The 50,908-nt window shown below is 46.2% G+C and overlaps 1 protein-coding gene across 1 annotated transcript; it reads right to left on the bottom strand.

Moving 5' to 3' along the window:
• Window positions 1–5,888: 5,888 nt before the first annotated feature.
• On the bottom strand, window positions 5,889–34,752 carry LOC108291967 (sialic acid-binding Ig-like lectin 12). Its single transcript, XM_037732843.1, is given in 13 exon segments — window positions 5,889–6,080; window positions 9,959–10,055; window positions 10,443–10,512; window positions 10,515–10,538; window positions 11,161–11,430; window positions 14,650–14,866; window positions 15,499–15,654; window positions 30,146–30,197; window positions 30,550–30,643; window positions 33,425–33,472; window positions 33,710–33,988; window positions 34,194–34,574; window positions 34,642–34,752. Coding segments are annotated over 13 exon segments (1,926 nt in total). The 5' UTR covers window positions 34,688–34,752.
• Window positions 34,753–50,908: the final 16,156 nt, after the last annotated feature.

Below are 50,908 nucleotides of genomic sequence, written 5' to 3' on the forward strand. Positions count from 1 at the left end.
CTGAACCCAGGAGGCGGAGGTTGCGGTGAGCCGAGATCGCGCCATTGCACTCCAGCCTGGGTAATAAGAGCGAAACTCCGTCTCAAAAAAAAAAAGAAAACTGCGTGAGCTTGACTGTGTCCTGAGGAGGGAGGGTCGAGGGCCAGGGTCCTGGCGAGGATGGAGACCCCAGTAGTGGCTGCAGCTGAGACCTCGAGGGAACCGAGGAGGATTTGTCCGAAGAAGGGGGATCTGGACCTTCCCTGACCAGAGTCTTTGGGTCCTTTGGGCTCAGGACCGGGTTCAGGGTTCCTCCCACCCCTGGCTGTCCTGTAGTTCAGGACGCCGCCCCCAGAGGGCGCTCCAACTCCCCAGTAGGCGCCACCGTGGAGCCCCAGGCCCGGAGCCTGCGCTGTCCATGGTCCTGCAGACGGGAGGCTCTCAGGGGAACGAATCCCAGGCTCGGACACATTTGCAAATATTGCTCTTCCAAATGACAGCATTCATTTTCATTACGCCTACAAATTATGATTGTGCTTTCTTTACGGCACTTCGAATGATCCAACTTTCCGACAGAGGAGCATATTTACGCACAAAGTCACCATGACCACCCCACTTCCCTCATCCTCCCTAAAATGTAAAATGCTTCCATATCTTCCTCCTCGCTACAGCGTCATTCTCAAATGACTTCCAACCAAGAACAATTAATGCATTCCTGATGGCTTTTCAGGCCACATGTCTTTGCTTTGTCTGGGTTGGGGTCGTGTATATTGCAGGAGCTCTTAGCTGGGCCTCCGTCCTTTCCCCTTCAAGTCAGAATAGCACATTGCAGGGCAAGAAGGAGAGTGAAATATCACTAGAGGAGGAACTTGGATTCACCCTAATTTCTTTTTTCTTTTTCTTTTCTTTTTTTTTTTTTGAGATGGAGTCTCACTCTGTTGCTACCCAGTGGCACAATCTCAGCTCACTGCAACCTCCACCTCCCGTCAACCTAATTTCTAGTGAAGAAAACATTTTGCAAGTGCAAAAAGACACCCTCATGCCTTCTTACCGAATTATATTTTTAAATTTTCCCTTTACAAAATAGTGGGGCAGCCCTTAATGTGCAGAAGCTGGCCTAGCACTCATAGCTGGGTCTGGGTGTAACTCTTATTGTCAATCACTGTACAGGACATCAAAACCAGACAAGGACATCCTTTGAGCATAATGGATCAAGACAAGAATAAGAGCACAGCATAGTCATGTCTTAACATAGACACAAGCAAGACCACTGTCCAAATTGGAAAATGGCCAAATATCTCCCATCTAGGGTAACAGGAAAGACTGATGATTATTTACCAATTACAATCATAGCCTTTCCTATAGACGAAATGTTGGTGTCACCCTAAAATTCATATATTAATGTCCCAATTTTTTTTTTGAGACAGAGTCTCTCTCTGTCACTCAGGCCAGAGTGCAGTGGTACGATCTCAGCTCACTGTAACCTCCACCTGCCGAGTTCAAGCAATTCTTCCACCTCAGCCTCCAAGGTAGCTGGAACTACAGGCATGCACCCCCATGCCTGGATAATTTTTTTGTATTTTTAGTAGAGACGGGGTTTCACCATGCTGGCCAGGCTTGTCTCGAACTCCTGACCTTGTGATCTGCCCGATTTGGCCTCCCAAAGTGCTGGGATTACAGGCGTGGGCCACCATGCCTGGCCAATGGGCTGATGTCCTAATTTTTAATGTGATGATATTTGGAGATGAGACCTTTGGGAGGCAATGAGATTTAGGTGAGCTCATGGAAGTGGAACACTCATGCTGGGATTATGGCACTTATAGGAATGAGGAAGGGACCAGAGCTCTCTCTCCCCCATGTGAGGCTATAGTGAGAAGACAGTCATCTGTGAACCAGGAGGAGGCAACCTCACTATGAAGCTAATTGTACTGACATTCATATTTTGGTCTTCCAGCCTCCAGAACTATGAGAAATAGATGTTTGTTTTTTAAGCTACCTAGTCTGTGATCTTTCTTTCTTTTTTTGAGACAGAGTCTTGCTCTGTTGCCCAGGCTGGAATGAAGTGGCATGATCTCAGCTCACTGCAACCTCCACCTCCTGGGTTCAACAGTTCTCCTGTCTCAGCCTCCTGAGTAGCTGGGATTACAGGCACCCACCACCACCCACAGCTAATTTTTTTTTTTTTGTAGTTTTAATAGAGATGGGGTTTCACCATTTTGGCCAGGCTGGTCTCAAACTCCTGACCTCAAGTGATCTGCCCACCTCAGCCTCCCAAAGCGCAGTCTGTGATAGTTCTTATTCTAGCCCAAACTGACTAAGGTAGCTTTGGTCTAGTTTTTTCTCCTTCTTGATTAGATGTATTAAGATCCAGTGTTAGAATTATCCTGACTTCCTGACATCCAAAGAAACAAACACTGCTTTTTAAAAAGTTTCCCTGAATCACCTAACACAAGCCCAAATCCTACAATAAGCCAGTTCTAATACTCTCTTACTGATACACTCCATGGTGTTCATGGTTCCTCACTGCAATGAGTAATAACCCAACTACACATCTACTCCTGGTACTTTGTGATCTTTGGCCAGAGACACTGACATGTTTATTGACTTGGTCAATGTTGACACTTGTTTCCTCAGAGCTGTTCCAGGATTTGGATTTTATTGATGGCTTTTTGTTCATTGATGGCAGTTAGGGTTAGTGATATGAGGTGGGCTTGCATCCCCTGCTCACTGCTGACCGGGGGTCTATGTCTGACTCTTTGGAAAGCATCAGCCTTGCACTGTTTCCTTACTGTCCTCCAGTCCAGCCAGAGGAACACAGGCTGGGCACGATGGCTCATGCCTGTAATTCCAGCACTTTGGGGGACTGAGGTGGACAGATCACCGGAGGTCAGGAGTTCAAAACCAGCTTGATCAACATGAAACCTCATCTTACTAAAAGTACAAAAATTAGCCGGACGTGGTGGCACGTGCCTGTAATCCCAGCTACTTGGGAGGCTGAGGCAGGAGAATCGCTTGAACCGGGGAGGTGGAGGTTGCAGTGAGCCGAGATCGTTCCACTGCACTCCAGCCTAGATGACAGAGTGAGACTCCATCTCAAAAAAATAAAAAATAAAAAAATAATAAGTGGTGGAGGCTATTTCCCTACCTTCTTTCTAATTCACACTGCTAAGCTGCTCCTGAGGGGGCGTCCCTTGTCCGTCTTTTTCTTAGGGATGCTTCTGCTTCCTGCAGCAACCCCTGCGTGTGTCTGCTTCTCTCACTTTGCAGGAGCTCTGAGCAGCCTGTACGTGTGCATCCGTGCTGCCTGATACCAGGAAGAGTTATAGTCTGTTCTCTTCTAGAGATGGAAGAGGAATGTGTGTTTGATTTGAATGCAGGAAATACGTTTGTCCCCACGTGCTGAAAGGTTTTGTTGTCAAACTTCCCTGTAGTGTAGTGCCAGGGGAAACCTTCTTCTTTCTCTGCAGCAGTTCGTGGGATGATGCCTTTTTTACCAGCGTCCCATCCAATACTGAGCAAGCCAAGAGAGAACCTCCTGTGATCCTCAACACAGGAGAAGGGAATGAGCTAATAACGTTCTCCACTGCCGGAACCAACTTCTATGGGGATTTGCAGAGGCTGTAATTCATAATCTGGCCACAAGAGGGAGTCATAACCCTTCATTTTCCAGTCCTTTCAAACTAAAGATCAAGTCAAACCTCGTGTGAGACCTGTGCAAATAGCTGGAAATAGTTTCAGTTAATTGGAGAACGCTGTTAGTGAGCGTTTAGTATTAATTGATTATTGTTCTGAGTGCTTTACCCACAACAGATCTTTTGAACCTTATGAGAATGGAAGAGACCAAAAATACATCACCCCAAAATACAGCTGTAGGAGACCAAAATACGCCACCCCAAAATGTGCCTTTTTGGCATAAAGATTATTTTGAGAGCCTACAGACACAGGAGACACTCTGAGAATGGAGGAAGAAGTTACCCTTTTTAAAGGGAAAATCACATCTACAAAGGACTCTCCGATGGTAAGGAGGTCTCCCTCTGTACCAGGAGGAGAAGGTGACTCACTCACCAGCCTCTCATCAAGGGAGGAGGCACCCACGTGACCTGCAAAACAAGCCTCGCTCCTCTTTCCCAGTGTGTTTCCCGACCTCACCTTCCAGTAACTGGCCTGCCCACACCCTTCTTTCTTTGTTTCCGCAGAAGATGCTATTTAAGCCTGAATTCGAAGCTGCCTCTTTGAAATCTACTCTTTTCCCCTGGCTATCTCTCATGTACACATGAGGTATACAGGTTGTTAACCTCTGCTTTTTTTTTTTTTTTTTTTTAATTAAACGTTTGTTACTTGAGTTCTTCCCAATGAAGGACTTGAAGTCATGTCATTCATAGTTTCAAAAAATTTTCTTCTTATTTCTAAGGGAAACTTAAACTCCCCACTATCCTTAAAAAAAAAGAAGAAGAAGTATATCAGAAGAGACAGGAGAATCTCTTGAACCGGGAAGCAGAGGTTGTGGTGAGCTGAGATCACACCACTCTGCATTCCAGCCTGGGCAACAGAGTGAGACTCCATCTCAAAAACAAACAAACGAACAAAACCTCTATACAGTCTTGTGCAAATATGTTCACAGCAGCTATATTCAGAGTCACCAAAACCAAAACAGACTAAATATCCATGAACAGAAAAAAGCGGGTAAACAAACTGTGATGTGCTTGTGCAATGTCGTCCTACTCAGCAGTAAAGAGGAGCAGATGCTGACACACACAATATGGACCAGTCTCAAAACACAGAACACGGAGTGAAAAACGAAAGACACAAGAGTCCATATGGGGCGATGCCAATTATCTGAAGTTCAAGGACACGGAAAGTAACTAATGGTGACAGGAACCAGAAAATGGTGGCTCTCAGGGCTGAGGATTGACTGGTAAGGGCACCAGGAGCTTTCTGGAGTGATGAAAAATTTCTCTGTCTTTGGGGAGCTGGTGATACAGAGGTGCCCATTTGACAGAGCTCATGGTACCGCACATGTGGGATCTGCATGTTTTGTGGTAGGTAAATTTGCCTCAACTGAAAAGCTAATGCTATTTTTAAATTTCAAGAAAAAACAATGAAATAAACAACCTACAATTTAAAAAAAATTTAAAAATTTTTGGGAAAACAAAGACATATCCATTTGAGGCAGGGGTCCCTGGCCTTTACCCGCTCAATGCACCTGTCACATCCAGGAGACTCTGGGATACTGCTGCACCCTCTTCAGGAAAAAACAAATCCCCTGAGGAATATTGTTTCCTGCAAACTTATGCCAAAAGGTGCCCACCCTGCTGGTTGCTTAACTCAGTGCTGGATGAGAGAAGAGTCTCAGAATCGGGTGGGCTTTAAATTCCATCCCTGCCCTGAGTAGCCCAGCAGCCTTGAGACGGCCTCAGTGAGGTTTCCACACCCGAATGCACCATGGAGCTATCAAGTCAGCATGATTAGCACACCCATCTGTACCAATATCCATCTTTTGTGTGAAAACATTTACAATCTTTCCTTAGCTCTTTGAAAATATTCAGTGCATGATTCTGTCATTTGAGACAACACGGACTAACCTAGGGGACGTTATGTTGTATGAAATGAGCCAGGCTCAGAGAGTGTTTCATGACCTCACCTATATGTGGAATCTCAAATAGTCAACCTCAGAGACGTAGAGAGCAGAATGGTGGGTAGCAGAAGCTGGGGGCAGGGAGGGCGAAGGTGGCCTGGGAAAGGGGAGATATTGGTCCTAGTTTCAGTTCAACAGGAAGAGGGAGCCCTGGTGACCTTCTGCACAGCATGGGGCTCTAGGAGGCTGTTAATTTGATAAGAATCAGCTTCTGACTTATCCTTTGCCTGGAGGGACCGTGACCCCCCAACCAGGGCTGAGTCTCTGCAGTTTCTCACTTGCGGATCTCGATCTCTGAGTATTCACTGTCAGTGGCCTCCTGTCCCTGCAGTTTCTGAGGTCTGACCTTATGGAAGCTGAGGGATGCATACTGGAGCTCTTCTTCCTCCCCTGAGGAGGGGGTGGCTGTGTCTGGGAGAGGCTGCTTTGGGGGGCTGCCATCTGTCCAGGTTTCAGTCAGGGGGCCCTGAACAGAGAGAGAGAGAAGGGAGTCAAAGCAGAGGAGTGGGGCCAGGATGGGGTGGGGGAGAGTCCAGCAAGGAGACAGGAGATCCGTCCTCCATTCATTGCACCTGCATTTTTGCTGAAGTCTCTTTCATGCTTTCCTCCAATGTTTAATACTTACTGAGCACCTCATTTGGTGTTTACTAATCTCATTAACTTCCCAAAACAATATCATGAAGAATATGTTATTATTATCTCCACTGTATACATTAAAAAACAGGTAGAAGTGCCTGCAATCCCAGCTACTCAGGAGGCTGTGGCAAGAGAATCGCTTGAACCAGGGATTCGGAGGTTGTAGTGAGCCGAGATCGCACCAGTGCATTCCAGCCTGGTGACAGAGTGAAACTCTGTGTCAAAAAGAAAACAAAAAACAAAACAAAACAAAAACCAGGTAGAAACAGTAAGCACTGCAGCCAAACTTCCTGTTACACCAGGACCCAGTCCAGTCTGTTCCTTCTGACTCCAAATCCTGGAGTCCTGCTGAGGTCCCCTGTGTGTGAGGCCCTGAGCTGGTGCTGGCTGGACCATGGTGGACACGGTAGGCGTGGGTCCTGTCCTCCTGCAGTTCACTCTTTAATTGAGGGAGGTGACAAAAAATGACTGTCTAGCAAATGAATATCTATGTGTGAACTATGTTAAGATGAACAGGAAGAGGGCCACTAAGAGAAAATTACAGGGCCTTGATCTGGGTTTGTCACCTGCCCTTGGGAAGCTCCCAGTTTGGTGGTGTGGGGAGGACAAGTCAGTCAAAGAGATTATACCCCTCTCACAGGGAGAATAACGACCCCTCCAAAATGTCCATGCCTCACTCTCCTGAAACCTGTGGATCTGTTACCTTACATGGCAAAAGCGACTTTACAGATGGAATCAGGTTAAGGATATTGAAATGGGGAGGTTATTCCGGATTATTTGGTTGTGCCCAATGGAGTCACAGGAGTTCTGCCAAGTGAATGGAGGAGGGCATAGAGAGATTGGAAGATGCCAGGCTGCTTGCCTTGCAGACTGAGGGAGGGACCTGAGCCAAGGAATGCAGGCGCCTCTAGAAGCCAGAAAGCGTGCTACAGGCACTTAAAAAACTGTAGCACTTGAAAAATTACTGTTTGGACAGCCTCAAGGATTTTCTTTTTCTCTTTCAGCTCAACAAACACTGGCCTCAAAATAAACAATATTAAAACAATTTGCTGTTCATCCACTGCCAGATGCTAACTGACCTCCCTGTTCCACCAGCCATAACCACAGCTTTAATTAAGCAAAAGACTAATTTCACCTACTTTCTCCTAAGAAAACAACCATAGGCTAATTTTGCCAGTTTACAGAGACTACTCACTTAAATACCTCTGCATCCCTGCTTCACCTCTTGACATAGATGGCTTCATTATAATGTGATAACCTAACTTGTGCTAGCCTGATTCCATCTTAGCTGTAAGCTCCAGCTCAGCTTCTCCGTCCCTGCCACAGCCCCCACAGGTGCATTACTGAGTCACGCCGTACTCAGATCCTTGAACCATTGAGGTTTGGGTCACGCTGTGCTCAGTACCTGTAACCGTCATAACTACATCCTGCTTGGCAAGCACACCTGCTACTGTGAATGCCCCTTTTGGTAACTGATTGTATGGAAAGTCCCCCCTGCCACCCCTCTTGGTAATTGTATGGAAATACTCTTAGTAACCAGCAACTATGGGAATCTCCTGCCTCCTGGTTACCAGCCTCCTCCTACCAACTTGCTTGTTCTGCTTCTGTAAAATTCTGCTTCAGCTAGGCTCCCCCTCCCCTATCCCAAGCAAGGTATAAAAGGAAATGAAGCCCCTTCTTCAGGGCCAAGAGGTTTTGAGCGTGAGCTGACTCTTGGTTGCTGGCAAATAAAGGACTCGTAATTTGAACTCAGAGTATGGCGCTTCTTCTGTGACTCGCTCAGTTACAACAATAATACATTTAAATATTAAGTCTTCCCCCCAAAATAAACATGAGTTGCTTATAACTTAGGTATTTATCCATCACACATATGCATAACTCCCTTTCAGAAATACTTACAACTCTGCCTGTAAATGTGTAAATATGTATATTTAGCCAAGCCATCCAACATAAAACTGCTCCAACCCCTCCTCCCTCAAAACACCTGATTTTCAACTTTTACCAGAGGTTACACTTCCCAGCTTGCCCAGATGGCCAGTTATAGACTATAGCCCTTTTATTTTTATTTTTTTGAGATAGAATCTTGCTGTGTCATCCAGGCTGGAGTGCAGTGGCACCATCTCGGCTCACTGCAACTCCCCCTCCCAGGTTCAAGCGATTCTTGTGCCTCAGCCTCTTGAGTAGCTGGGGTTACAGGCATATGCCACCATGCCAGGCTAATTGTATATTTTTAGTAGAGATGGGGTTTTGCCATGTTGACCAGGCTGGTCTCCAATGAAATGTTCTGCCCACTTCGGCCTCCCAAAGGGCTGGGATTACAGTTGTGAGCCACTGTGCTCAGCCTCATGTAATATTTTAAAATCAAAATGAGTGCCAAAAAACTCCATGGAAAACAAAAATTTAAATAAGCTCAGGATTTTGAATGTGCTTTGCTGAGCCAATTGGAGCCTGAGGCACAAGTACAATGTCTGTCTCTCTTTATATGGTTTCATGTATGTTTAATGATCAGTTTTATCCAGAACATTAAATAATGGAATTAGTACTGACAAATTGAAAATGGTATATAATGAAACATCATCATTTTAAGTTCAAAGATTTTACATATACCTAAAGCAGAATTTATTATAATCTGCTTTTCTGGCTCTACTGGAAGCAAGGCAGAAATAATATTTTCAAATTCGACTTTGATTCTCTCATTTTCAACTGAGAATGCTGCCCTGCTTGACAATTTATCTTGACTAAGTGATGATCGTAAATAATTCTTAACTCACTTCAGTTTATTGATCCTGTCATTTAAAATATTGATATTGGCTTATCATTCATTTTTAAAAATTAATTTTGATGTTTTAAAAAACAATGCATGAAACTTTGTTTTTCTCAATTATTGAGATTTTTGGCACCCCCCTTAAATGTTGCATTCAAAGCAAGTACCTCATTCTTTTCGCCATAACTCTGGCCCTCCTGGAGAGGTAAGTGCCTAAGAGGCCAGAACATTCAGGGCTGCAGGCTGAGGAGTTTGGGCTTTATCAGGGGTTAGCAAACTAGAGCCCTTGGATTAAATCTGGCCCACTGTTTGTTTTTGTTAATAAAGTTTTATTGGAACACAGTGTGACTCACTATTAGCATGTGGTCTATGGCTGATTTCATTCTACAGCAGCAGAGTTGAGTAGCTGGCACAGCAACTGCATAGTCCACAAAGCCAAAAATACTTACCAACTGGTCATTCAGAAAATGTTTGCTGGCCTCTGATCTAGACAATGGGGATGGAGGACAGCTGTGCAAATGCAGAAGAACTGGGCAGTGATTGCTTCCAGATGATCCCTCCAGATAGGGAAGGGGAGGTAAGAGGCAGGGAGATGACAAGACCCAAGGAAAAGATCCTGAGGCCTCAGCAATGAGAGGATCAGGGTGGACAGAGGTGTTGCTAGCTGTTCTTTGTGGGTCAAATCGACAAGATATGGTGAATTTTCAGCTGTAGGGGAAGACAGGAAGGACAGAGAGGAGGTAACCCTCCTCCATGCCTGGTCAGGGAGGAGGGGCTGCCATGCTGTCAGCAAGATGGGGAATCCTGCAGAAGAAGTCAGCTTGTAGTTAGGAGGAGGAGGTGAGGAGATAACTTTGGCCATGACTAGCTGAGCAATCCTGGGGGCCATCCTGTGGGAGGTGTCTAGGCTGGATGCTGGGTGTGGAGACACCCATATCGCTCACCTGATAGGCTGAGCCCCTGACGGTGTTTGCATCCTTTATGCCTGTATCCCTGATGCCCACTGCTGGCCTTGCTGATTTCTTCCTGCAGGACCTGACTCTGAGTGAAGAGACCAGAGTCTTTCAGTCTGTACAGATCAAGGTGTAGTGGGTGGACCGACCCTCTTCCCTCCCACCCACTGCCATGTTTCCTGTTAAAGGGTTGGATGGGCGACTGAGGTGAGAGAGGGGTGAACCAGTCCCAGGGACCCCAATGTGGAGAACACAGGCTCCAGCCTTCTGGCCAGTGGGGCCTGAGGTTTGCCATAGACTTGCAGCCCCATGAACAAGGGTGCTTGTGAAATTCTCACCGTGCACCCATGACCGCCTTCTTGCCCTTGCTTTAAGCTCTTGACTATGCAAGTCCCTCCAGCTCCGGCTTTAGGGATTCCGTTCCCAGCCCACCCTCCCCCAGGGCTCTCCCTCCCTCCCCAGGGTCATTGCTTACATGATGAAGATGACACAGAAGGACAGGAAGGCCAGGGCTGTGGCTCCAGCTCCCCCGATTGCCCCAGTGTCGCTCCTGACACAGGCCACACAGTGCCTGCAGATGGATTGGAGTTATCTCTGGGGTTTACCTTCAGTAACTGGGTATTTTCACCTCCTGCTGCCTGTAAGGCCCTAGACTTTGATTCTCCTCCCAGCTTTCCCAGACACAAAGAGCAGGAATGGGAAGGAAGAGGATTGCAGACGTCTGGCGAGGCCAATGAGGCATGAGAGTGCTGGGAGCAGTTTTTTTAAATTTAAAATTTTTATTTTTGTTCACCATGGAATTATTTTGCATTATCTTTTACTTTTTAAAAAGGATGATTGTGTCACAATATTATTTCTCTTGCTTGCTGTTTTATTTTTGGTTCTTACAGTTGCTGCCAAGGCAAGTGTGTCATGTGTCTCATCCTAGTCTAAGCGCTGCAAGGCAAAGCACTTGTCTCCCCAGACACACCTGTCCAGGCCCCAGCTCCTCCCCTCCAAGATCCACTCCACCCTTCTCCCCATGCCTACCCCTTTCCTAGCAGGAAGAGGACAGTGATGCTCGGGTCGGAGGGAAGTTCCAGGCCTCACACCTGAGCACAGACCAGAGCTGAGCGTCCCCTTGAAGCTCAGGAGCCAAGAGTGGACATCAGGGCGAGGCAGGTGGGTCCTCCTCCAGCTACTCCCTTACCCACCTGTGTCCTTATTCTGCAGGGAGAGGCCCACGGAGGTATGCTGGGAGCCCCGAAGGTTCTGAGCTCAGTAGGTGAATTCCCCTTCATCCCTCACATGCCCTCGAGGCAGCTTCAGCAGCCCAGGGTTCGAGGGCTGTGAGGGGCCCAGGGTCAGGATTCCCCGGGTCCAGCTCAGCCTGGCAGGGGGATTGCTGTCAACAGCACAGACCAGGTGCAGAGACTGGCCCTCCAGGACTGAAAGAGATGAGCCATTCCTCAGGGCTGTGGATGCTGTAGAGAAAGGGGTGTGTTCAGGAGGTGGATAATCAGGACCCTCCAGGCTGGTCCTGCTGTCTCTGCCTCACCCTTGCCTCTGGGCAACATTTTCTGCAAGGTGAAACTGGGTCCATCTGGCCAGTCCCCGAGTCTCCTTTGTGGCTGTCACTGTTTGTGGAGGTCAGACCTGCCAAAGGTGGGACTCAGGGCCATGAGAGACAGGACTGCAGGTGGGGTGAGCTGGCAGCCTCTCCTCCCTCCCTCAGCAGCCACAAGGTGGGCACCCCCCTTCTGCACAAGGAGGTCAACATTGCACAGCCGGACGCAGTCCCCAAGGAGTCACTGTGCAGAGGGGAGACACTGAGACTCCTGACATCTGAGCTCCCCATGTCAGGAGCTTCAGTGGGGGTACAGACAGGGTGGGGTTGCTCTCCCCTAGGTTAAGTGTTCAGTCTCAGGAGGATTCAGCTGTGGGACACAGGGCTGTGGAGGTGAGGATTCCTCATGTTGATACACACCAAAGACATGGAGCAGAGCCTGGCTCACAGGAAGCCTGGGAAACTGAGGCTGTGACTGTTGAGGCTTGAAAAGGAGAAGGGTCAGAAGAGAAGGGGTCAGTTTGACAAGGGCAGGCACTTCTCCCTTTGTTGTGGTTATCTGGTCATCAGGACGGGTTTTGTCACCACTGATATCTCAGTCAACCAGAGTACCCCTGGTGACTCCACAGCAGGAGGGGCCTACCAGCCCCAGAGCTTTGCTCCTGCAGGCTCTACTCCCAGGGGTCCAGGTGAACAGGAGCCCTGGAGCAAGGACACCAGCCCTGGGGTGTCCACACTCAACGCTGGGAAGGATTATTTTGAAGAAATGTACACCTGAATGAAACAGAAGATTATATTTAACTGTGTAGCTGTTGGCTGGGAGGAAGTGGTGGGGGACCCTGGGAGGTGGAACCTCCTTAGACCCATGTCAGTTTTCTTGTAACATTTCTTTTCAGGGAAATAGAAGATGTAGATAAAACTGACCCCAAGAGAACATCTCAGGCAAGGCATGGTGCTCACACCTGTAACCCCAGCACTTTGGGAGGCTGAGATGGGTGGATCACCTGAGGTCAGGAGTTTGAGACCAGCCTGGCCGATATAATGAAACCCCATCTCTATGAAAAATGCAAAAATTAGCCAGGCGTGGTGGGGCACCTGTAATCCCAGCTGCTCAGGAAGCTGAGACAGGAGAATCACTTGAACCTGGGAGGCAGAGGTTGCAGTGAGCCGAGATTGCGCCACTGCATTCCAGCCTGGGTGATAGAGAGAGACTCCATCTTAAAAAAAGGACAGGACATCTCAGTGATTTACACATATGAACACCCTTAGAGAAATAGAACATTAATAGCACTCAGGACTGCCCATGTGTTCCCCCTTCCTATCAGTCGTGCCCCACTCCCTCCTGAAGGTGTCCCTAGTCTCACTTGAATGCTGATTTTCTCCTTGCTTTGCTACATAGTTTTATCATCTGTTTGCAGTGCCTTGAATACTATAGTGTTGCATAGGTTTTTCTGAAGACGTTGTATACATAAACAATTACAGTCTGTTTTCTTCCACGTAATTTCATGCATCTGTACATTTCATGTTGTCCCCCAATTGCCCATGACCTGGAGTAGATCAGCTGTGACAATCGAGAAGGGCAGGTGCAGGGCTTGGGTGCGCATAGTTGACTCACACCCTTATCACCAATACTTGTATTTGCAGCTGATATCTGCTGCCACTTCCCCATCCTGTGCCACCTATCCTTACCAATCACTCTCTCCTAGTAGAGGCAGCTACAGCATCTCTGTGGTCAGCAAGGCTGAGCCATGGCCCTTGTGTTTCCCATGGTCCTCAATTTACAAAGAAAAGCAGAAAAACGGCTAGGGGTGGTGGCTCATGCCTGTAATCCCAGCACTTTGAGAGGCTGAGGCGGGCGGATCACAAGGTCAAGAGATCAAGACCATCCTGGCCAACATGGTGAAACCTCGTCTCTACTAAAAATACAAAAATTAGCTGGACGTAGTGGTGGGTGCCTATAGTCCCAGCTACCCAAGAGGCTGAGACAGGATAATCACTCGAACTCAGGAGGCAGGGGTTGCAGTGAGCCGAGGTTGCACCATTGCACTCCAGCCTGGGCAACAAGAGTGAAACTCCATCTCAGAAAAAAAAAAAAAAAAAGAAGAAGAAAGAAAGAAAAGCAGAAAAGCGGAAAGTAGAAAAAAGAGAAAGTTGCAGAGACTCTAAGCATGAAACAGGTTCTAATAACCCACTTATAACCTGGAAGACCTGGGAGGCCCCTGTATGTATCCCCACTTCTTCATTTTGTAGAAGACACCAGGGTTCAGTGTCAAGTGCCATGATCTAAATATTTGTGTCCTTTTCCAATTAAATCTTCACCTCTAGCGTGATGGTATTCGAAGATGGTGGAGTTCTCTTAAATAGGATTAGTGCACTTGTAAAGGAGACCCCAAGGAGCTCGCATGGCCTTCCACCATGCGAGAACACAGTGAGAAGGCATCATCTATGAAAAAGCAGGACCTCACCAGGTACCAATCTCCTGGCACTTTGATCTTGGAATTCCCAGCTTATGCACTGTGAGACATAAATTTCTGTTGCTTATAAGCCAGCCAGTTTATGGTATTTCGTTGTAGAAGCCTGAATGGGCTGAGAGAGCAAGTGTATTGCCCAAATCACACAGGTGCCTTGTCTCCTGCCCGAGTGTCTGATCAGGAGCCACTTCATCAATCTTGTCTGCCCAGGACAGACTAGGCTAGGACAGGGAAAGCTGATGTTAATTTGAGAGGGAAGAACTGCCAAGTCGCTCACATGAGATGAGGAAAGAAATTTCATTCATTCATTCATTCATTCATTCATTCTGCATTTAGGTCAAGAGCACTGCACTGTGCCTTGAGATATCCAGCAAAGAGTGAACAAGACAGGACCAGTCCTTGCCTTTGAGGAGCGAAACATTGGGTTGGGAGACAGACAAGTCACCTGATGTTTCTGATGCCAGAGGGTAGGTGGTTGTGAAGCGGGAAGCAGACTGGGAATAGGGAGGATCTTGCTCTTTGGAGGTGGAAGTGAATTCTCGGGAAGGAATGGGCAGCGTGGACATGGTTGGAATTTTCAGGCAGCCATGGGAATGTGAATTCCCTGGAGCTCTGGAATCCCTGGACTCTCAGGTACTGTGTTTCCATTCCTTTCGCCCTCCCACTGTACTGGAAACCATCAGCCAGCCAGCTACAAAGTTCTGACTTCTGCATGTGACCAACCCCAGCAGGAGACAGGACACTGTCCCTAGGGGGCGCTCCCTCTTCCCAGGACAGGCTCTGGCTCCTGGTGTTGCCCAGGCAACGACGGTGGTGGTGTCCGTGGTGCTGATGCAGAGCAGAGCCCTGATCTTGGAGATGTCTGCAGCCCTGTGGAGGGACCTGACCACACAGAACAGGGTCCTAGGTGAGAGTCAGTTACTCAAGACGTCAGGTGTCCTGGAGAGAGCCTGGGTCCACCTTGGAGGAGGCACACAGAGGAGGGACAGCCTTTGTTTCTTGTCCTTCTGTCCTCCTTCAGGAATGGTCTATGGACAAGGCCAGGCTGTGACTCCTGGTCAGACATTGGAGCAGAAGACAGGGCACCTGTGTGCTTTTGGCAATTCCCTTGCTCTTTTAGTCCATTCGGGTTTCTATAACAAGATACCTTCACTGCTCCGAGGGTAGATAAGGTGAAGTCTCTGAGCTGCCCTCTATATACAGGTTTCCATCTCATCCTCGAACACCCCTGAGTATCAGATGCCTTTTTTCTCCCGACAGAGATCTGTACCTGTGTCTCCCCTCTGTGTATTTCTGACATCCAGAAGCAGGTTCTGGCCTGGGGTCTGAAGCAGGTGGAATCAACCCTGGGTCTCCTCCTGCTCTTTTCCACCTAGGTTGCTTCTGGCCTCTTGAGGATCCTGATGGAAATTGTCCCCTTTCTGGGACAGTAGCCGTGGACAGGGCTAGAGTCATACAGGGACCCATGGGGGTAGAAGATGGAGCAATGCGCAGTCACAGAGACCCTCCTGTACCGTCACTGACTCTGGCACTTCCAGCCGGAATCTCATATCCTGAGCCAGGGCCCCTGTGGGGAAACAAGGGTCAACCCAGCTTAGCCCCACGGCCCCTCCCCCCGAGGCCCACTCTTCTGCCCACAGCAGGGGCAGCAGCAGCTGCAGTGTGAGCCTCTTTAGGGTGGGAGTCACAGAGCCTTGGTGTCACAGGGCCCTAGAGGAGGCCCCAAAGGAAGCCTAGGGGTAAGATCAGAAAAATAACTGACCACAAAAGGGGACCTTTGCCTCACGCTGCCAGAGCTATCAGGGCTCTTGAGGAGTGGCCAATCTACTTTCCAGACAGGGTCTTCGGTGGGGGCTGCACGCAGCAGGGAGGCCCCAAACCACAGCTGTGGGCTCTGTGCCCACAGCCTTTCCCTCCCACGCCACTGTTCACACCCAGGGAAGCAGGCACTGCCTGGCCATTACAGCTTCTAGGTTCCTGGGAGGGTTGGTCCTGCCAGGGCTGGGACTCAGGAAGGACGGGCGGAGGAACCAAGAGGCATGAGAGATGGAGAGGGGTTCCCTGAGGTGGGGGAGGTGATGTTTAATGAATGAGCACAACAACCACACCAGGAGCATCTCCTCCTTTTGGGGGATAGAGACAAAGGGGAGAGTGTGACAGACTCTGTCTCCTTCCTTGGGAAGTTCCCTAATGAACGACGGGGCAGAGGAGCCCTGGACCACCCCAGCTCCTATTAGTAAGGGGCCTGGTGCTGGAAACACAGGCAGGGCTTGTGGAACCAAGGGCCCTGTGCAGCTAGAAGGTTCGGTCTCAGGTATACAGGGGCAGAATGGAGGGCACCAGGACTCTGAGGGGCCATGAGCATGTGGTCCCACAGGTGGTCCTGGGCCTTCCTAACCTACTTAGTGCCCCCTGACCCAGCATTCCTGGAGGTGACTGTACAGCCCAGGCCCTGGGAGCCCAGTATGGGGAATAAGGCTGAGCCCAAGATGCTGGGGGAGGCCCTGGCTCTGGAGTGTGAGGGTCCTCGTCCCTCTCCCTCCAAGTCTCAGTCTCCTCATCTATCCCATGGAGGGATCACAGCACCCTCCCCTCGGCATAAGGGAGAACCCAGCATGTGGAAGTAATGTTCTCTGCAGACTCAGGTGTGGCCAACATGCTCTGTGTTCCTGGGCAGGCCCTGAGCATCTACATGTCCAGCCCTAATCATCCTCAAGGGTCACTCGGAGTCCTGTCCTCAGTAAGGAGCTCCTGGTGGTCCCCACTGCCCTGGGCATTCCTCATCTGAGTCCTCACAGAGAGAGGTCAGGGGCATAAGCTCAGTAGCCGGTTGGCTGCTGGCTTGAGCTGGGCTCTGTAAAACCTATGGTGCTGTCTTGGGAAGGGGCTTACCCGCTCTGTGCATTATTGGATGTCCACACTTATGGGTGCCAGGGATGAACTGTGTGCCCTACAAATTCCTATGCTGATGTCCTTACCCCTAGCACCTCAGAATGTGACCATATTTAGAGACGGGGACTTATAAAAAGGCGACTAAGTTAAAATGAAGTCGTTAGGGTGGGCTGTCATTCTACATGAGTTGTGTCTTTATTAGAAGGGATTTTAAGGGGTAGAGTATGATGGCTCAGGCCTGTAATCCCAGCACTTCGGGAGGCCTAGGCAGTCAGATGACTTGAGGTCAGGAGCTGAAGACCAGTCTGGCCAACATGGTGAAACCCCGTCTCTACTAAAAATACAAAAATTAGCCAGACGTGGTGGTGCATGCCTGTTATCCCAGATACTTGGGAGGCTGAGACAGGAGAATCACTTGAACCCGGGAGACCGAGGCTAGATTGAGCCGAGATATCACCACTTCACTCCAGTCTGGGTGACAAAGCAAGGTTCTGTCTCAAAATAAAGAAAGAAAGAAGGGGTGATTAGGACAGAGACATGCTCAGTAGAAAGAGCATGTGGGACACAGAGAGAAGGTGCCACCTGCAAGCCACCCATACGGAGAGGCCTCAGAAGGAAGCAACGCTGACCACAGCTTGGTCTGAGACTTCCGGCCTCCAGAAGGGTGGGAAAACAAATTCGTTGTTGAAGCCACTCGGTCTGTGTTCCTTTCTCAAGGCAGCCCTGGCAAGGGAGTACATGGAGTGGTCGAGAGGATTCCATGTGTTCCTGTGAGCACAGCCTGGTGTGGCCCGTGGTGGACGCAGAGTCACACAGGGGTCTGGGCCAGTCTGTGACATGGGGCCGCTCAGAGGATGGAAGGAGAAAAAGGAAGGGAAGGGTTCCTTACAGAGGACACCTGTCCTGCCCCTGCCCCGCCTCTGACATCTGCAGGGCTGTCCCCTCCCCCGCACACTCACACTCCCTTCCCAGAACGGGGCAGGTCCCTCAGAAGACCATGCCTTCACTGCGCCTGCACCCTGGACAGTTGCCTCCCATTTAAGGGGGGAGCCGCCTGGGGGTCTGGGCTAGGCGAGGCGGACCTGGAGGAGCACCCATCTTGAGCAGGGGAGACAGTGGCAGGCACAGCCTGGTGGGGTCCAGGCTGAGCCAGGGGGGAGGACGGGGCTGTGGGAGCACAGGGAGGGGGTGAGGATCCGCAGGCAGGTGAGACAGGTGAGCCCGGGAGGTGCGAGATGGGCAGGGCTGCCTGAAAAACAAGTTCATCCCGGAGCAGCGAGGAGGGCGCAGCGAAAGGCCATGGGTGAAACATCGGTGAGAAAAACAAAAACAAAACAAACAAACAAAACCAGAGCCGAAACTCTATCTGCAGTGAGCCTGTATCTTAGTGGTGCTGTCACAAAAATATTGAGCAGCAAGAAGTGGTTCGAAAGTGTGCAGTGAGTAAAGTGTGAGAAAATAAAGTAGATTTCATCAAGAGTAACAGAGTCCTCCGGGCTGGAGAGGAGCGTGGTTTCATAAACACGGTGAGCAAAGGCCTCGGGGAGGAGAAAATTGGCGCTCAAACAGCCCTGGCACCGCCCGCTGCTGCTGATTGGCTCAAACCCTTAAGAGTCCTCTGGGCCTGACGTGGGGGGAGGGACTTGCACCTTCTGCTCCTGATTGGCTCTGGCGGCTGCGTGTCGGCTCCCAGAGGCACGTGTTCTTGGGGGAACGCTCCGTCTGCCTGGCTGATGGGCTGCATAGCAGGCACCTGAAGCTGCTGATTGGCTATTAAAGAGGCCTGTACAGCCACTGATTGGCTGTGGGGTGGACGCACAACGTGCGAGGCGCGTGGGCTGGGCCCGGGGCGACAGTGGAGCCCTCACACCGCCAGCTCCACGCCCTGACAGAGGATGCCTGGCCTCACAGCAGTGCCTGGCCTGTGGGCATCCCCGGTAGTCCTCGGCTGCAGGGACCTGTATTGGAACTGCACAAAGTGGGCTTCCAGGAGAGCGGGGCTGCTCTGTCAGTAAGGCGTCCCTCAGATACTTGGAGCATGAGGCAGCCCAGGCAGGTGAGGCCGCCGGGGTCACTCTTAGGCCCGCCAGCCCCCCGAGCCCCTTGCGGGATCCAAGGCCAATTCTGGATCAGGCACCAGGTGAAACCACGGCGCATTCCTCAGCCTCCACCACGCCAGTCACCTGCTCAGCCCGAGGGCAGCCAGCGGTCATCGCCCCAGTGAGGCGGCCCGTGAGGAGCTGAGGCTGGGACCAGCGCAGCGCCCCGCCGGCGAGTCAGCGTCAGTCCCGCGCCAGCCAGTTCCTCAGACAATCAGGTAACGCGCCCCCATGGCCTGCCCTGGCCAGCAGTTAGCTAAGCTCATGCCAGTCAGCCTCTTAGGAGGTCGGTCCCCTGTAAGGCACCCGGTCATTAGTCGCATGATTACCGTCTGTCTAGACCAGCTAATCGGGCTCACGCTGTGTCACTGAGTTCCCTGGAAACCCAGCCTTTATGTCAGTCATCCATAACCCAATCACTGATTGGCTGCAGCCCCCACCCACCCCTTGGCCCCTTTGGCCTCAGACATGTTCTTCATCCTCTCTGCTCCGGGGTCTAAGGAAATCCGGGGTCTAAGGAAAACCTTTTCACTAATCATCTCTTCCCTCCGCCTCCCCTCCCCTTCCCCTCCTCTTTGCATGAGCTCTGCATCTAACATACTAGGTGCTCATTACATACTCATACTTACTTTAAGAAATGTAAGGAAATTTAGAATAAGGAAAACAAGATTCCTGGTGTCTCCAATACAAAATTTTGTGATTTCTGGAGAACACCCTTCTGTCGTTATCTGAACCTAGCATTTTTAAAAATTGTATTTTAGATTTGGGGGTACATGTGCAGGGTTGTTACAAGGGTGTGTCATGTGATACTGAGGTTTGGGCTTCTGTTGATCTTGTCACCCAAATAGTGAGCATAGTAACCAACAGGAATTTTTTCAACACTTGCTTTCCCCTTTTGGAGTCCCCAGTGTCTATTTGTCCCATCTTTATGTCTGTGTATACCCAATGTTGAGCTCTCACTTATAAATGAGAACATGCAATATTTGGTTTTCTATTTGCATTAATTTGCTTAGGGTAATGACCTCTAGCTACATCTATGTCGCTGGGTGAAATGATTTTATTCTTTTCTGTGGCTGCATAGTATTCCATGATGTGTACCTGTCATATTTTCTTTATCCACATTACCTACCATAACGAGGATGGGCACCTGGGTTGATTCCATGTCTTTGCTATTACGAATAATGTGATAAATATATGAGTGCAGGCATCTTTTTGGTAGAATTATGTACTTTCCTTTGGGTATACACTAAGTAAAGGGATTGCTGGGTTGAATGGTAGTTCTATTTTTAGTCCTTTGAGAAATCTCCAAACTGCTTTTCACAGGGGCTGAAGTAATTTATATTCCTCCTTACAGCATATAAGCATTCCCTTCTCTCCACTACCTTGCCAATATCTGTTGTTTCTTGACTTTTTGATAGTAGCCATTCTGACTGGTGTGAGATGGTATCTCAGTGTGTTTTTAATTTGCATTTATCTGATGATAAGTTATGTTGCACTTTTTTTTATATGTTGGCCACTCGTATGTCTTCTTTTGAGAAATGTCTATTCATGTCTTTTACCGACTTTTTAAAGGGATTATTGGATTTTGTTCTTGTTGATTTGTTGACGTTACTTATAATGTATCTAGCATTTTACTGTCTATTTGCACTGCTATAATTTGTAGATAACTAATAACTATGTTGTCTGCTTCTGCTGGAGGTTCATGTGAGTCCCTGTAGCAAGCTGGTTTGGTTTTATATGCATCCACAATCTATTTCCACATTCCTTCACTTCATATAAATTGGTGCTTCCTTGAACTCTTCCTGGTTTCCTCATTAATAATGAGTTAGATAAAAATCTTTAACGTGTCAATTTTATATCTTTATGAAAGTCATGGTTTTACCCCTTTTTTTGAAAACTATCCTTTGATAGAATAAATGAAGAAATTTGGGTTTGTGTCTGTGCATGCATTTACTTTTTGGTTTGTGGTCTGTTCTAGACGGTAGAAACAGGCTCCCTACCTGGGCTAAATAAGAAAGCCCATGTAACACCCTGGACTCATCTTAAGGATTTCTGCTGCTCCCATTTCGGTGACTGGGAGCTACTGAAAGGAGGAGAAAAGTGGATTTTTAGAATTGACTCTGTCTTCCCTGTGGAGAATAGATTGGAGATAGGCAGGGAGCAGGTGAGAGGATAAGTTTCCTCACAGTGCACTGAAGTCCCACTATGGAAAGTGAGTCCCTGAAGGCAAAGATGTTTAACTCTCACAAGTACCATGGACTTGCCTTGTACACAGTAGGTGATAAATATGTATTGATTGGCAGCCTTACCAAATCTACAGAAAGGTAAACACACAAGTAGCAGAATCTTGCATAAAGTAATTCTTTAATTTCGGTAACTAAAGCATTATAAAATATATGTGTGTGTGTGTGTGTGTGTGTGTGTGTGTGTGTACACATATATCTATATATGTATCTTCCTTCTCCCTGCTTTGCTTACTCACAAGTATAGGGAATAGTTTTGGAAGCCAGGTATGGGAGTAAACAGAAGTTCTTTTGTTTTTCTGTGTATGGCAGGGCCAAATCAGCAAAGAGTTTCTCTGATGTGCAGAGGTGGGTTAGGAGAGAAGAGAGAGGTATAGGAGATAATGATCATGGAGTTTCCATGTCTGGACCTTCCCTTCATGCTCCCATGTCCAGGATCTTCCTCTGTCCTGAGGGAGAAAGGAACTCGAATTTTTCTCACTTTCCTTCTCTAGCGGTCTCCAACCCTGCCAGTAAAAAAAAAAAAAAAAAAAACAGTAGTGATGTCAGATGCCTCAAAAGGCTGGCTCTGGGTCACACATGGTGGTTCATGCCTGTAATCCCAGCACTTTAGAAGGCCAAGGTGGGCAGATCATGAGGTCAAGAGATCAAGACCAGCCTGGCCAACATTGTGAAACCTCATCTCTACCAAAAATACAAAAATTAGCTGGGCGTGGTGGTGCATGCCTGTAGTCCTAGCTACTCCGATGGGTGAGGCAGGAGAATCACTTGAACCCAGCAGGCAGAGGTTCCAATGACAGCCTGGTGACAGCAAGACTCTGTCTCAAAAAAAAAGGCTGGTTCTCTGGAGGACCAGCTGGTGAGCCCTGTTGTGGGATTTGAGGAAGTCAGATAAGGGATTACTTTGGGGAGGGTGTGATCACTTGGTGTAGTAGATCCTGGAAAGGACACAGGTGAAGAGGAAGCCAGACCCCCACATGGGCACCTCTGAGCCCTCAAACAGAGGCACACATAGGGGAATGTTAGAAGGGCATGAAGTTCCTCTCTCTAAGTCTCAGGGCCCTATCAACAGGGTCCAGACTTCCTGCCACTTCATGACTCTGGATCAGGACAGCCTGAGCTAGACAGAAACTGCGGGAAGTGTCTGGGGAGAAATCAGGGCGAGAGCCTTGGAGTGGCTGAGATCACGCAGAGAGAGAGAGAACAGAAGACTTCAGACACAAATGCTAGAAAACACAGAAAGAGGAAAATCTTGTCACAGAATGAAAAAGTGAAAATCTGCTCAGATGGAGAAAGAGAAGTAGCAGCCTTGTGGTTATTCAGGTCTAGTGGGAAGACAGCTACAACATCACAAGGAAACTTTGTTTCCCATGGTCTTGTAATAGCTGCAAAATGTCCTAAGAATCTTGAGTGATTAACACTTTCTTACCAATGATGTCCAAGATCAGCTTTATTATTCCCATCTAATTACCAGGGATACCCATGTGTCCCATCCTTTTCCCAGAACTACACCAATCCCTAGTTAATACCCATAGGGAGTGAGAAGCCCAAATCTGAGGATGAAAGCACACCCTGGAGGGTCTCAGTTACTTCTGACCAGTTTCATTAACCTAGGATGTCACCAGACCCTTCCCTGGACTCCTGCCACCTCTGCACTGGAGTCTGACCAAGATTCTGCCTCACAGCTCCCAGGGATGATGCTCCACCCACTAGGAGACACTCTGGCCCCTGGGAAGACCCAGGCAGGGGAACGGTCATTGTAACAATTTGAACTCAAGTACTTCCTAACTCTACAGAAGGTCTTGAACCTGGAGGCTAGGATCCTAGTCCTAGCCAAGGAGGGTGGAGGGGTGAGAAGTGCCCAGGCCTGCTTGAGAGGGATGGATGGAGTCAGGGGTGGGGCAGACAATCAGGACTGGATGGTGCTGGGCTCTTCGCTCTGGCCCCTTTTCCCACTGCTCCAGTTAACTCATAAGCAGTGTCCTTCCTGTGGACAATGTCTGTCTGTCCGTGCCACCTGGCTGAGCCACAGGGAAGGAGGATGTACTTGGTAAGCCCCTCTGTTTACTGATCTCTGTACTGCTCTTTAACTATCTTGCTTTATACTCCTCTCTCTCTCTCTGTCTCTCTCTCTCTCCACACACACACACTTCCAAAAGTGAGAGACTAGACACTACAATTGATAAAGGAATAAACTGGGGGTCAGGAATATTAGATACTATGACTGCATTTCTTTTTCCAGTTCCGCCCACTGGTCCCAGTATCTCTGGGCAGAAAAGGAGGGTCTCAGCCCTGATGGAGAATGATAGTGCTTCATGGCCACTTGTTTCTGGCTCACACTGATCCCCTTTTCCAGTGATGTGGGTCTCTCCTGTTTGTAGGGGGCTCCCCTTCCACCCAGGAAAGGATGAACCTAAGGAGTTCACCTAGCCGCTGCCTTCTGCTACTGGGTCAGGGGCTGTGAAATGGTGGGTTGGGGTATCCCTCCTCAGGTGTGGGGAGATGCAAGATACCTGGCCTCTGCGTTGTTCCTCCAGTCCTGGGGTCTTAAACCAGCTCACCTTCTTATCACTCTTCAGAGTTCTCCTTCGGTGTCTCTTGAACCATCTTCAGGATTTGCTTAGAGGGTTGGAGCAGGGACAAAATGGGTCGATGTCATCTTATCTGGACCCGAAGTCTAACCATAAACTTTTAATGTTTCAGTGGACAGATTGATCCCTATCACCAGCCAGCCATTATCATAGAAAGACATGTGACTCAACTGTCCCCTTGGGAGATAAGCGAGTGAGGTTTTGGCATCATGCCTTTTTAAAGCAACACCAGAATCTTCCATCTGTTTATTTAAGGGTCATCATGAACTTACGGCATAATGTGTTTATCCTATTATGGTTTGGGTGCTGCTGGTAAAGTTGGGGCTGATTTTCTTAAAATGATTTTTATTATTTCACTTAGGTTTTTTAGGAGCATGGTTATGAGCTTCTGCTTCCCTCTGCCATCTTATCTAGACATCCTTTTGAGTTCAGTTTGAAAACTAAGAAGGTGTTAGCCTGATGATGACATGGTGACTGACGGTCCTTCGTGGAGGAGGGATGGAGAGAATGGGGTCCACAGAGAATGGCTTGAGTGTAGGATGTGCCAGTGGAGAAGGAGACTGGGTGAGACTCAGAGGAACCTAGAGTTGAGGCCAGGCACACACTACAGCCCGTGGGGTGCCTGTTTTAGTAAATATCATTTTGCCGGAACACAGCCATACAATTCATTTGCAGATTGTGGCTGCTTTGGTGCTACAATTGCAGGGTTGAATAGTGGCAACAGAGACCTTATGGCTTGCAAAGCTGAAAATATTTACTATTTGGCCTTTTACAAATGAGGTTTGCTAATCTGTTACTTAGAACTTCATATTGAGAAGCTTCAAATTATTCCGTGGATTGAGGAACAAGGGAACTACTTTGACTATGTTCAGCCCTGAGTTTTAGAAAATTCCCAAAGTGCTAATATCTGGCTTTCCTGTAGCAGGACCCAAAAAAGACAGGGGGGGATGGAAAGAAAAGATTCAGGAGTAGAGAGAGATGATGTTGGAGGGAAAGTCAGGAAGACATCTCTGCTGGGGTTTTGAGCATCGAGTGAGACAGACATGTTGCTGATACAGTTTCAGGGATGAGACCACTGCAACTGTGGACCAAATGTCACTAGCATCTTCTGTTCAAGGGGGAAGGAATCATTATGCACCAAACTGTCACTATGCACCAGGATTGGTGTTTTTCCTGTGTAGCTTTATTTAATCCTCACAATATCTTGGTGAGATAGGACGTCTTGTGCCCATTCTACAGAGCCAAAAATGGAAACATGGAAGGTTAAGGAGCTTGCATGATATCATACACTTAGCAAATGAAAGAGTACAGATTTAATTTCAGGACTCTGTGCTTGGAAAGTGTCAGATGATGTCAATATAGCAGGAAAGTTCCCTAATGTCTATAAACCCATTGCCTGTGGGGTGTTAAATCTCCAATAATCAGCTTTTGCCCCACTGACATTTTCGTGTTGTGGTTTTGAGTTGCATTTCCCTAATAACTAGTGATGTTGATCATCTATTTATGTGCTTTTCAGCCATTTTTGTATTTTTGTAGAAATGTCATTCACACCCTTTGTTCATTTATTTTTTTAATTTAGTTTTTTTATTTTTAATGAGATAAAGATCAAAGGATCTTTGTTCATTTTTAGTAGTGTGTTTGGTTTTTATTCTTGAGTGCCTGCTTTTTTGTTTGTTTGTTTATAAAACTGGGCTTTTTTGGTTGTTGATTACTGATATTTTTATTTTGAGAGTCCTTGATATAGTCTGGATACAAGTCACTTATCAGATATCTATGTTCAGATATTTTCTCCCTGTCTGTAACTTATCTTTTGGCTATCCTAACAATGTCTTTTACAGTACAGCAGCCCCCAATTCCCATAAATATTTGTTACATGAGGTGAGCCTCTAGTGTGTCAGGATAAGGAAGAACAGGGAAAATAATAATAAAGAGAAGACATGGTCTGGAGGGCAGATGGAGGCATTCTAGGGGTGCAGAAGGTCACCTGTCAGCTCGGTTCAGTGAACTGAAAAATGACCCCTCCCAAAGAAACCTAAGTCTTAGTTCCTTGAACCGTCTATATGTTACTGTATGAGTAAAGTGTCTTTTTAGATTTGATTAAGTTAATGATCTTGACCAGTGGAGACTTATGCAGTTGACCCCTTAATCTAATTGCAAGTGTTCTGTTAAGAGAGAAGCAGAGGGAGAGTTGACACACACAAAATGGGGTAAGGCAATATGAGCACAGAGGCAGAGGTAGGAGTGGTCTTGCCAGAAGCCCAGAAATGATAGGAGCTGAAATAATCTGGAAAAAGCAAGGAATGGATTCTCTTGAGTCTCTTAGTGTTGCAGTCCAACCAATGCCTTGTTTTCTCTCCAGCTTTACTGATTTCAAATTGCTGACCTCCCTGTGAGAGAATAATATATTTTGTTTCAAAACATCAAGTTTATAGTAATTTTCCATGGTGGCTATAGGAGACTATTCTCCAGGGATGAATTCATTGAGCACCTATGGAAGATTTCAGAGAACTGAGAAAAGCCCTCCTTCTCCAGACCTATTTCTCTCTTTTCCTTTGCATCAAAACTCCTTAAAGGGCTGTTTGTACTCACTCTTCCCACCTCCACCTCCCTCTGATTCTTTTCTGAACTTTTTCCAATTAAATCTTAAGATCCTTTTCACCACTCCAATAAAATTGATTCAGTTGTCTCACACGATAAACAAAGCAAAGACTTAAATATAAGACCTGAAACTATAAAACTGCTGGAGGAAAAAAACACCAGGAAAAAGTTCCATGATGTTGATCAAGGGAATCATTTTTTTGGATATGACCCCAAAAACACAGGCAACAAAAGCTAAAATAGGCAGATGAGATTACATCTAAATAAAAAACTTTTTGCACAGCAAAGAAACAACCTAGAATTAAGATCCAACCTAGAGAATGGGAGAAAATGTTTGCAAACATTTTCTTACCATACATCAGGTAAGAGGTTAATATCTGCTATGGGTTTGGATATCTGACCTTTCAAAATCTCATGTTGAAATTTGATCTGCAGTATTGTCGGTAGTGCCTAATGGGAGGTGATTGGGTCATAGGGACAGGTAGTTTCCACGGGAGAGCTGGTTGTTTAAATAGACTGGCACCTCCCACCTCTCTCTTGTTCTCTGTCACCATGACTGATCTCTGAACACACCAGCTCTCTTTAACTTTCCTCTATGAGGGGAAGCAACCAGAGGCCTTCACCAAAAGCAGATTCTGGTGTGATGCTGACTATACAGCTTGCAGAAGTGTGAGCCAGATAAACTCCTTTTATCTGTAAATTATGCAGCCTCAGGTATTCCTCTATAGCAAATAGACTATAGAAGGAACTGAAAAAACTCAGTAACAAGAAAATGACCCTTTTAAAAGAGGGTTAAGGAACGAAATAGACATTTCTCAAAAGAAGATATACAATGACCAACAGGCATGTGAAAAAGTGCTCAACATTACTAATCATTAGGGAAATGCTTATAAAAACGGCAAAGCAACATCATCCCACTCCTGTTTGAATGGACATTGTAAAAAAGACAAAAGGTAACAAGTATTGGTGAGGATGTGGAGAAGAGAACCATTGTGCACTATTGGTGAAAATGTAAATTAGTATAGCCATTATGAAAAGCAGTATGGAGGTTCCTCAAAAAAATTAAAGATAGAACTACCATTTTTGGTATATATCCTAAGGAAAGGAAATCAGTAACCCCATGAGATATCTGCACTTCCATGTTTATTACAGCATTATTCACAATAGCTAAGATATGGAATCAGCATAAGTATCCACAGAGTAGAATATTATTCAGCCTTAAAAGGAAAGAAATTCTGCCCCTGGCAGAATGGATGAACCTGGGTGACATTAGGCTATGTCAAATAAACCAGGCACAAAAAGACAACTACTGCATGATCTCAGTTTTATGTGGAATCTGAAAAATTCAAAGTCATAAAATGAGGGTGGAACCTTGGTGGCCAGGATCTGGGGTTCGGGACAGTGGCCACATGTTGGTGGAAGAACAAAGTTTCAATTACATAGGAGGAATAAGTTCTGGTGATCTCATGTACAGCATGGTGACTACAGTTAAAAATACTATGTCATACATTTCAAAATGGCTAAGAGAGTAAATTTCAAATGTTCTTATCACAAGGCAAAACAAAATAAATAAAAAGAAAACAAATATTGCCAGATACAAAGCAATCTTCAGATGACTACAGGGTGTTAGTTTAACTTGCAGAGTTGTTCATGTGTGTGTGAGGTAATGGGTCTGTTATTTAGCTAGACTTGGCCTTCTACCATGTATACATACAGTATTTCAAAATGTGATGTTGTATACTTTGAATACATACAAGTTTTGTCTGTCAATTAAGAAAGAATAATAATGAAGGGAAGAGGTGGACAGCCACAAAATGTCACATACACTGAAAATATATACAATTTTAATTTGTCAATTACACTTCAATAAAGCAGAAAATATGGTTTTAAAAAATCAAAGAGGATCTAAGTAAATGATTAGAGTTAGTAAACAAGAAAACAAAAACCTACTGTTGCCAAGGTCATCAATGACAAATGTGTGTCCTCTTCTCTGTCTGTAATTGCCCCTTCCTTACTTTGTTGTCGTGGCTTTACTCCAGCTGTGCACTGTAACATCTCCAGCCTGGACCCCTCTCTTGAGCTCCTGACATTTACATCCAGCTGTCTCCCTCCTAATCCCATTCCAATGTCAGGTGGATTCTCAGAATTATCATCCCCTAAGAAAGCCATTCTTTCAAAGTCCTCTCTGGCCTCATCCTTGGTCTTGCCTTCCCCTCACTGAACACATTGTTAGCTTGTGAGCTTGTGATTCCTGTTAGCTTGACCTTACACACACATCCAAAAACATGTCCTCAGCCCACCCTGCCTCCCTGGCTCAGTCCTCATCCCTCCTCCTGGAGGACCCAACAGTGCCTTCCCAGTCTCCTTGTGGCTGCCATGACCCACTTGGGCAAGCTCTAACCTGGGCAGTCAAGGTCAGAGTGAGAGTCCAGTTGTGTCTCTGCTCTTCCCAAAGGCTCCAGGTTCCTGTATGCACTGCAGGACCCCACACAGTCTGCAGCATCCTCCCTGCTATTCCCCTCCTTAGCCTTTCTCTACTCTCAGACACGGTGCCCTAGTTGTCTATAGCACCCAGGCCTGCTGCTGCCTCTGAGCAATGCACTTGCTCTTCCCCTTATCCTCTTCCTGGAATGCTTTTCTCTTATTCAGAAACAGAGCCTGCCTCTTAAGCACCTTCATGTCTTTGCCTAAACATCACGTCTTTCCACTGTCAGATATAGAAACTGTTTCCCAATACATTTTGTGCTTCTTTCCCTGAGTTATTTTTCTCTGAACAAATATCTCCATCCAACATGGAGATATTGTTTTACTTATTTCTTTTTATTTTTATCCTTCTGCTCTTCAGAACAACAGCCTGGTGACAGAGATCTTTGAATCTGTATCTATTGATGAACTTGCACATTCAGAAATGCTAGCACATAGTAGTTATATATATTGAGTGTAGTTACTGAATATGTCTGTAAATGAATGAATAAATGCCACATCTCCGCTTAATATAATAGAAGAATTACACAAAATTACACATGCATCTGGGTGACATTTAAGACAACCTGAAGGATGATAAAGACCTGAATTGGCAGGAATGGGGAGGAAGGGCATTTCAGGAGAAGGAACTATACAAGCAAAGTCTCAGAGTCACAGAGGGCTTGGCCTAATGGGTGTGGTGAAACTTTGGGTGATGCAAGAAGGGGGGTGAGGAGCAGAGTCCAGCAGAGGACAGATCATGAAAGGCCTTCAGTCCAGGCAGTGGCATTTCACTTCATTCTCCAGCAATGGAGAGGAAACATGGCCGTTCAGACTATGGATGAACTAGATGAGGAGACATCTGGAAGCACAGTCTGGAGGCCTGTGTTGGGGAGAGATGGAGGCAGGAGGTGAAAAGGGTTCAATGACCAGGGAAGAGGTGAGCCTCAAGAATGACCAGGGTCAAGATGGAGAAAAGATGAGCCCTGCTTAGGAGAAGGGGAGACAAGAGCTAGTGATTTATGGGATCTGGAGAAGGGAGGGGGTCAAGGTGGAGACCGACACTCTGGTTCTGACTTTAGAGATGAGGCCTCTATGTCATCTGCAGGATGAAGATCCCAGGAGAAGTGGGTTTGAGGAGGAAGACAGTTAGCTTAACTCTGGCCATGAGCAGAACAATCCTGGAGGCCATTGTGGAGGAGGTGTCCAACAGGATGTTGGAGGGTGAGAGGTCCATATCACTCACCTGAGAGATTAATCCATGACAGTGTATACATTCTCCTGGACTTCTACTGCCCTCACTGCTGCCTTCTTGTAGAAATTGACACTGAGTGAAGAGACAAGGGCCTGTCAGTGTGGCCACATGGGGGAACAAAGGGCAGCCAACTCACCTTCCTATGCCCTGTTAAGAGGCTGGAGGGATTATAAGGGAGGAAGAGCAGGTCTGGACCTCCTTCATGACAGGAGGAAGCACCCCATCCTGGCATTTGTCCCATAGTTGGGAAAGATACAAACTGACTACAAATGACCCATCTGAAATTCTCACCACCAATTCAGCCTCCTGCCTGGCCCCAGGCCCTCTTAAACTGTCTGCATAGCCCCAGGATTGAGATTCTGAGATTCAGCATCATATCCTCTGCCCTCCCCATGCCTGCCCTTGGTCTTCAAGCAGTGCTAACCTGAGGATGATAAGGCAGAGGCAGAGAAGCAGGATCTTCATAGCCACTACTCCCACGGCCAAAACAACCACCTCTGCTATGGTTCCTGATTTCCCTGCAAAAAGGTGGGATGAGGCCCATTTACCTGCTAAACCACAATTCGTGTCCTTCCTCTCCCAAGACAACTTGGACATTGGTTCTCCAGATCCTTCCTGAATCCTTGGATGTGGTACCACATCAGCCCAGGGCTCACCCTAAGCTGTGCCCTGTCTGTCCAGCAGTTGGAGGAAGAAATGATACATAATTTGGACTTTTCAAAATTAAAAACTATTTCGCATTGAATGGCACTATCAAGAAAGCAAATAGACAACCCACAGAATGGGAAAATACATTTGTAAAGCACGGATCTGATAAGGGTGTAGTATCCAGCATATATAAAGAGCATGTAATTTACAAACCACTCAAATTACAAACAACCCAAATTAATCTATTTAAAAGTAGACAAAGAGCTTGAGTGAAAACTTCTCCAAAAAAAGATACAAATACCAATTAGTCCATGAAAATATGTTCGATACCATTCATCAGTATGTTAATGCATATTGTACCCACAATGAGTTACTAATTTATATGCACTAGAAGGCCATAGTTCTTTTTTTTTTTTTTTGAGACGGAGTTTCACTCATGTTACCCAGGCCAGAGTGCAATGGCGCGATCTCGGCTCACCACAACCTCCGCCTCCTGGGTTCAGGCAATTCTCCTGCCTCAGCCTCCTGAGTAGCTGGGATTACAGGCACGCACCACCATGCCCAGCTAATTTTTTGTATTTTTAGTAGAGACGGGGTTTCACCGTATTGACCAGGATGGTCTCGATCTCTTGACCTCGTGATCCACCCACCTCGGCCTCCCACAGTGCTGGGATTACAGGTGTGAGCCACCGCGCCCGGCCATAGTTCTTTTTAAAAAGAAAAATGAGAATGTTCAAAAGAATGTGGAGAATTTGCAACTCTATATGTTGCTGGTGCCAGTGAAAAGTGGTGCTGACACTGGATAAGAGGCTGGCATCTCCTCAAAAAGTTAAACACAGGATTACAACATGACCTAAAAATTCCACTCCTAGGGATATGCTCAAGCAAAATAAAAACATAGGTTCCAACAAAAAGTTGTACATGAATGTTCTTGGCAGTATTATTAGTAATAGCCAAAAAGTGTTAACAGCTGTAATGTTCATCAACTGAGGAGTGAATGAGCAAAACATAGTGTCTCCATACAATGGGATATTAGATTTCCAAAGAAATGAAGAACTCATGCATAGTACAGGGGTGAATCTTGACAGCATTATGTTATGTGAAAAAAATCAGACACAAGAGGCTGTATTTTGTGTGATTCCACTTACATGAAATGTCAGAAATAGGCAAATCTGTAGAGACAGAAGGCAGATTAGTGCTTGCCACAGGAGGGGATAATGAGAAGTGACTGCTTAATGCGAATGGAGTGGATTTTTGAAGTAAAGAAAATGTTCTTGGATTAGATCGTGATTATGGTTGTGCAATATGTGACTAAAAGCCAGTTTACCATACAATTTAAAATGATTAAAATTGTAAATTTAATGATTTCTCAATTTAATTTTATCTCAATTTTAAAAGTTCATATAAAGAAAAAAAATTATATGGAGATACCAATTTTCATCTAATACTGGGAAAAAGAAAAATGTTTCATTCCACATTGGGTTGATGAAAACACACTTTCGGCTGGGTATGGTGGCTTAAGCCTGTGGTCCAAGCACTTTGGGAGGCTGAGGGAGACAGATTGCCTGAGCTCTGGAGTTGGAGACAAGCCTGGGCAACATGGTGAAACCCCATTTCTACTAAAATGCAAAAAATTAGCCAGGCATGGTGGCAGGCACCTGTAGTCTACCAGCTACTTGGGAGGCTGAGGCACGAGAATTGCTTGAACCCATGAAGTGGAGGTTGCAGTGAGCTGAGACCATGCTACTGCACTCCAGCCTGGGTGACAGAGTGAGACTCTCAGAAAAAAAAAAAAAAAAAAAAAAAAAAAAAAAAAAAAAAAAAATTTAAACAAAAAAAAAAAAAAAAAAAAAAAAAAAAAAGAAAGAAAGAAAAGAAGACTTTCACTCCACGCCGTTGGAAATGTAAACTTATCCACTGTTGATTGAGAACAATTTGGCCATATCTCTCAAAATCAGAAAGAACATAAGACCCAGCTATTTTGCTTTAAAGAATTGATCCCACAGACATAGACATAGACCTGTAAAGTAGATAGAAGACTGTTCAATCCATTGTTTCTGTTGGTAGAAACATGATTTTCCATTTCAAGAAGATATACACAGAATTAGGATCCAACTCTTCAATGAACACTACACAGTCCAAGAGGAGAGTGAGGACAGTCTGTGCTGCTGATAGCAAATGACCTCTGAGATCCTTCCAGGGAATACACCAAGGCTCAGAGCAGCCAGGATGGACACTGGTTGGTTCTGGGGACAGGTACAGGCATCTGAGGACATACTCTGCTATGGATTTAGCATTTTTGCCCATATGATTATATTACCTGTCCAGAAGTACATTAAACTCCTGGGAAATATTAAAAGTTGAGGCTGGAGGAGTTTTTAGGAGGTGGAGGATAAGGGCTCAAAGGCTGGTCCTGCTGTGTGAATGTCACTTGGTCCTTATTGTGGGGCCAGGACGTGTGTTTGGAGGAATCTGTGGGCCTATGCAGACACGTGCTCAGGTGTCCATGGGAGCTGAGGATAGGGAGGATCCCTGAGTTGGCCAACAGGGGTCTCTGGTTACCATAGTGAGTCAGGATGAGGCAAGAGCCTGGCTCTGCCCTGAGCTGAAGGCCCTGCTCTTCAGTGCCACGGTGAGGGGCTCTGTCCTACCTGTTCCATCTTCTAGGGAGGCTTCAATCGCTGGGTTCATTTTAGGATCTAGTACAGCAAGAGAGGATTTCTCATTTAGTTGGGATGGGGGTGAGATGAAAGTAGGCACTCCTCTAGAAACCCACAGAAATGTCGAGTGACAGCTTGGGTCCTTTTAGTTCCCCTACTCAGCGAGGCATCCAAGACACAGCCACCAAATGGCCCCAGTCCTGGTCCTCCTATCTCCTGGTCCTCCTCTCCCCACCACACCCTCAGGGACCTAGGCATCCTGGCCCCAGCACTCACAAGAGACACTGAGCTGGATGATTCTCTCCGTGGCCACACCAGCTCCAGGGAACATCACCTGACAGGTGAGGTTGGTGCCGTGGTCCTGGGGCCGTGGGGTGATCATGAGCACTGAGGAGTGGAGAGTCCTGGGGCCCAGGGAGGTGGCAGCAGCGGACATCCAGGAGAAGATGGGGGGTGTTCCTTGCTCACAGGCCCAGGGCACAGAGCAGGTCAGGTTGCTGGGGTGGCCAGACTTCAGGAACTCCGGAATGAGGATGTCAGGCTTGTGGGTCAGGGCTGGTGAAGACAGAGGTGGGGATGCGGGATCAGGAGGGATATCCAAGGTGTAGCCCTGTAGGAAGCTCAGGCTCTGGTCCAGCTCCTCTCCCAAGCCCGACATGCTTCATTCCTAACACCCTTCAGGGATACAAGTCCCATCTGGGCCCTTCCCCGTGGCCCCCTTAACCTTCCCCTTGTGCCACTCCTGGAGCCCATGCCTTACCTGTCACATGCACAGAGAGCTGGGGATATTTGTAACTAAATTTTATTCTTCCTCTCTCCACCCGAAAGAAGTATGAACCATTATCCTTCCTCCTGGCGTCTCTGATGCTCAGGGAGCAGTTGTTCCTCCCGGGATCACCGAGGAGGTGGAATCGGCCCTGGGTCTCCTTCCACACTTCTTGAGTTGAGTTGTTTGTGGCCACTGGAGTGTCCCGGTCTACACTGACCCCTTCCCGGAACCAGTACCCATAAGCAGGAGTAGAATCTTTCCAGCCATACTGTATGTAGAAGACTGAACAATGCACAAAGACGCACAGACCCTCTTGCACCCTCACAGACTCTGGCACCTCCAGCCGGAATCCTGCATCCTCAGTGAGGGCCCCTGTAGAGACATGAGGGTCAGCTGGGCTCATCCCCACAGCCCCTCTCACAGCCCCAGGGACACTCACCTGCCCACAGTAGGGGTAGTGGCAGCAGGAGCGGCAGCAGCAGCATCTCTGAGGCAGAGGCTTCCTGAGCTTCCTGTGTGAGCAGAGAAGAGGACTGTGGGGACCGAACTAGGTCACAAGAGACATTGTGGGGAGAAGCACGAGATCTTGGCAGTTCACAGAAGAGGAACCTCAAACCCACAGATGGTCAGAGGTCATCCGCCTCTGAACAGAATGGAGGAAAACTCCAAAGCCAAGTGACATCAGAGACCTGCCCAAAGGTGACCAGAGAAGGAAGAGAGACCACTTTCTGCCTCCCACCTCAGGATTTCCCTCCAATGCCAGTGTGGACCAGGACCTCTGGGAACATCTGAAGTGTGGGACACCAATGTCGAAAACCCTCTCACTCTGAGGTGTTTTTCTGTGCATCACTGTTTATACCTGGGAACTGGTCACTCCTGGCCCCAGTCACAGCCTCATCTTGAGCCATGAGGTCATTGATCCTGCAGGATATAGGATTCTGTAGGGTCTGTGGGAGTGTCTGGGACTAAATAAATGAAGAATGGCCCTAGGTGCAGTGAAGGTGGTAGCCATTCATTCATTCACCAAATAAATAGTGAGTTTCTGTGTGTAGGTGGCAATGGAGAGAAGAGATAGCACTGACCTGGCCCCTCGCCTTGAGATGCTCCCCATCCATCACCTCACATCCTTAGCACACACACACTGTCTGGCTTTAGAGCTGTGGGCACTGATGATTTTGCCATGTGTCATGGTAGCATATTGGGTATTTTTAAAGAAATGTGGCTATAGAATTTTTCCCTGATAAGTAGTATACAGATTTTCAGTTTCAATGACACCTCTAAAATAAGAACCATGCAGCATCTTCGTGTAAAACATAAAGAAGAACACATATTCTATGAACCAGTGCAGGAGATACTTCTTTTTGGTTAATGTTGCTACTCAGTGTAGTGTGGACAGGAGCGATTTTTTTAAAGGTACTCATTATAGAGATTAGCATTTCCTTTAATGAAAAAATATGCTTCTCATAGATAAATGTGGCCCAAAGACATATTTTCAGATAATATGAGTGTAATATACAGACACTTTATTTCATGTAAATTATGCCTGATAAAGTTCACTAAATACGTGCAGTGAGATTCACATCTTCATTTTTAAGGTATATTTAACACTTGACTTTGGAGTTTTCCTCCACCCTATGCAGAGGTGAATGACTTCTGACCATGTGTGGGTTTGAGGTTCCCCTTCTAATAAAAGTTCAGGCTTAGTTTTTCATGTTTATGGCTATTTGTATTTTTCTTTCGTGAGCTGCTTGTTTGGGCATTAACATGTGTTTGTAATTGTCTTGTTGGAATTTAGTTTTTCAGAAATTTCCTAACCCTCTTGCTCCTTCTTGTTTGTCAAGAGTTTCAGACAGTATGGCCATGCTGATCTCTTACTTGAGATTTGGAAATCTGCCTTCCTAGATCGTGTGGCACAGATCTGATTGTATCCATTAGAATGACTATTATCAAAAAGATTGAAGATAGCATATGTTGTCACAAAAGCACCGGTGACAAGTATGTGTCCTCTTCCACCTGTCGTCATCACTTTCTTACCTCATATGTGATGATCACCTCACTCCAGCTATGCATTGAAACATCCCCAGCCTGGACCCCCCTCCTGTACTCCAGGCATTTGCATTTAGCTGTCTCTGTCCTATTCCCATTTTGGATGTCAGGGGGATTCTCAGAATTACCATCGCCCCTGAAAGCCTTCCCTCTGAAGTCCTCTATGGACACAGCTCCTTCCTTTCAGGTGCTCAGGGGAATATTCGGGCCTCATCCTTGGTCTTGATTTCCCCTTGCTGACCACATCCATTAGAAAACCCTGTGAGCTCAACCTTCCACACACATCCAAAAGCATATCCTCACCCTACCCCTGCCTCCCTGGTTCAAGCCCCTATCCCTCCTCCTGGAGGACCCAGGAAACACCTTTCTAGCTTCTCTGTGACTGCCATGACCCACTTGGGTCTGTTCTGTCCAGGGAGGCTGAGGGGTCCTGTCAGAGTGAAAGTCCCATTGAATATATGCTCTCCTTAAAAGCTCCAGGTTGCTGTGTGGACAGCAGGGCCCCACATAGTCTACACCATCCTCCCCACTGCTCCCCTCCTCTGCCCTTCTCTGCTCTCATACGTGGGCCTCTGTTTGTGTCCACAAATAAATGTAATCTAACTTAAATGAAGCCAGGCTTTTTATTTCCATCACATATATATGCCTCTTAAACAATAGGTATTATTTTTTATATTATTTATCACTTTCATAATGATGTCTAATAATGAAAAAGTATTTAACGTTCTGTTCTGACAGTATTTTACATTTGTGACTGAAGTTTTTACATGCTTTATTTTTGGAACAGCTAGAAGAAAATAAATCATTTTTAAATTTAATGTTCCAGCATATAGACTCTGCCATATGAATTCATAGCCAAGATTATTGATGCAGGTAAACTGATCAAGTGTCTGCTGAAAGACAAGAGAATTTTTATGCCTAAAAACTCTCAGGATTTTTGGGGGGCTCTAGTGATATTAGAGTTCTGAAATAGATTATGTTCTGAAATAGAGATAGAGTTCTGAAATAGATATGACTTTTTTTTTAGAAATTATTGGAAATTTTTGTTTAATTTATCCCAGTATTTAAAATGATTTTTAAGATTTTAAGATTTTTTTTTGAAATGTTTTGACATAGGAGGAAGGAAAGTTAGCGCCCTGTTTTAAAATACAAGTCTTAGCTGCAACTAGCGAAAATATAATTTATGTTTTAAGCATGTACAAAATAAATAAACATCATCTCTTTCAGTCTTACCTATTTGGAAGTTATTCTGATTACTCCAAGGAAGGTTTAAGCTCAAAAGGAAAGGGGCTCAAAGGGAACCACTGTGAGATACACAAATGTTCAGGTATAGAGTGTGAGTTAGTCAAGAAATTTCTCTTAGTAATTATTGAGAATGTGAGGGGCACAGAAAAATAACTTCTGATGAATAAGAAAGAGAATGCGAATGTACATACAAACATCCCTTTCTCACTGGGCAAAACCCCATTGGAATTGTTTAGGAGGATCAGCAGCATTGAGTGGATGGGAATGTGTCTTCTCTGGAGACAGGTTTGCATGTGGAGATGTCATCATCCCTTACCAGGACAGATTTTCGAAGACTCACAGCCTTTGACCATTTGCTGGCTTCATGATCTCCATCTCCAAAGGGCTTTGTAGCAACTCTCATGGTCTCTCTGACAATGTGTACATTAGGCAACCTTAAGGAAACACATAATGGAATTAATGTTTATATAAAAATCATAGTTGTTTCCCTCCAGTGTTACAGCATGCTTTCCCCTCCCCCACTTTGAAAGGGGAAAATAATGCATTGACTTCTATTGTCTGGGAAATCTGACGGGTAGACCTGGTTTTAAATGTGGCTGGATTTCAGGGTCAGATGATAGAAGGGACCATCTCTCTACTTGGTTTGGCTGTTGTTCTTGTTTGTTGTTGCTGCTGTGGTGGTTCATTTATTCTGCCTGGATTTTGTTCTCATGCTCATAAAGATAGAAGCTCTGATGTCCACTTGCAGATAAGGACACTGAGGCACATAGAAATCAAGTAATTTTCCTTGTGAGACAGTCTGTGGACTTCCCACTGCCCCATGACACCTGCTTATGTCTGTGCATCCAACTCCACATTCCCTGCCCTAGTCATGGCGCTCCCTGCTGCTCACCCAGAGAGTTGCAGGGATCCCTGCTTCAATCTTCTCCATCCTCTTTGACCCCCAAATGCTTCCTGACACCTGACTCCCACCCATTCAGACACTAACGTATGTCAAGATTTACAATCTCACCAAACAGGAATGAAAACTACAGGAAGTAGTTATTATTTAATGTTATTAGTAATGTTATTGCTATTGTTAATGTCATTATTATTTCTTCATTTCACTTCCATTTTCTCTGGAAGCTGATTCGGGGCTCCTGCCTCTCATCTTCTCTGTCTACTTCTTATCCCTATCCCCAGGAGGTTTTAGACAAAGATTAGCGCTCATGCATCATGCAACTCCATGGCTCCCCCTGGTGATGTGAAACATTTGGGGTGATGGGGTTTGCTCAGACAGCTCCACAAGGACGCAGGTAGGGACCTGTCAGAAATCTACCTTGTGTACAGCTCCTCAAAGATCCCAGGTTAATATTCTTTGTGGTCTCCAAGCCCGATAGACAGGGAGGAGTCACTATTCATTAGCCTCCTCTCCGGCTGCACCAAGCAAAACTTTGCCCCGGGAGATACTGTGACATTCTGCCCTCTTGATAGAAGGTACAAAGCTGAGCTCCAGAAAGAGATTAAGGGCTTTTGGGGGCTGCTCCCTAGGCTGCCTCCTGCCCCTAGGTGAGCACTGTATGCTGCCACTCCTGACTGGTGAGACAGGGTTTCAGACAAGATGCTCAAAGTCATAGGGGATCGTGGATGAGATGGGCCAGGTATAGTTCTGGGGTTTGCTTGAGAGCATGAGAGTGAGTCCCTGAAAGTCGAGGCACCCTCCAAGCCTACACAACCCCCTCCTGAGAGCAGGGTCCTCATGAGGGTCTCAATGCATGAGACAGTCAGGGTCATGCCATGGGCTCCGTATGAAGCCAGTTCTGCCATCTTCATCCTGACTGTTCAGACCAGGCAACACTGACCATGCACATTCTAGATGGAGGGAGGGACATGTTTCTACAGGGACTTGGCACAATGCTGTGTCTAAAAGGAATGCTCCATGTTGATGCAGCCAAGTAGAGCTGATCAGGTGCTCTCTGTGGCCATGGTTGCTGGTTTATTTTTTGTATTCATCCCATCTTTTTCCTTAGTAATAAGGTCCTGAGATAAGGAGCCCAGCTAAGAAGGATTTTACATTCTGTATTCTCCACTTGCTTCTGAAGTTAAGCACCATAACAGCCCTATAAAGAGGAAACATTTCATATCCCAATTTTACAGGTATAGAAAGAGGCTTAGGGGAGGGAGATAACTGAGATCATGTGGCAGGTAAGTGGCAATGCTGGGTTCAAACCAGGCAATGTTGCCAGGAATCCCCTTTGTCCTCAAACAGCCTGCACAGCCTTTAATCCAGCAGTCCTGAGCAGTTAGGGAGCAGTGCACAAGACCGCCCTCACTTCTGATGCCAGCTGCACATTGAAGGGTCCCCTGATCACCTTCAGTTATGATAGTTCACTAGTAGGACTTACAGAACTCACTGAAAGCTGTTATCTTCATGCATGTCTCATTATAGCAAAAGGATACAGATTAAAGTCAGCCAAGGGGAGAAGAGCATGGGACAGAGTCCAGGGAATTCCAAATGGGGAGTTTCTAATTGTCCTCTCCCAGTAGAATCATAGACAGCAGTAACTCCTCCTGACATGACATGTGACAACATGCATAGAGCATCACCATCCAAGGACACTCACTGGAGCCTTGATGTCCTGGTGTGGCTTTGTCTCATAGATGTGGATGACTGTCTACGTGGCTGACCTTAACTTCAGCTGCTCCACAGATAGAGCTGATACCAATGACCCAAAGTCCTTATCATTAGTTATATTATTAGACTATTTGGTGAAGTCTAAGTCTTTCAGGTAAACAAAGAGGCTGTAATCAAGCGAGACATTCCAGCGGCTTAGACGTTCCCTCCAAGTAGTTGAGAGCAAAGGCCAGGCCTCCTTTTGGCAAGGTTCTTTCCTATACAAGTCCACCTCTGGGACTCATCACAGATCTGCAAATGGGACTAGGCCAGAGACATCCTGGCCCTGCCTGCAGCCAGCTTGGTCTGGATTGGAATCAGCTCAGGCTCTTGAGCTCTGTGGACTTGGGAGTTGCCCTCACTACTCAGAACTGGTGCAGTCAAGTGTGAAGTAGGGACCCCAGGCCCCACTTCTCACATTAGAAATAGTCAGTGTGCCTTTGTTGAGGTCTGCTTTTGTGTAAGTAGGGGACTACTTAAAACCAATTATTTCTTAAATTGATGTTCAATTTATTAAGTGTTTAAACCCCTTGAGCCTTCAGATTCCATTCATTGATTTCTTTTTTCTTGTAAACAGTTTAGTCACTGTCACTCGCTCCCTTAAACAGAGAGTTTGATTTAAAGAGTCAATTATGTATTCCATACATTCTTTATTCTTTATAGCCCTTCAGCTGCCTACTCGGGCAAGTTCACAACCCAGCAAGATTCCCACAAGTTATCAGACAGCTCTTGTAAATCCAATACACTGAGCTTATAAATACGTCAACACTTAGATTCTTTCCAATGTTTCAGGTCTGTTCTCAGAGTTTATCAAACTCTTCCATATCTTTCACCCGAAAAACAAAATGATCACACATTTAAAATCACCTTTACATCTCCTTCTGGAACCACTCTGGTGGTGGCCTTGATAACAGCAGTGCTATTCATTATATTCAAATCTATACTGCCGTTAAAGGAACTCACAGATATAAGAACCAATGCAAGAAGCCTGGTAGCTCAAATGGCCAGAGTGTCCCATGTCCTCTGTGTGACCACACCAGTTTTCCAACAAAGGTTCTTAAGCAGGCCGAGCTGTCTGAAATGACAGAAATATAATTCAGAACATGGATAGGAATGAAGATCATCAAGATTCAGGGGAATGGCAAAACCTAATCCAAGGAAACTAAGAATCACAATGAAACAATATAGGGACTGAAAGACAAAATAGCTGGTATAAAAAGGAACCTAACTTGTCTGACAGCTGAAAAACACACTACAATAATTTCACAGTGCAATCACAAGTATTAATGGCAGAATAGACCAAGCTGAGGAAAGAATCTCAAAACTTGAAGACTGGCTCTCACATGTAGCCCAGAACCTAAAGTACAATTAAAACAAAAAGAATGAAAAGGAATGAACAAAACCTCCAAGAAATAAGAGATTATGTAAAGAGGCCAAATCTATAAATCATTGGCATCCCTGAAGGGGATGGGGAGAAAGCAAACAACTTGGAAAACATATTTCAGGGTATCATCCATGAAACTTACGTCCCACTGGAATCTCAGAAAGAGAGACCAAGCAACTTGGAAAACATATGTGAGGATATCATCCACAAAAATTTCCCCAGCCTTGCTGGAGAGGTTGACATATAAATTCAGGAAATTCAGAGAACTCCAGCAAGATACTATACAAGATTACTATCCCCAAGACACATAGTCATTAGATTTTCTAAGGTTCACATGAAAGAAAAAATATTAAATGCAGCTAAAAGGAAGAGGCAGGTCATATATAAAAGGAACCCCATCAGGCTAACAGAAGAGCTTTTAGCAGAAATCATAACAAGCCAAAGAGATTTGGGGCCTATATTCATCATTCTTAAAACAAATTCCAGCCAAGAATTTCATATCCTGCCAAACTAAGCTTCATAAATGAAGGAGAATTAAAATCCCTTTCAGACAAGCAAAAACTAAAAACATTCATTACCACCATACCTGACTTATAAAAGGTCCTTAAGGGAGTGCCAAACATGGAAGTGAAAGAATGTTACATGCCACCACAGAAAGTGATGTTAAGTGGTTAAGTATACAGCCCACTGACACTATAAAGCAACTATACAATGAAGTGTATATAAGAACCAGCTAACAACATGATGGAGGGATCAAATTCTCACATATCAATATTGACATGTCATTAATGCTTTCACTGGCTGCCCCTTTTGCATAGAGCCTAGCATGAGATACAGAGGAGACTGGGATGCTTAACGTAGCCAGATAGGGCTGATGTAGTTCCCAAGTTAAAAATACATCTTTCTTTGGGACAGAAGGAACCACACAATTTACTCTAGTCCAGTTTGGTCCTAGCATCCAGGAAAGCAAAGATGCAACATACCAGAATCTTGGAGACACAGCTAAAGCAGTGTTAACAGGAAAGTTTATAGTGCTAAATGCCCATATCAAAAAGTTAGAAAGATCTCAAATTAGCAACATAACATTACACCTAGAGGAATTAGGAAAACAAGAGCAAGCCAACCCCAAAGATAGCAGAAGAAAACAAATAACCAAAATCAGAGCTGAAATAAATGAAATTGAGATACGAAAATTCATATAAAAGATCAACAAACCCAAAAGTTGATTCTTTGAAAGAATAGATTGATAGATCACTAGCTAGTTTAATTAAAAAAAAAAAAGAGGGAATCAAAACTTTTCATGATTTAAGTTTTTAATTTATCTTTCCTGAAAGGTAAATTTACATAAAGTGAAGTACATAGATTTTATTTGCATAGTTCAATGTGTTTCAGTGAATACATAACCATGTAATCTCCATCCCAATTACGATATAGAATATTCCCAGGACCTCAGAAAGTTCCCTTGTGTGCCATTCACATTAATCCCCAAATCCCACTCCCAACCTGAGGCAGTCACTGTTATGAATTTCTGTCTTTGTAGATTAGTTTGGCCTGTTCTTGAACTTCATATAAGTGGAATTACAGAACATGCTTTTGCATCCGACTTCTTTGACTCAAGATGTTTTCAAAATTCATTCACACTGTTGTGTGTATTATACATTGTTTGTTACTATATATTGATGAGTATTATCCTATTACATGGAAATGCCACACTGTAGTTATTTGTTCACCTGTTATGTGTGTTTGAGTTGATACTGCCTTTTGGCTATTATAGGTAATGCTGCTGGAAATGTTCATGTCCAGGTCTTTATGTGGACTTTTGCTTTCACCCTTCTTGAGTGAGTACCTGGCAGTAGAATTGTTGGGCCATAGGATGGATATAGTGAGTACCTGGCAGTAGAATTGTTGGGCCATAGAGTGGATATAGTATGTGAAACTGTGTACAAAACTCCCACTTTTTTTTTTCAAAATGGTTGTACTATTTACATCTCCACTGGAAATATGTGAGATTTCCAGTTCCTCCACATCCTCTCCAGCATTTGCTGCACTCGAGCTTTGTAATTTTAGCCATTCAAATGCTGATGTGATAGGGCATTTCATGGTGACTTCAATTTTTATCTCCTGATGTCAGTGGTGTTCAGTACCTTTTCATGTACTCACTGGCATTTGGACCTTTCCTCTTGTGAAATGTATAATCAAGTCTTTTTGCGCACGATTGAAATTGGGGTCCAGACACAGTGGCTCATGCCTCTAATTCCAGCACTTTGGGAAGCCAAGGTGGAAGGATCACTTGAAGCCAAGAGTTCAAGACCAACCTGGGTAACATAATGAGCCCCTGCCTCTACACAACAAAAATTAGTCGGGTATGCTGCCACATGTCTGTAATCCTAGCTCCTCGGCAGACTGAGACAGAAGGACCCCTCAAGCCTTTTTTAAGGCACATATTATATATTACATGTATAAAATTCTCTCCCAGATGTGGCTAGCCTTTTCATTTTCTTAATCATGTGTTTTGATGAACAGAGATGTTTTCATTTTTGGTGAAGTCCCATTTATATATTTTCTTTCATACTTGATATTTTGAATGTGTTCTAAGCAATTATTGCATACCCATAGATATCATCTAATTTTTCTTCTAGAGCAGCACTGTTCAGGAGAAATACAATGTAAGCCACATATATCATGTTAAATTTTTTAGTAGCCACAACAAAAAAACAACAAGAAATGGGTGAAAAAAAAGAAAAAAAAAAGAAAGAAAATAAATTGCTTCATGTAGGTAATCTGTTCAAGGGAAATAAAGGAAAAAGAAAGAAAGAAAGAAAATGAAAGAAACGGGTGAAATTACTTTCAATAATATTTTATTTGACCTGATACATCCAAAGTAGCATCCTATAAACATGTAATCAATATTAAATATTAATTAATTAGATTTTTATATTATCTTCTTACTAAATGTAGGACATTTCAAGTGCCCAGTAGCCACATGTGGTTAGTGGTTGCCATATCGAACAGCACAGTTGTACAAGCATTCTAGTTTCCACTTTTGCTTTTAGGTTTTTGATTCACTTCAGGCTAATTTTGTGCATGTGATGTGAAAAAGGGTTCAACACTCATTTTTACCAAGCCTAATTCCACTTATTCCACCAACATTTATTTACTATTTTATTTTATTTTATTTCGAATTGGAGTCTCACTCCGTCGCCCAGGCTGAAGTACACTGGCACAGTCTCGGCTCACTGCAACCTCTGCCTCGCGGGTTCAAGCAATTCTCCTGCTTCAGCCTCCCGAGTAGCTGGGATTACAGGTGCCTGCCACCACACCCAGCTAATTTTTTTTCTTCTGCATTTTTGGTAGAGACAGCGTTTCACCATGTACTGTCATTAGTACCATGTTATAGATGAAGAAAGCAAGCCTTAAGACAAGTAACTTGGGCAAGTGGCAGAGCCAGGCCTCGAACCCAGATCATTTGGCTGTTAAATACCACGCCACTCTTTCTGCAAATCTGTTTCCATGTCATCGAGGGCGGAGAGTTTTGTTTGCCTCATTCCTTGATGGGTCCCAGCTCCTAGAACAGCCTGGCATGAGTGTGCACACAGTGAGTGCTCGTGGAATAAGCGGATGGACCCCCACCTCTGGCTTCCCTTGGGTCCTAATGGGCTCTTCTCTGGAAACTTTCCTAGTGCCTACTGTGTGGCATGTCTCACTTAATTCTCCCATCAGCCCCATGAGACACAAGGACACCCATTTTACAGGTGGTGAAATGGAGAGAATTGAGGTCAGTTGTCTAACGTGGCATGGAAGGGTTGGGATTTGAACCTCAGCCAGCATGACTTGATGCCTCCCTGCTTCTGATCTCATGTGTGTCACTGATTATCCAAACTCTCTTCGGGTAACCCTCACAGGTGCCTCTTCAAATGCACCGGCTCCAATTCAGTTAGCTTGGCGGCAACTCTCAGATGTCTCTCAGATGTTTCCGAGCCAGCACTGAAAAGTGCTTTGCGCCAGGAAGCCTCTGTGTGCAAACCTGGGGGCCCCTGATGCTTGGCTGATGGACAGTGAACATCCCTGCCCCCATCCCACTTCTATTCCCTCCCATTTATTTCTGTTTAAGCTCCACAGTATGCCCCAGCCTTCCCCCTGTGTCTCCTGTAAGTTGGCATCCTCTCTCTAGGTGCTTGGGTCAAACAAAGCTGGGAGCGTCTTTGATTCCTCCCTCGCTCTCACCTCCCATGTTGGCAGCTCCTGTCACTCAGCTCCAAAATACACAATAAAGAATCCACCCGCTAGTCCCCTCTCAGTCACCCTCTTCCAGGTCACCCTTATCCCTCACCTGCACAGATGCAGCAGCATCCTAACTGGTCTTGCTGCTTCCAGCCTCGACCCCCAACCCCTCCTGCCCTCGCCATGCTAAGTCCATTCTCTACTCTGCAGCCAACGTCTTCTTAAAACAGCATCGTGTTAAAACCTGCTTAAAACCCATCTGTGAGTCCCCACTGCAATTAAAATAAAACCCAGATGCCTCCAGGGCACTCGGTGTCTGGCTTCTGTCCATCCTTCCAACCTCAGCACCCCATTGTGTACTGTGCCTCTGCCCCCTTGAGCTTCTTCCATTTTCTCGACATGGGAGGTGCCTTCCCACCTAGAGACTGGCGTTTGCTGTTCTTTCTGCCTGGGACACGCTTCCCACCACTCTGCCTGCGATCTTCCTTCAGATCTCGGCTTAAACGTCATCTCCTGACCACCTTCTCTAGAGCTGACCTTCCCTTCCAGTTTCAATCTCAGCTCCTCTGTGGGTTTCCTTCCTCCACCTTATTTTAATCTATAATTGCTTTATGTGTTTGCTTCCTTGTTTATTATTAGGGCTGGTTTTTTTCCTCTCTGTGGTGTTTATCACTGTCGGATGTCTCTCATCTTTTATTTATTTACTTTCTTACTCTTACGTCTTGTCTCATCTGTCTCCCACAACTTGAGTGTGAATGCTGACAGTGCAGGGATTTTCACCGGCTTTATCTGCCCCTGTGCCCTGGCACACAGGAGGTGCTCAGTAAACCTCTGTGGAAGGAAGAGATGTCTCTCACTAGAACTGAGGCTTCGCGGGGGCAGGGACCTTGTTTATCTTGTTGCTGAAGGAGGAAGCTTATCTCAGAGCCTGCTCAGAATCTCTGCTTTTCTCTAGAATCTCTGTACTCAATGTCTCCACCTCCTCAGACCTGACAGCGCTCTCCAATTACCCAGCCCTGGGAGAGCGCACAGGTGGAAGAGGGGGAAGCCGGTCTTTCTGAGACTGGACTCCAAATCCCCGTGGGATGCTTCTGACCCGATGGGATGGGACGCCGGCGTTTCACAGCTCCACTGCCAACCTTAGCTGTGTTTATGTAGGGGCTGTGTTTACTGAGGCTTTAGGCCACAGCAAAAGTCCCTTTGTTCCCGTGGAGACTAAAGCCTCCTGTTCATCTAAAGGACCATCTGTGTTCACTTGGGCCTCCGGCCTCAGCACCTCCCTGCCCTGGGCCTTCATATTTACTAAGCCCTACTCCTTCAGCAAAAGGATCTCCCGCCTTTACCATGGCCACCTGCATATGTGGCGAACATCTTTATTTTTGTTTTATTTTATTTTTGAGATGGAGTCTTGCTCTGCTGCCCAGGCTGGAGTGCAATGGTGTGATCTCTGCTCACCACAACCTCTGCCTCCTAGGTTCGAGAGATTATCCTGCCTCAGTCTCCAGAGTAGCTGGGATTACAGGTGCGCACCACCACAGCTGGCTAATTTTTCGTATTTTTAATAGAGACGGGGTTTCGCCAGGTTGGCCAGGCTGGTCTCAAACTCCTGACCTCGTGATCTGCCCGCCTCGGCCTCCCAAAGTGCTGGGATTAGAGGCGTGAGCCACTGTGCCAGGCCTACATCTTTATTTTTGTTCGGTCTGCTTGCGAGAAACTTGTCTTGGATTTACACTGCCTTTGAGTAAATGTAGGGCTCTTCACTTTTAGGAAACACATCCTCAGCTTTGAGTAGCGTTCCCAGCTCTCGGTGAAAACGTCTTAAATAGCCCTCACGTCTGTTCTCGCCATCCTGACACCCTTGCCATGGCCCCAGTTTTGGCTGCCAGATCCATTCCGGACCTCTGTCCCAGCCTCTCCCTGGGCTCCTGGCTCAGAATCCTCCTACTCCAGTCTTTCCTGGACAGGGCCCCAGAGGCCTCTTTCTGACACCCAGAGCTGGCCCCGTCGGCTCTAACCCTCCCTAGCACCCCATCACCGCCAGAAGAATTCCAGTGCTTTATGGAGGGCAGGCCACCCCTCCACCATCCTGCACAAGGAGGAGCGGCAAAGCTCGCAGGGACTCAGGGGCTCCTGAGCCTGCAGGCCTCTGTGCCTGCCATTGTCTCTGCCTCGCACATTTGTCCCCATCTCACCCTTTCCTGTGCTCATTCTTACTCATCTCCAGCTTCCGGTTTAAACATTACCTCCTTCAGGAAGCATTCCATGACGCAGCGTGCTGACTTAGAAGCCCCACCTCGGGCCTCCCCTGTGTCCCTCCTAAGCCCCACAGTGGCACGTATCCCTCCAGGTCTTGACTTGCCAGTGTCCCTGCCTGCCTCTGCCATCAGATAGGGAGCCCATTGAGGGCAGGGACCCAGTCTGACTCAGCCGCATTGCCGCACCGCCCTGCGCAGGGCCCGCCAGCTCCAAGGAGGCATCAGGAACTGTTTGCTGCATGAATAAAGGGGTGATCAGCATCCCTCCTTTGCTCAAATATCCTCCATGGCTTCTGCAGTGCTCAGAACCAAAGACAAACCGAAGTCGCCTCTCCCTCTCACCTCTCCTCCACTTGCTCCCTCTGCTTTCTCTCTGAGTCTCAGAGTTTGCACTGCTGTTTCCTGCCAGGAGCACTTTCCCGTTTCCCACCTCCCCTTCTCCCCCCACCCCACCCCACCCTGTGCTCTCTGCTCTCTGAGATGTGCAGAGAGCCCCAGGATGTGGAGGTCTATGGTGGTTGATGATGTGAGAGGAACCCCATGCACCCTGTAGCCCGTTTCTTTCCCCATAACAGGAAACCATGATGCCTTCCTTTCAGGTTATACAGCCACCCTCACTTGTTTGCCGTTTATCTATGGCTGCTTTCAACATACAACAGCGCAGTTGCCATAGGGACTCTACGGCCCACAAAGCCTAAAACATTTGCTATCTGGCCCTTTACGGGAAAAGTTTATAACCCCTGCTGTAGAGTCAGGCAGTCCAGGGAAGTGACATCACTGAGCTTTAAGATCTTCATCTAAGTAGAATTACAAGGCCAGGCACCGTGACTGGTGCCTGTAATCCCAGCACTTTGGGATCACTTGAGGTCAGGAGTTCGAGACCAGCCTGGCCAATATGATGAAACACCATCTCTATTAAAAATACAAAAATTAGCCAGGTGTGGTGGCGCATGCCTGTAATCCCAGCTAACTAGTGGGGTGAGGCAGGAGAATCACTTGAACCTAGGAGATGGAGGTTACAGTGATCTTCGTTAGAGTGAACCAAGATCATGCCACTGCACTCCATCCAGCCTGGGTGACAGAGTGAGACTCCTTCTCAAAAAAAAAGAATTACACTAGTACTCAAATCATATATAACATATATCTTGCCTTTTACACTAGTATTATGAGAGTTGAGATGAGAATAATAACCATTTGTTGAGCACATACTATGTACCAGAAGCTGTTCTAAATTCTTTGGGGTGTTGTTAATTCAATTTGACTTCACATAAATCCTATAAGGCAGGCATTGCTATTATTGCCCTCACTTTACAGATGAACAAACTGAGATGATGCATGGCACATAGCAGGCCCTGTTGAATTTTTTTTCCTGACACCCTGGCTGGCAGTGATTGAAACTGAGCTTTCAAGGCTTTTAACACTTTCAAGTGACCTCTGTGAGGCCACTGTTAAGCCTCATTGTGGGCCACTTCTGTTCATGTGTGTGTGTTGGTTCATTTGTTAAATTTATTTGCTGAGGTCTCCTTGTGCCAGGTTAGCCCTGGACTAGGTTCAGGTAACACAAATGAATCAGACTTGCTTACTGTCCTCTGAGCATCTCCCACCCCCTACCTCGTCCTGCTGGTGGGGAGACAGGGACTTAGTGCAGGGCGATAAAGCTTCACATGGAAGTGGTAAGGGCCTTGAAAGCCTGAGTCAGAGGACACAGCTAACCTCACCTAGATTCCTAGCCCACTGAAACTGGGAGGAAAAACAAAGTTTATTGTTTATTAAGCCACTAAACTTGGGGCGATTTTTACCCAACAATAGGTAACGAATACAAGGATTTTGCTTATTACTCAAAATCACTATATAAAGCCCCTGAAAAACAGAAAGCTGAACCAGAGAAACACTGAGAGTCTCCAAGAACACTGTGTTTCTTCTTAGAGACAGTAAGAAAAGCACATACATGTTTCTTCCTTTTAGTTTTGGCCACCAGGAAGCTCAGAGCCAAATGTATGACCCAATTTTAATAATTGTGTAAGCCCCTATAACCTGCTTATCTGTGTTCTTATTCCTGGCCTTTCATTTTATTCTGACTATTTTTTTTTTCTCTCTCTCTCTCTTTTTTTTTTTCTGAAACAAGACGGAGTTTTCCTCTTGTTTGCCCAGGCTGGAGTGCAGTGGAGTGATCTAGGCTCACCGCAAACTCCGCCTGCCAGGTTCAAGGGATTCTTCTGCCTCAGCCTCTTGAGTAGCAGCTGGGATCACAGTCATGCGCCACCACACCTGACTAACTTTGTATTTTTAGTAGAGTCAGGGTTTCTTCATGTTGGTGAGACTGGTCTTGAACTCCCGACCTCAGGTGATCCGCCTGCCTCTGCCTCCCAAAGTGCTGGGATTACAGGCATGAGCCACCGATCTTGGGCCTGACTTTTCCTTTTCTTGGTACTGATTTTATTAGCTCAGCTGTATTTTTCTATATGATATGAATTATGGTAAGCCACCTCAAATTCAACTTACAGAGAAGCAAGGCATTCGTAAATTTGTTTTTTGTTTTGTTGCTTTTTTTTTTTTGAGACTCTCACTCTATGGCCCTGGATGGAGTGCAGTGGCACGATCTTGGCTCACTGCAACCTCCGCCTCCCAGGTTCAAGAGATTCTAGTGCCTCAGCCTCCCAAGTAGCTGGGATTACAGGCATGCACCACCATGCCTGGCTAAGCTTTTATTTTTATTTTTAGTAGAGACGGGGGTTTCATCATGTAGGCCAGGCTAGGTCTCAAACTCCTGATCTCAAGTGATCCACCTGTCTCGGCCTCCCAAAGTGCTGGGATTGCAGGCGTGAGCCACCACACCCAGCCCATAAATCATTTTTTAAAAATAGTTTTAAAATTTAAAACACAGTTTTGCACATTAAAAAAA

This window comes from Cebus imitator, unplaced genomic scaffold (genome assembly GCF_001604975.1).
Source record: "Cebus imitator isolate Cc_AM_T3 unplaced genomic scaffold, Cebus_imitator-1.0 Scaffold473, whole genome shotgun sequence".
NCBI lineage: Eukaryota > Metazoa > Chordata > Mammalia > Primates > Cebidae > Cebus > Cebus imitator.